This window comes from Hippopotamus amphibius, chromosome 16 (genome assembly GCF_030028045.1).
Source record: "Hippopotamus amphibius kiboko isolate mHipAmp2 chromosome 16, mHipAmp2.hap2, whole genome shotgun sequence".
NCBI classification, from domain to species: Eukaryota; Metazoa; Chordata; class Mammalia; order Artiodactyla; family Hippopotamidae; genus Hippopotamus; species Hippopotamus amphibius.
In genome coordinates this window covers 50,805,002-50,876,217 of record NC_080201.1, presented here as the reverse complement: position 1 = coordinate 50,876,217, position 71,216 = coordinate 50,805,002, and the positions used below count along the sequence as shown (strand labels likewise).

Below are 71,216 nucleotides of genomic sequence, written 5' to 3'. Positions count from 1 at the left end.
TTCTTGGGATGACAATTTTAAAGATGTTCTCATAGCAACTGTCAAATATACAATATATTCTTATCAACTATAGTCTCCATGCTGTACATTCTATCCCCCAGGGCTTATTTTATACCTGGAAGTTTGGACCTTTTGACCACCTTCAGCCATTGCGCCTCCTACCCCACTCACCACCTCTGGCAACCACCAATCTACTCTCTAGAAATACTTTTGTTGTTCAATTTCAGAAGTAATCTACGCTTACTCCTGAAAAAGTGTTTTATATTACAGCTGTATAAAACACACCTCCTGCCTGTGGGCTTACACTCCAGCCATTGAGCACAGGGTAGTGTGTTCCTGTGTCTGCAAACCTGTACTCACTTAGAGGCTGGCTAGAAGGCAGGTTACGCAGACAAGACCACCCTGTCCATGCGTTCTGCAGCTGCTCCTATCCTGGTTGATGGCTATGCCTTGGGGCCTCCTTAGGTCAGCATCTGCAGCTTTACGGCTTTCCTGTTTATAGTCGCATAGGCTTAGATGTTCAGACAATTTTTCACCTTCTCTTTTTTCATCCAGCTTTAGTGTCTAAGCATTGCTTCCTATCACTCACGTATATACTGTTATTATTGAAGGGTTATTGTACCTTCCTCCAGAAATTAGACAGGAGGTCCCTGATCAAACTGAATTTTGCAAAGAACAACGAAGTGAGACATCATTTTTACAGCCAATTTCGGGGATTAGCCAGCAGGAGCCAAGGCCGCTGCATTCACTATGGTCTCTTTGGGAAACATTCATTCCATGGTAATCAAGCTGGACACGTTTTTGTTTAGTAGATATTCTTAGAGCAGTTTTAGGTTTACAGATAACTGAGCAGATGGCACAAAGTTCCCATGTATCCTTCACCCGCCCCCTAAAAGTTTCTCCTGTTATTTTACATTGCATTAGTGGGGTACACTTGTTATGACACTATTTACTCACTTAACCAAAGTGACAGTAGAAGATTTTGAAGGCAAATGCAGAACATTGCAACAGATTTCTTAAGAGGTGAAGAAACTTTGCAATCTGTTCTCAAAAGCATCACTATTTCAAGAAACCTTTGTCCTTTTACCACTCTGGTAAACCAAAAGAAAACCAAATTCTAGTTTTGCACCATTTCACCTTTACTATTAACATACATTTATTTAATTAAATTTCATGTACTCTTAGTCTTGACTGAGGCCGAAGATAGATGGGCCCCACACTGAACAGCTGGAGTTTGTCCCCTGTGGACGGGCACTCCAAGACAAAGATAATAGCAGGAGGGAGGAGAAGCTGAACCCTTCCCAGATGAGAGAGAAAGAGACCATCTCTTTCTCATTATCAAGGTCAAGGAGACCTTGCCGACTACACGTGTGCAGAAAGGCTCCTCAGAGGTCAAAAGGGAGGAGGTGTTACCTACAGTAAGTGATGCCATCTGACCCACAGGCCTCTTGGCTAGAGTCCATCTTGGCTAAAAGACCCCCCAACACACAGGGGAGCCTCCTGAGATAAACCAAATATGGACTCAGAACCAGGCAAATCAAGATGATCGGCCAAAGGAAACCCAGAAGAAATGCCCCATGTAAGTGATTCAAACTACCTTGAGTGTGAGATTCTCTCTCTCAGTCTGCCAGTGTGAGTCTATTCACATGTACCCTTTTTCCTCCTAATACACACGTTTCACTCCTTTTTGTCTCTTTGGGGGAATTCCTGCTTCAAGCCGCTGCAGGCCGAGGCCACCCGAAATCATGACCTTGCATGAAACTCTTCTCAGGGTCCCATTTTTAAAATTAATTTCTAGAAATATATGCCATTTCATATACAAATTTTCAGTATAACCAAAATATATTTATCAGTAGTCCCAAACATTGTCTCTCTATATAAGAGATCAAATGTAGGTAAACATAGATTCTTTAGCAACTAATGGTTCAGTATGATGTAGACATTCAATGAATTTCCATAATGTAACTTATCTTAGGCATTTCCCTGACGGTCCGGTGGTTAGGACTCCATACTTCATGGCAAGGGCCACGGTTTGATCCCTGGTCAGGGGAGTAAGATCTTGCAAGCTGGGCAGTGCAGCCAAAAATTTTCTTAAAGTTTTAAATTAAAAAAAAAAACAGAAATTTTCAAGATACTAAAATTCTGGACTGTTTTTAAGTAGACTTACCATAAAACCTAATTATTGTTTTTCTTATTCTTTTTTTCCCGATCTTTATTGGAGTGTAGTAACTTTACAATGTTGTGCCAGTTTCCACTGTACAACAAAGTGAATCAGCTGTATTTATACATATATCCCCCATCCCCTCCCTCTTGAGCCTCCCTCCCACCCTCCCTATCCCACACCTCTAGGTCATCATCAATCATCGAGTTGATCTCCTAATTATTCTTAAAATGTATACCCAAAAGCTTTTGTCCCATTTATCTCTATTTCATCATGAAAATATGAAAATATTAACATACCGACTTAATTTTCCTGTTGATAAGTTTTATAACAGAAATACCGTAAACCTAGGTACAACTGATGTTGGGGGACCTTGGCCTGCAGTGGCTCGAAAGCAGGATTTTGGTTCCCGGCCAGAGATTGAAGTCAGGCCGAGGCAGTGAGAGTGCTGAATTCTAGCCACTAGACCAGTGGCCAGTGACGAGGCCCTGGCCCATACAGCTTTGCAGAAAATGAATGTCCACACAGAAATGGAAAGTTGTAAAACAAGTGAAGTGTTTATTAGGAGGAAAAAGAGTAGGTGTGGGTAGACACACGGGCGGGCTCAGAGACAGAGTCCCGCCCTCATGGTAGTTTGAATCAGTTATATGGGGTACAACTTAAACTTACACAATGTTACATGTCAATTTCCTCTCAATAAAGCTGGGATGCGGGGACATACCTTTCCTCTAGACTTCTTGCTATTTTCAGATCAGGCTGCTGCAGGACCATGCCCACAAGCTTCCTAGAAACCCTCTTCTGTAGCTGGGAAGCTCGTCTACACACTGCCTCACATGTTTGACCCTTTAACAAAAGGTCATAAAGCACACCTTTAATCTGATTTATACTCACAGGCTGTTTTTGACATTGACAATCTTTTGTGGTTGGAGAGACTGGATGTGAGAAGACCCTTTCTTTCCCAACCTAGCAAGTCATAGTCCCTCTATGTTTCCTCTCCATTCTTCTGGAAAGTCAGCCAATTCCTCCTATAGGTCAACCTTTTTTGCTACACCTTATCATACTCATTGGTGAGTAATCCGCATTATGCCTGGGTATCTCCTTAGGCAAATACTTTCTATGTCTGTTTCTAGTTCTATTTCTGGGTAATCACAGGGGACAGCCTGCCTATTGTTTCACTACATCATAACATGAGTTATCATATTTTCTGTTCTGATAACATTTCCTCACTGTTTTCCCTACGTCTTTTAGTTTTCCTTAGGGCACTACCCAACTCCTGATACCAATTTCTGGAGCAGTTATCTATTGCTACAATAACGTTGCATGGCAAATCACATCAAGCATTTATTTAGTCTATGAGCCTAAAAGTCAACTGCTAGCTCAGCTGGGGACTGACTGATCTTCCCCCCCCGAGCCAACCAGAGGTTGAACCCGCACCCCAGCAATGAAAGCACCGGGTCCTACCCACAAGACCGCCAGGGAATTCCCAGGACTGACTGATCTTGAATGCCTTGTCTCAGACCACTCTCTTCAGTCCCAAATTGCCTTCCACCATCCAGCAAACTGCTCCACAGTTGTTCCCATGGTTGAGACAAGAGTCTAAGAGAGAACGGAAGCACGAAATGCCTCTCGAGGCCCAGTCTCAAAACAGATACACTATCATTTCTGCCACATCCTATTGGTCAAAGCAAGGCACAAGGCCAGCTCAGATTCAAGGGATGGAGGAAAAGAAGCTACCTCTTGATGGGAAGAGCTGCAAACTCATATTACAAAGGGTGTAGAAACAGAGAGGATGGAGAATTGGAATGAATCTAGCACAGTAGCAGTCTTGGGAAAAGAGACAAGGCTTGTAACATCATGTTTAGCCCTCACGGCAGCATTAAATATCTCGGGAGAGAGAGGCAAATCTGTACCTACCTGTATCTACCATTAAGCCAGCTCAAGCCCATCGAGAGAGCAGATGTAAGGCCTAGGATACTCAGGGGTAATAAAGAGGCAAGAATGACATCATGATTCCCCCAATTCTCTTAAGCCAGGTGCAGATTCTGAGTTGTGGTTTCATCCCATAGCCATAAAATTACTGATTTAGGTCAACATGGGTATGCATCCTTTAAAGGACATCTTCGTTCACAGTAAGGACAAATTTCCCACCAGTGCTATTTATTACAGGCTTTGGCAGCCTTTGGGAGAAGCAGATTCCGTCCCTTTCCTTACAAAACTCTTCACCTCCTCTTTTCTTTCATCTTTATTGGAGTTTAATTGCTTTACAGTGTTGGGTTACTTTTTGCTGTACAACAAAGTGAATCAGCTATATGTATACATATATCCCCACATTCCCTCCCTCTTGAGCTTCCCTCCCACCATCTCCATCCCACCCTTCTCGGTTGTCACAAAGCATGGAGCTCATCTCCCTGTGCTATGCGGCAGCTTCCCAGTAGCTATCTGTATTACATTTGGTAGTGCATACATGTCAGTGCTATGCTCTCACTACGTCCCAGCCTCCCATTCCCCACCCTCCATGTCCTCAAGTCCGTTCTCTACACCTGTCTCTCTGTTCCTGCCCTGCCACTAGATTCATCAATACCATTTGTCTAGATTCCATATTCATCTCCTCTTTTAAAATGTTAAGTGTATGACCATGGGTTTAAATTCTCTATGTTTTCCCGTAAAAATATACCAGCGTGGAGCCCCTGATATCAGCTCCCTTAATTGTTGAGTCTGCAGCATGACTGAAACTGTCCTCCGATGATTCTGAAATGCTGGCAGTGAGTCAGAGACAAAGATGCTGCAGCCGCTACACAGGAACAGTCTTGGGAGCAATAGCTAACCTGGAAGCTGTCTCAAATTTTTCCTTTCGTCTCCCCACATGAGCACTTCTGTTTAATACACCATAATTTTGTTTAGAGCTATTCCTGTCTCTGGATAATGGGAGGGTCAAAAGGCAGGATGATATCTGCCTCCAGAGGATTACACCAAATTACTACAATTTCTAGTTCCCCTTCGCTTCATGTAAGTTATTACAGAAGCCTAGGAATTCTATTAAATATTTGTGATTTCCCAGGCAGGCTCAGGGTTGGAGCAATGGACCTTTGGTCTCCAAACTAGCCTGGGCGCTGCCTTAAAGGAGCCACACAGTGATTGCAAAGATGCTGGGGGGAAGCTGTGTTTGAAGCAGCAGGAAGGCTGGATGTTGTGTTTTATACATGTGGTACTTGGACCAGGAAAACAAAAATGCAACCTCATGATCCGTACATGACCTAATGCCTAGCTCCTCCTGACAGGGCAGAGAACAATGAGTCACTGGAGTTATTTGCTGATGCCCATGAATCATGGCATCACGATGGGGGTCATCACCAGCAAAATCAAGGGTGGAATTTCCTTACATGATGTTTCTCACGTTAATTAGAATAAGTAAAAAGTAACTAGACAGTCACTATTTAAATGAATGTTGTAATATTATGGGACACATGCAAATAATGGTAATGAACATGGATCTATCAAGAAAACGAACTATTTATAACCACAATGAAAACCATAGGTGAATCTCATAAAAATAATGTGCAAAAGAAAGCAGACACAAGAGTATGTAAAATTCAAAAAAGCAAGCAAAATTAAACTACAGTATCAGGAATGTACCCCTAGGTAGTAAAACAGAAAGAAAAGCAAGGAGGACTTCCCCGGTGCTGCAGTGGTTAAGCATCTGCCTGCTAATGCAGGGGACAGGGGTTCGATCCCTAGTGGTGGAAGAGCCCACACATAGCAGAGCAACTAAAGCCACACACCACAACTACTGAGCACACAAGTCACAATTACTGAAGCCCAGACACACAGAGCCGGTGCTCCACAACAAGAGAAGCCACCACAATGAGAAGCCAGTACATAGCAATGAAGACTAGCCCCTGCTCTCTGCAACTAGGGAAAAAAATGCCTAAGCAGAGACCCGACTACCCAACGCAGCCAAAACAAGCAAACAAACAAACAAACAAACCAAAAAAAAACAAAAACAAAAACAAAAAACCCCAAAACAAGCAAGGAAATGATTAGTGTACATATCAGTATAGTGATTACCTCAGGGTAGAAAGGAGACTGTAGTGAGAAGCGGGGGGATTCTGGGATGATAGAAATATGCAATTCCTGGACAGGAGTCGTGGTTACATGGACGTTCACTTTGTCATAAATCAGTCAGCTGTATATTTATATTTTGTGTACATTTTCCTGCATGTTACATTGTACAAAAACGATTTAGAGAAAAATAGATGCCCAGGGGAATTCCTTCGGGGTCCAGTGGCTGGGACTGCCCGCTTCCACTGCAGGGGGCACGGGTTGCATCCCTAGTCCGGGAACCAGCATCCCACAAGGGGGCAGGGCGCACCAAATAAATAAATAAATGTCGAAGAATAGCCAAAGCCATTTTAAAATAACACAGGAATGTTATTATAAAGCTTTAGTAGTTAAGAGAATTTTAAGAAAATACACAAATAATAAATGGAAAAGAACAAAGGACCCCACCCTACCCCCAAAGTAACCCATGAACCTAGATTATCTTGGTATATAATAGAGGTGGCATTATAATCACTGGAGAACAAGAAACTTAGGGAGAGGCATCCTAGGATGTCATCTTGGGAAAGCCAACCGGAAGCGACCTTGTGCGACTTTGCTTGGACACATTCAACTGGTGGAAATGCAACACACGGCTCGGCTCCGCCCTCAGACAATCTGGGGAAAGTTTCAGGTGTGCCGGCACTTCCCGCCGCTAGGTGGCACCTGGAAGCTCGCAGGCGCGCGCGGGGAGGACGCATGCGCCGTGCTCTTACGTTGAGCCGCGGCCCCTTTGGTCCTGCACGTGGGTTTCCACACGCAGCGTGGACCCGCGTGCACAGCGCTGACGCACGCGCATTTCCGTGCACACCACTAATCGCGCCGTACCGGTTTGCCAGGTTTTGTGAGGGCGGCCGAGCTGACCCCGCGGTCCGAGATGTCCGAGCTGCCCGCAGACAGCAGTGTCCCGCCGGCGGGCGCGGCGAATGACCACGGCGACGTCCCGCAGGCGGAGGTAGGCGGCGGGCGGCGGGCGGCGGCCCCGGCGCAGCCTGTGGAGGCCAGCGACCGTGCGACGGCGGCGGCCAGGGAAGGTCCGATGGCGGCACCTCGGGAAGGTCCAGTGGCGGCGGCCAGGGAAGCCCGCGTGGCAGCGGTCGCCAGAGTGTTGGCGGAGCCCGCGGAGGGAGAGGGTGCTGAGGCCAGACCCCGGCCCAGGCCCGGCAACGGGCCATTTTGAGGCCATGAGAGTTTACCAGCAGGGCGTGCGCCGCTTCCTGGAGCACTTCGCGCTTGCTCCTGGCCGAATTCCAGAGCTGGAAGGACGGCGCAGGGGGTTTGTGGAACCCTGGGGAGCAAGGGAGGCGGCGTTTGATGCGGAATATCGGCGGGATCCTCAGAGGATGGATGCTGATATGTTAACATTGAGTATAACTCTGACTGCGTCTGCAGTTATCAACCCTCTGATACGAGAACTTGGTTGTGATAAGTGTACCAGTAGAGAATAGTTTCGTGAAGAAAGTACTTCAAGAAGAACCTCTGCGTTGGAGACAGCCTTGTCGCAATCCTGTAACCTGATTTGAAGAAGTCCGAGTATGTGAGAATAAGTGAAGGCACAGTTCGGGGGAAAAAAGAAGAAGACTGTGGGGCTTGGGGGTCCAGGTCACCCCCACCTTTAAATGCTTTATTTTTCTTCCTTGTTCATACAACGGAATAAACTCCTGTGTATCCAGCATGCAGTTAAAACAATACCTTTGTGTTTTGTTTTCTTCTCTGTCTTAAAAGTTTTGCGATAACTGACATATTGGTTTAGGTGTTCAACATAATACTTTGGAAATTGCATATGTTACAAAATGACCACTGTACCAGGTCTAGTTCATATCCATCACCATACCCAGGTATACATTTTTTTCTTGGGATGAGAATTTTAAAGATGTTCTCATAGCAACTGTCAAATATACAATATATTCTTATCAACTATAGTCTCCATGCTGTACATTCTATCCCCCAGGGCTTATTTTATACCTGGAAGTTTGGACCTTTTGACCACCTTCAGCCATTGCGCCTCCTACCCCACTCACCACCTCTGGCAACCACCAATCTACTCTCTAGAAATACTTTTGTTGTTCAATTTCAGAAGTAATCTACGCTTACTCCTGAAAAAGTGTTTTATATTACAGCTGTATAAAACACACCTCCTGCCTGTGGGCTTACACTCCAGCCATTGAGCACAGGGTAGTGTGTTCCTGTGTCTGCAAACCTGTACTCACTTAGAGGCTGGCTAGAAGGCAGGTTACGCAGACAAGACCACCCTGTCCATGCGTTCTGCAGCTGCTCCTATCCTGGTTGATGGCTATGCCTTGGGGCCTCCTTAGGTCAGCATCTGCAGCTTTACGGCTTTCCTGTTTATAGTCGCATAGGCTTAGATGTTCAGACAATTTTTCACCTCTTTTTTCATCCAGCTTTAGTGTCTAAGCATTGCTTCCTATCACTCACGTATATACTGTTATTATTGAAGGGTTATTGTACCTTCCTCCAGAAATTAGACAGGAGGTCCCTGATCAAACTGAATTTTGCAAAGAACAACGAAGTGAGACATCATTTTTACAGCCAATTTCGGGGATTAGCCAGCAGGAGCCAAGGCCGCTGCATTCACTATGGTCTCTTTGGGAAACATTCATTCCATGGTAATCAAGCTGGACACGTTTTTGTTTAGTAGATATTCTTAGAGCAGTTTTAGGTTTACAGATAACTGAGCAGATGGCACAAAGTTCCCATGTATCCTTCACCCGCCCCCTAAAAGTTTCTCCTGTTATTTTACATTGCATTAGTGGGGTACACTTGTTATGACACTATTTACTCACTTAACCAAAGTGACAGTAGAAGATTTTGAAGGCAAATGCAGAACATTGCAACAGATTTCTTAAGAGGTGAAGAAACTTTGCAATCTGTTCTCAAAAGCATCACTATTTCAAGAAACCTTTGTCCTTTTACCACTCTGGTAAACCAAAAGAAAACCAAATTCTAGTTTTGCACCATTTCACCTTTACTATTAACATACATTTATTTAATTAAATTTCATGTACTCTTAGTCTTGACTGAGGCCGAAGATAGATGGGCCCCACACTGAACAGCTGGAGTTTGTCCCCTGTGGACGGGCACTCCAAGACAAAGATAATAGCAGGAGGGAGGAGAAGCTGAACCCTTCCCAGATGAGAGAGAAAGAGACCATCTCTTTCTCATTATCAAGGTCAAGGAGACCTTGCCGACTACACGTGTGCAGAAAGGCTCCTCAGAGGTCAAAAGGGAGGAGGTGTTACCTACAGTAAGTGATGCCATCTGACCCACAGGCCTCTTGGCTAGAGTCCATCTTGGCTAAAAGACCCCCCAACACACAGGGGAGCCTCCTGAGATAAACCAAATATGGACTCAGAACCAGGCAAATCAAGATGATCGGCCAAAGGAAACCCAGAAGAAATGCCCCATGTAAGTGATTCAAACTACCTTGAGTGTGAGATTCTCTCTCTCAGTCTGCCAGTGTGAGTCTATTCACATGTACCCTTTTTCCTCCTAATACACACGTTTCACTCCTTTTTGTCTCTTTGGGGGAATTCCTGCTTCAAGCCGCTGCAGGCCGAGGCCACCCGAAATCATGACCTTGCATGAAACTCTTCTCAGGGTCCCATTTTTAAAATTAATTTCTAGAAATATATGCCATTTCATATACAAATTTTCAGTATAACCAAAATATATTTATCAGTAGTCCCAAACATTGTCTCTCTATATAAGAGATCAAATGTAGGTAAACATAGATTCTTTAGCAACTAATGGTTCAGTATGATGTAGACATTCAATGAATTTCCATAATGTAACTTATCTTAGGCATTTCCCTGACGGTCCGGTGGTTAGGACTCCATACTTCATGGCAAGGGCCACGGTTTGATCCCTGGTCAGGGGAGTAAGATCTTGCAAGCTGGGCAGTGCAGCCAAAAATTTTCTTAAAGTTTTAAATTAAAAAAAAAAACAGAAATTTTCAAGATACTAAAATTCTGGACTGTTTTTAAGTAGACTTACCATAAAACCTAATTATTGTTTTTCTTATTCTTTTTTTCCCGATCTTTATTGGAGTGTAGTAACTTTACAATGTTGTGCCAGTTTCCACTGTACAACAAAGTGAATCAGCTGTATTTATACATATATCCCCCATCCCCTCCCTCTTGAGCCTCCCTCCCACCCTCCCTATCCCACACCTCTAGGTCATCATCAATCATCGAGTTGATCTCCTAATTATTCTTAAAATGTATACCCAAAAGCTTTTGTCCCATTTATCTCTATTTCATCATGAAAATATGAAAATATTAACATACCGACTTAATTTTCCTGTTGATAAGTTTTATAACAGAAATACCGTAAACCTAGGTACAACTGATGTTGGGGGACCTTGGCCTGCAGTGGCTCGAAAGCAGGATTTTGGTTCCCGGCCAGAGATTGAAGTCAGGCCGAGGCAGTGAGAGTGCTGAATTCTAGCCACTAGACCAGTGGCCAGTGACGAGGCCCTGGCCCATACAGCTTTGCAGAAAATGAATGTCCACACAGAAATGGAAAGTTGTAAAACAAGTGAAGTGTTTATTAGGAGGAAAAAGAGTAGGTGTGGGTAGACACACGGGCGGGCTCAGAGACAGAGTCCCGCCCTCATGGTAGTTTGAATCAGTTATATGGGGTACAACTTAAACTTACACAATGTTACATGTCAATTTCCTCTCAATAAAGCTGGGATGCGGGGACATACCTTTCCTCTAGACTTCTTGCTATTTTCAGATCAGGCTGCTGCAGGACCATGCCCACAAGCTTCCTAGAAACCCTCTTCTGTAGCTGGGAAGCTCGTCTACACACTGCCTCACATGTTTGACCCTTTAACAAAAGGTCATAAAGCACACCTTTAATCTGATTTATACTCACAGGCTGTTTTTGACATTGACAATCTTTTGTGGTTGGAGAGACTGGATGTGAGAAGACCCTTTCTTTCCCAACCTAGCAAGTCATAGTCCCTCTATGTTTCCTCTCCATTCTTCTGGAAAGTCAGCCAATTCCTCCTATAGGTCAACCTTTTTTGCTACACCTTATCATACTCATTGGTGAGTAATCCGCATTATGCCTGGGTATCTCCTTAGGCAAATACTTTCTATGTCTGTTTCTAGTTCTATTTCTGGGTAATCACAGGGGACAGCCTGCCTATTGTTTCACTACATCATAACATGAGTTATCATATTTTCTGTTCTGATAACATTTCCTCACTGTTTTCCCTACGTCTTTTAGTTTTCCTTAGGGCACTACCCAACTCCTGATACCAATTTCTGGAGCAGTTATCTATTGCTACAATAACGTTGCATGGCAAATCACATCAAGCATTTATTTAGTCTATGAGCCTAAAAGTCAACTGCTAGCTCAGCTGGGGACTGACTGATCTTCCCCCCCCGAGCCAACCAGAGGTTGAACCCGCACCCCAGCAATGAAAGCACCGGGTCCTACCCACAAGACCGCCAGGGAATTCCCAGGACTGACTGATCTTGAATGCCTTGTCTCAGACCACTCTCTTCAGTCCCAAATTGCCTTCCACCATCCAGCAAACTGCTCCACAGTTGTTCCCATGGTTGAGACAAGAGTCTAAGAGAGAACGGAAGCACGAAATGCCTCTCGAGGCCCAGTCTCAAAACAGATACACTATCATTTCTGCCACATCCTATTGGTCAAAGCAAGGCACAAGGCCAGCTCAGATTCAAGGGATGGAGGAAAAGAAGCTACCTCTTGATGGGAAGAGCTGCAAACTCATATTACAAAGGGTGTAGAAACAGAGAGGATGGAGAATTGGAATGAATCTAGCACAGTAGCAGTCTTGGGAAAAGAGACAAGGCTTGTAACATCATGTTTAGCCCTCACGGCAGCATTAAATATCTCGGGAGAGAGAGGCAAATCTGTACCTACCTGTATCTACCATTAAGCCAGCTCAAGCCCATCGAGAGAGCAGATGTAAGGCCTAGGATACTCAGGGGTAATAAAGAGGCAAGAATGACATCATGATTCCCCCAATTCTCTTAAGCCAGGTGCAGATTCTGAGTTGTGGTTTCATCCCATAGCCATAAAATTACTGATTTAGGTCAACATGGGTATGCATCCTTTAAAGGACATCTTCGTTCACAGTAAGGACAAATTTCCCACCAGTGCTATTTATTACAGGCTTTGGCAGCCTTTGGGAGAAGCAGATTCCGTCCCTTTCCTTACAAAACTCTTCACCTCCTCTTTTCTTTCATCTTTATTGGAGTTTAATTGCTTTACAGTGTTGGGTTACTTTTTGCTGTACAACAAAGTGAATCAGCTATATGTATACATATATCCCCACATTCCCTCCCTCTTGAGCTTCCCTCCCACCATCTCCATCCCACCCTTCTCGGTTGTCACAAAGCATGGAGCTCATCTCCCTGTGCTATGCGGCAGCTTCCCAGTAGCTATCTGTATTACATTTGGTAGTGCATACATGTCAGTGCTATGCTCTCACTACGTCCCAGCCTCCCATTCCCCACCCTCCATGTCCTCAAGTCCGTTCTCTACACCTGTCTCTCTGTTCCTGCCCTGCCACTAGATTCATCAATACCATTTGTCTAGATTCCATATTCATCTCCTCTTTTAAAATGTTAAGTGTATGACCATGGGTTTAAATTCTCTATGTTTTCCCGTAAAAATATACCAGCGTGGAGCCCCTGATATCAGCTCCCTTAATTGTTGAGTCTGCAGCATGACTGAAACTGTCCTCCGATGATTCTGAAATGCTGGCAGTGAGTCAGAGACAAAGATGCTGCAGCCGCTACACAGGAACAGTCTTGGGAGCAATAGCTAACCTGGAAGCTGTCTCAAATTTTTCCTTTCGTCTCCCCACATGAGCACTTCTGTTTAATACACCATAATTTTGTTTAGAGCTATTCCTGTCTCTGGATAATGGGAGGGTCAAAAGGCAGGATGATATCTGCCTCCAGAGGATTACACCAAATTACTACAATTTCTAGTTCCCCTTCGCTTCATGTAAGTTATTACAGAAGCCTAGGAATTCTATTAAATATTTGTGATTTCCCAGGCAGGCTCAGGGTTGGAGCAATGGACCTTTGGTCTCCAAACTAGCCTGGGCGCTGCCTTAAAGGAGCCACACAGTGATTGCAAAGATGCTGGGGGGAAGCTGTGTTTGAAGCAGCAGGAAGGCTGGATGTTGTGTTTTATACATGTGGTACTTGGACCAGGAAAACAAAAATGCAACCTCATGATCCGTACATGACCTAATGCCTAGCTCCTCCTGACAGGGCAGAGAACAATGAGTCACTGGAGTTATTTGCTGATGCCCATGAATCATGGCATCACGATGGGGGTCATCACCAGCAAAATCAAGGGTGGAATTTCCTTACATGATGTTTCTCACGTTAATTAGAATAAGTAAAAAGTAACTAGACAGTCACTATTTAAATGAATGTTGTAATATTATGGGACACATGCAAATAATGGTAATGAACATGGATCTATCAAGAAAACGAACTATTTATAACCACAATGAAAACCATAGGTGAATCTCATAAAAATAATGTGCAAAAGAAAGCAGACACAAGAGTATGTAAAATTCAAAAAAGCAAGCAAAATTAAACTACAGTATCAGGAATGTACCCCTAGGTAGTAAAACAGAAAGAAAAGCAAGGAGGACTTCCCCGGTGCTGCAGTGGTTAAGCATCTGCCTGCTAATGCAGGGGACAGGGGTTCGATCCCTAGTGGTGGAAGAGCCCACACATAGCAGAGCAACTAAAGCCACACACCACAACTACTGAGCACACAAGTCACAATTACTGAAGCCCAGACACACAGAGCCGGTGCTCCACAACAAGAGAAGCCACCACAATGAGAAGCCAGTACATAGCAATGAAGACTAGCCCCTGCTCTCTGCAACTAGGGAAAAAAATGCCTAAGCAGAGACCCGACTACCCAACGCAGCCAAAACAAGCAAACAAACAAACAAACAAACCAAAAAAAAACAAAAACAAAAACAAAAAACCCCAAAACAAGCAAGGAAATGATTAGTGTACATATCAGTATAGTGATTACCTCAGGGTAGAAAGGAGACTGTAGTGAGAAGCGGGGGGATTCTGCGATGATAGAAATATGCAATTCCTGGACAGGAGTCGTGGTTACATGGACGTTCACTTTGTCATAAATCAGTCAGCTGTATATTTATATTTTGTGTACATTTTCCTGCATGTTACATTGTACAAAAACGATTTAGAGAAAAATAGATGCCCAGGGGAATTCCTTCGGGGTCCAGTGGCTGGGACTGCCCGCTTCCACTGCAGGGGGCACGGGTTGCATCCCTAGTCCGGGAACCAGCATCCCACAAGGGGGCAGGGCGCACCAAATAAATAAATAAATGTCGAAGAATAGCCAAAGCCATTTTAAAATAACACAGGAATGTTATTATAAAGCTTTAGTAGTTAAGAGAATTTTAAGAAAATACACAAATAATAAATGGAAAAGAACAAAGGACCCCACCCTACCCCCAAAGTAACCCATGAACCTAGATTATCTTGGTATATAATAGAGGTGGCATTATAATCACTGGAGAACAAGAAACTTAGGGAGAGGCATCCTAGGATGTCATCTTGGGAAAGCCAACCGGAAGCGACCTTGTGCGACTTTGCTTGGACACATTCAACTGGTGGAAATGCAACACACGGCTCGGCTCCGCCCTCAGACAATCTGGGGAAAGTTTCAGGTGTGCCGGCACTTCCCGCCGCTAGGTGGCACCTGGAAGCTCGCAGGCGCGCGCGGGGAGGACGCATGCGCCATGCTCTTACGTTGAGCCGCGGCCCCTTTGGTCCTGCACGTGGGTTTCCACACGCAGCGTGGACCCGCGTGCACAGCGCTGACGCACGCGCATTTCCGTGCACACCACTAATCGCGCCGTACCGGTTTGCCAGGTTTTGTGAGGGCGGCCGAGCTGACCCCGCGGTCCGAGATGTCCGAGCTGCCCGCAGACAGCAGTGTCCCGCCGGCGGGCGCGGCGAATGACCACGGCGACGTCCCGCAGGCGGAGGTAGGCGGCGGGCGGCGGGCGGCGGCCCCGGCGCAGCCTGTGGAGGCCAGCGACCGTGCGACGGCGGCGGCCAGGGAAGGTCCGATGGCGGCACCTCGGGAAGGTCCAGTGGCGGCGGCCAGGGAAGCCCGCGTGGCAGCGGTCGCCAGAGTGTTGGCGGAGCCCGCGGAGGGAGAGGGTGCTGAGGCCAGACCCCGGCCCAGGCCCGGCAACGGCCCAGGCCTGGCTTTCGTGCCGAATCTCCTCCTCCCTCAGCATTTTGAGGCCATGAGAGTTTACCAGCAGGGCGTGCGCCGCTTCCTGGAGCACTTCGCGCTTGCTCCTGGCCGAATTCCGGAGCTGGAAGGACGGCGCAGGGGGTTTGTGGAACCCTGGGGAGCAAGGGAGGCGGCGTTTGATGCGGAATATCGGCGGGATCCTCAGAGGATGGATGCTGATATGTTAACATTGAGTATAACTCTGACTGCGTCTGCAGTTATCAACCCTCTGATACGAGAACTTGGTTGTGATAAGTGTACCAGTAGAGAATAGTTTCGTGAAGAAAGTACTTCAAGAAGAACCTCTGCGTTGGAGACAGCCTTGTCGCAATCCTGTAACCTGATTTGAAGAAGTCCGAGTATGTGAGAATAAGTGAAGGCACAGTTCGGGGGAAAAAAGAAGAAGACTGTGGGGCTTGGGGGTCCAGGTCACCCCCACCTTTAAATGTTTTTTTTTTCTTCCTTGTTCATACAACGGAATAAACTCCTGTGTATCCAGCATGCAGTTAAAACAATACCTTTGTGTTTTGTTTTCTTCTCTGTCTTAAAAGTTTTGCGATAACTGACATATTGGTTTAGGTGTTCAACATAATACTTTGGAAATTGCATATGTTACAAAATGACCACTGTACCAGGTCTAGTTCATATCCATCACCATACCCAGGTATACATTTTTTTCTTGGGATGACAATTTTAAAGATGTTCTCATAGCAACTGTCAAATATACAATATATTCTTATCAACTATAGTCTGCATGCTGTACATTCTATCCCCCAGGGCTTATTTTATACCTGGAAGTTTGGACCTTTTGACCACCTTCAGCCATTGCGCCTCCTACCCCACTCACCACCTCTGGCAACCACCAATCTACTCTCTAGAAATACTTTTGTTGTTCAATTTCAGAAGTAATCTACGCTTACTCCTGAAAAAGTGTTTTATATTACAGCTGTATAAAACACACCTCCTGCCTGTGGGCTTACACTCCAGCCATTGAGCACAGGGTAGTGTGTTCCTGTGTCTGCAAACCTGTACTCACTTAGAGGCTGGCTAGAAGGCAGGTTACGCAGACAAGACCACCCTGTCCATGCGTTCTGCAGCTGCTCCTATCCTGGTTGATGGCTATGCCTTGGGGCCTCCTTAGGTCAGCATCTGCAGCTTTACGGCTTTCCTGTTTATAGTCGCATAGGCTTAGATGTTCAGACAATTTTTCACCTTCTCTTTTTTCATCCAGCTTTAGTGTCTAAGCATTGCTTCCTATCACTCACGTATATACTGTTATTATTGAAGGGTTATTGTACCTTCCTCCAGAAATTAGACAGGAGGTCCCTGATCAAACTGAATTTTGCAAAGAACAACGAAGTGAGACATCATTTTTACAGCCAATTTCGGGGATTAGCCAGCAGGAGCCAAGGCCGCTGCATTCACTATGGTCTCTTTGGGAAACATTCATTCCATGGTAATCAAGCTGGACACGTTTTTGTTTAGTAGATATTCTTAGAGCAGTTTTAGGTTTACAGATAACTGAGCAGATGGCACAAAGTTCCCATGTATCCTTCACCCGCCCCCTAAAAGTTTCTCCTGTTATTTTACATTGCATTAGTGGGGTACACTTGTTATGACACTATTTACTCACTTAACCAAAGTGACAGTAGAAGATTTTGAAGGCAAATGCAGAACATTGCAACAGATTTCTTAAGAGGTGAAGAAACTTTGCAATCTGTTCTCAAAAGCATCACTATTTCAAGAAACCTTTGTCCTTTTACCACTCTGGTAAACCAAAAGAAAACCAAATTCTAGTTTTGCACCATTTCACCTTTACTATTAACATACATTTATTTAATTAAATTTCATGTACTCTTAGTCTTGACTGAGGCCGAAGATAGATGGGCCCCACACTGAACAGCTGGAGTTTGTCCCCTGTGGACGGGCACTCCAAGACAAAGATAATAGCAGGAGGGAGGAGAAGCTGAACCCTTCCCAGATGAGAGAGAAAGAGACCATCTCTTTCTCATTATCAAGGTCAAGGAGACCTTGCCGACTACACGTGTGCAGAAAGGCTCCTCAGAGGTCAAAAGGGAGGAGGTGTTACCTACAGTAAGTGATGCCATCTGACCCACAGGCCTCTTGGCTAGAGTCCATCTTGGCTAAAAGACCCCCCAACACACAGGGGAGCCTCCTGAGATAAACCAAATATGGACTCAGAACCAGGCAAATCAAGATGATCGGCCAAAGGAAACCCAGAAGAAATGCCCCATGTAAGTGATTCAAACTACCTTGAGTGTGAGATTCTCTCTCTCAGTCTGCCAGTGTGAGTCTATTCACATGTACCCTTTTTCCTCCTAATACACACGTTTCACTCCTTTTTGTCTCTTTGGGGGAATTCCTGCTTCAAGCCGCTGCAGGCCGAGGCCACCCGAAATCATGACCTTGCATGAAACTCTTCTCAGGGTCCCATTTTTAAAATTAATTTCTAGAAATATATGCCATTTCATATACAAATTTTCAGTATAACCAAAATATATTTATCAGTAGTCCCAAACATTGTCTCTCTATATAAGAGATCAAATGTAGGTAAACATAGATTCTTTAGCAACTAATGGTTCAGTATGATGTAGACATTCAATGAATTTCCATAATGTAACTTATCTTAGGCATTTCCCTGACGGTCCGGTGGTTAGGACTCCATACTTCATGGCAAGGGCCACGGTTTGATCCCTGGTCAGGGGAGTAAGATCTTGCAAGCTGGGCAGTGCAGCCAAAAATTTTCTTAAAGTTTTAAATTAAAAAAAAAAACAGAAATTTTCAAGATACTAAAATTCTGGACTGTTTTTAAGTAGACTTACCATAAAACCTAATTATTGTTTTTCTTATTCTTTTTTTCCCGATCTTTATTGGAGTGTAGTAACTTTACAATGTTGTGCCAGTTTCCACTGTACAACAAAGTGAATCAGCTGTATTTATACATATATCCCCCATCCCCTCCCTCTTGAGCCTCCCTCCCACCCTCCCTATCCCACACCTCTAGGTCATCATCAATCATCGAGTTGATCTCCTAATTATTCTTAAAATGTATACCCAAAAGCTTTTGTCCCATTTATCTCTATTTCATCATGAAAATATGAAAATATTAACATACCGACTTAATTTTCCTGTTGATAAGTTTTATAACAGAAATACCGTAAACCTAGGTACAACTGATGTTGGGGGACCTTGGCCTGCAGTGGCTCGAAAGCAGGATTTTGGTTCCCGGCCAGAGATTGAAGTCAGGCCGAGGCAGTGAGAGTGCTGAATTCTAGCCACTAGACCAGTGGCCAGTGACGAGGCCCTGGCCCATACAGCTTTGCAGAAAATGAATGTCCACACAGAAATGGAAAGTTGTAAAACAAGTGAAGTGTTTATTAGGAGGAAAAAGAGTAGGTGTGGGTAGACACACGGGCGGGCTCAGAGACAGAGTCCCGCCCTCATGGTAGTTTGAATCAGTTATATGGGGTACAACTTAAACTTACACAATGTTACATGTCAATTTCCTCTCAATAAAGCTGGGATGCGGGGACATACCTTTCCTCTAGACGTCTTGCTATTTTCAGATCAGGCTGCTGCAGGACCATGCCCACAAGCTTCCTAGAAACCCTCTTCTGTAGCTGGGAAGCTCGTCTACACACTGCCTCACATGTTTGACCCTTTAACAAAAGGTCATAAAGCACACCTTTAATCTGATTTATACTCACAGGCTGTTTTTGACATTGACAATCTTTTGTGGTTGGAGAGACTGGATGTGAGAAGACCCTTTCTTTCCCAACCTAGCAAGTCATAGTCCCTCTATGTTTCCTCTCCATTCTTCTGGAAAGTCAGCCAATTCCTCCTATAGGTCAACCTTTTTTGCTACACCTTATCATACTCATTGGTGAGTAATCCGCATTATGCCTGGGTATCTCCTTAGGCAAATACTTTCTATGTCTGTTTCTAGTTCTATTTCTGGGTAATCACAGGGGACAGCCTGCCTATTGTTTCACTACATCATAACATGAGTTATCATATTTTCTGTTCTGATAACATTTCCTCACTGTTTTCCCTACGTCTTTTAGTTTTCCTTAGGGCACTACCCAACTCCTGATACCAATTTCTGGAGCAGTTATCTATTGCTACAATAACGTTGCATGGCAAATCACATCAAGCATTTATTTAGTCTATGAGCCTAAAAGTCAACTGCCTGCTCAGCTGGGGACTGACTGATCTTCCCCCCCCGAGCCAACCAGGGGTTGAACCCACACCCCAGCAATGAAAGCACCGGGTCCTACCCACAAGACCGCCAGGGAATTCCCAGGACTGACTGATCTTGAATGCCTTGTCTCAGACCACTCTCTTCAGTCCCAAATTGCCTTCCACCATCCAGCAAACTGCTCCACAGTTGTTCCCATGGTTGAGACAAGAGTCTAAGAGAGAACGGAAGCACGAAATGCCTCTCGAGGCCCAGTCTCAAAACAGATACACTATCATTTCTGCCACATCCTATTGGTCAAAGCAAGGCACAAGGCCAGCTCAGATTCAAGGGATGGAGGAAAAGAAGCTACCTCTTGATGGGAAGAGCTGCAAACTCATATTACAAAGGGTGTAGAAACAGAGAGGATGGAGAATTGGAATGAATCTAGCACAGTAGCAGTCTTGGGAAAAGAGACAAGGCTTGTAACATCATGTTTAGCCCTCACGGCAGCATTAAATATCTCGGGAGAGAGAGGCAAATCTGTACCTACCTGTATCTACCATTAAGCCAGCTCAAGCCCATCGAGAGAGCAGATGTAAGGCCTAGGATACTCAGGGGTAATAAAGAGGCAAGAATGACATCATGATTCCCCCAATTCTCTTAAGCCAGGTGCAGATTCTGAGTTGTGGTTTCATCCCATAGCCATAAAATTACTGATTTAGGTCAACATGGGTATGCATCCTTTAAAGGACATCTTCGTTCACAGTAAGGACAAATTTCCCACCAGTGCTATTTATTACAGGCTTTGGCAGCCTTTGGGAGAAGCAGATTCCGTCCCTTTCCTTACAAAACTCTTCACCTCCTCTTTTCTTTCATCTTTATTGGAGTTTAATTGCTTTACAGTGTTGGGTTACTTTTTGCTGTACAACAAAGTGAATCAGCTATATGTATACATATATCCCCACATTCCCTCCCTCTTGAGCTTCCCTCCCACCATCTCCATCCCACCCTTCTCGGTTGTCACAAAGCATGGAGCTCATCTCCCTGTGCTATGCGGCAGCTTCCCAGTAGCTATCTGTATTACATTTGGTAGTGCATACATGTCAGTGCTATGCTCTCACTACGTCCCAGCCTCCCATTCCCCACCCTCCATGTCCTCAAGTCCGTTCTCTACACCTGTCTCTCTGTTCCTGCCCTGCCACTAGATTCATCAATACCATTTGTCTAGATTCCATATTCATCTCCTCTTTTAAAATGTTAAGTGTATGACCATGGGTTTAAATTCTCTATGTTTTCCCGTAAAAATATACCAGCGTGGAGCCCCTGATATCAGCTCCCTTAATTGTTGAGTCTGCAGCATGACTGAAACTGTCCTCCGATGATTCTGAAATGCTGGCAGTGAGTCAGAGACAAAGATGCTGCAGCCGCTACACAGGAACAGTCTTGGGAGCAATAGCTAACCTGGAAGCTGTCTCAAATTTTTCCTTTCGTCTCCCCACATGAGCACTTCTGTTTAATACACCATAATTTTGTTTAGAGCTATTCCTGTCTCTGGATAATGGGAGGGTCAAAAGGCAGGATGATATCTGCCTCCAGAGGATTACACCAAATTACTACAATTTCTAGTTCCCCTTCGCTTCATGTAAGTTATTACAGAAGCCTAGGAATTCTATTAAATATTTGTGATTTCCCAGGCAGGCTCAGGGTTGGAGCAATGGACCTTTGGTCTCCAAACTAGCCTGGGCGCTGCCTTAAAGGAGCCACACAGTGATTGCAAAGATGCTGGGGGGAAGCTGTGTTTGAAGCAGCAGGAAGGCTGGATGTTGTGTTTTATACATGTGGTACTTGGACCAGGAAAACAAAAATGCAACCTCATGATCCGTACATGACCTAATGCCTAGCTCCTCCTGACAGGGCAGAGAACAATGAGTCACTGGAGTTATTTGCTGATGCCCATGAATCATGGCATCACGATGGGGGTCATCACCAGCAAAATCAAGGGTGGAATTTCCTTACATGATGTTTCTCACGTTAATTAGAATAAGTAAAAAGTAACTAGACAGTCACTATTTAAATGAATGTTGTAATATTATGGGACACATGCAAATAATGGTAATGAACATGGATCTATCAAGAAAACGAACTATTTATAACCACAATGAAAACCATAGGTGAATCTCATAAAAATAATGTGCAAAAGAAAGCAGACACAAGAGTATGTAAAATTCAAAAAAGCAAGCAAAATTAAACTACAGTATCAGGAATGTACCCCTAGGTAGTAAAACAGAAAGAAAAGCAAGGAGGACTTCCCCGGTGCTGCAGTGGTTAAGCATCTGCCTGCTAATGCAGGGGACAGGGGTTCGATCCCTAGTGGTGGAAGAGCCCACACATAGCAGAGCAACTAAAGCCACACACCACAACTACTGAGCACACAAGTCACAATTACTGAAGCCCAGACACACAGAGCCGGTGCTCCACAACAAGAGAAGCCACCACAATGAGAAGCCAGTACATAGCAATGAAGACTAGCCCCTGCTCTCTGCAACTAGGGAAAAAAATGCCTAAGCAGAGACCCGACTACCCAACGCAGCCAAAACAAGCAAACAAACAAACAAACAAACCAAAAAAAAACAAAAACAAAAACAAAAAACCCCAAAACAAGCAAGGAAATGATTAGTGTACATATCAGTATAGTGATTACCTCAGGGTAGAAAGGAGACTGTAGTGAGAAGCGGGGGGATTCTGGGATGATAGAAATATGCAATTCCTGGACAGGAGTCGTGGTTACATGGACGTTCACTTTGTCATAAATCAGTCAGCTGTATATTTATATTTTGTGTACATTTTCCTGCATGTTACATTGTACAAAAACGATTTAGAGAAAAATAGATGCCCAGGGGAATTCCTTCGGGGTCCAGTGGCTGGGACTGCCCGCTTCCACTGCAGGGGGCACGGGTTGCATCCCTAGTCCGGGAACCAGCATCCCACAAGGGGGCAGGGCGCACCAAATAAATAAATAAATGTCGAAGAATAGCCAAAGCCATTTTAAAATAACACAGGAATGTTATTATAAAGCTTTAGTAGTTAAGAGAATTTTAAGAAAATACACAAATAATAAATGGAAAAGAACAAAGGACCCCACCCTACCCCCAAAGTAACCCATGAACCTAGATTATCTTGGTATATAATAGAGGTGGCATTATAATCACTGGAGAACAAGAAACTTAGGGAGAGGCATCCTAGGATGTCATCTTGGGAAAGCCAACCGGAAGCGACCTTGTGCGACTTTGCTTGGACACATTCAACTGGTGGAAATGCAACACACGGCTCGGCTCCGCCCTCAGACAATCTGGGGAAAGTTTCAGGTGTGCCGGCACTTCCCGCCGCTAGGTGGCACCTGGAAGCTCGCAGGCGCGCGCGGGGAGGACGCATGCGCCATGCTCTTACGTTGAGCCGCGGCCCCTTTGGTCCTGCACGTGGGTTTCCACACGCAGCGTGGACCCGCGTGCACAGCGCTGACGCACGCGCATTTCCGTGCACACCACTAATCGCGCCGTACCGGTTTGCCAGGTTTTGTGAGGGCGGCCGAGCTGACCCCGCGGTCCGAGATGTCCGAGCTGCCCGCAGACAGCAGTGTCCCGCCGGCGGGCGCGGCGAATGACCACGGCGACGTCCCGCAGGCGGAGGTAGGCGGCGGGCGGCGGGCGGCGGCCCCGGCGCAGCCTGTGGAGGCCAGCGACCGTGCGACGGCGGCGGCCAGGGAAGGTCCGATGGCGGCACCTCGGGAAGGTCCAGTGGCGGCGGCCAGGGAAGCCCGCGTGGCAGCGGTCGCCAGAGTGTTGGCGGAGCCCGCGGAGGGAGAGGGTGCTGAGGCCAGACCCCGGCCCAGGCCCGGCAACGGCCCAGGCCTGGCTTTCGTGCCGAATCTCCTCCTCCCTCAGCATTTTGAGGCCATGAGAGTTTACCAGCAGGGCGTGCGCCGCTTCCTGGAGCACTTCGCGCTTGCTCCTGGCCGAATTCCGGAGCTGGAAGGACGGCGCAGGGGGTTTGTGGAACCCTGGGGAGCAAGGGAGGCGGCGTTTGATGCGGAATATCGGCGGGATCCTCAGAGGATGGATGCTGATATGTTAACATTGAGTATAACTCTGACTGCGTCTGCAGTTATCAACCCTCTGATACGAGAACTTGGTTGTGATAAGTGTACCAGTAGAGAATAGTTTCGTGAAGAAAGTACTTCAAGAAGAACCTCTGCGTTGGAGACAGCCTTGTCGCAATCCTGTAACCTGATTTGAAGAAGTCCGAGTATGTGAGAATAAGTGAAGGCACAGTTCGGGGGAAAAAAGAAGAAGACTGTGGGGCTTGGGGGTCCAGGTCACCCCCACCTTTAAATGTTTTTTTTTTCTTCCTTGTTCATACAACGGAATAAACTCCTGTGTATCCAGCATGCAGTTAAAACAATACCTTTGTGTTTTGTTTTCTTCTCTGTCTTAAAAGTTTTGCGATAACTGACATATTGGTTTAGGTGTTCAACATAATACTTTGGAAATTGCATATGTTACAAAATGACCACTGTACCAGGTCTAGTTCATATCCATCACCATACCCAGGTATACATTTTTTTCTTGGGATGACAATTTTAAAGATGTTCTCATAGCAACTGTCAAATATACAATATATTCTTATCAACTATAGTCTGCATGCTGTACATTCTATCCCCCAGGGCTTATTTTATACCTGGAAGTTTGGACCTTTTGACCACCTTCAGCCATTGCGCCTCCTACCCCACTCACCACCTCTGGCAACCACCAATCTACTCTCTAGAAATACTTTTGTTGTTCAATTTCAGAAGTAATCTACGCTTACTCCTGAAAAAGTGTTTTATATTACAGCTGTATAAAACACACCTCCTGCCTGTGGGCTTACACTCCAGCCATTGAGCACAGGGTAGTGTGTTCCTGTGTCTGCAAACCTGTACTCACTTAGAGGCTGGCTAGAAGGCAGGTTACGCAGACAAGACCACCCTGTCCATGCGTTCTGCAGCTGCTCCTATCCTGGTTGATGGCTATGCCTTGGGGCCTCCTTAGGTCAGCATCTGCAGCTTTACGGCTTTCCTGTTTATAGTCGCATAGGCTTAGATGTTCAGACAATTTTTCACCTTCTCTTTTTTCATCCAGCTTTAGTGTCTAAGCATTGCTTCCTATCACTCACGTATATACTGTTATTATTGAAGGGTTATTGTACCTTCCTCCAGAAATTAGACAGGAGGTCCCTGATCAAACTGAATTTTGCAAAGAACAACGAAGTGAGACATCATTTTTACAGCCAATTTCGGGGATTAGCCAGCAGGAGCCAAGGCCGCTGCATTCACTATGGTCTCTTTGGGAAACATTCATTCCATGGTAATCAAGCTGGACACGTTTTTGTTTAGTAGATATTCTTAGAGCAGTTTTAGGTTTACAGATAACTGAGCAGATGGCACAAAGTTCCCATGTATCCTTCACCCGCCCCCTAAAAGTTTCTCCTGTTATTTTACATTGCATTAGTGGGGTACACTTGTTATGACACTATTTACTCACTTAACCAAAGTGACAGTAGAAGATTTTGAAGGCAAATGCAGAACATTGCAACAGATTTCTTAAGAGGTGAAGAAACTTTGCAATCTGTTCTCAAAAGCATCACTATTTCAAGAAACCTTTGTCCTTTTACCACTCTGGTAAACCAAAAGAAAACCAAATTCTAGTTTTGCACCATTTCACCTTTACTATTAACATACATTTATTTAATTAAATTTCATGTACTCTTAGTCTTGACTGAGGCCGAAGATAGATGGGCCCCACACTGAACAGCTGGAGTTTGTCCCCTGTGGACGGGCACTCCAAGACAAAGATAATAGCAGGAGGGAGGAGAAGCTGAACCCTTCCCAGATGAGAGAGAAAGAGACCATCTCTTTCTCATTATCAAGGTCAAGGAGACCTTGCCGACTACACGTGTGCAGAAAGGCTCCTCAGAGGTCAAAAGGGAGGAGGTGTTACCTACAGTAAGTGATGCCATCTGACCCACAGGCCTCTTGGCTAGAGTCCATCTTGGCTAAAAGACCCCCCAACACACAGGGGAGCCTCCTGAGATAAACCAAATATGGACTCAGAACCAGGCAAATCAAGATGATCGGCCAAAGGAAACCCAGAAGAAATGCCCCATGTAAGTGATTCAAACTACCTTGAGTGTGAGATTCTCTCTCTCAGTCTGCCAGTGTGAGTCTATTCACATGTACCCTTTTTCCTCCTAATACACACGTTTCACTCCTTTTTGTCTCTTTGGGGGAATTCCTGCTTCAAGCCGCTGCAGGCCGAGGCCACCCGAAATCATGACCTTGCATGAAACTCTTCTCAGGGTCCCATTTTTAAAATTAATTTCTAGAAATATATGCCATTTCATATACAAATTTTCAGTATAACCAAAATATATTTATCAGTAGTCCCAAACATTGTCTCTCTATATAAGAGATCAAATGTAGGTAAACATAGATTCTTTAGCAACTAATGGTTCAGTATGATGTAGACATTCAATGAATTTCCATAATGTAACTTATCTTAGGCATTTCCCTGACGGTCCGGTGGTTAGGACTCCATACTTCATGGCAAGGGCCACGGTTTGATCCCTGGTCAGGGGAGTAAGATCTTGCAAGCTGGGCAGTGCAGCCAAAAATTTTCTTAAAGTTTTAAATTAAAAAAAAAAACAGAAATTTTCAAGATACTAAAATTCTGGACTGTTTTTAAGTAGACTTACCATAAAACCTAATTATTGTTTTTCTTATTCTTTTTTTCCCGATTTTTATTGGAGTGTAGTAACTTTACAATGTTGTGCCAGTTTCCACTGTACAACAAAGTGAATCAGCTGTATTTATACATATATCCCCCATCCCCTCCCTCTTGAGCCTCCCTCCCACCCTCCCTATCCCACACCTCTAGGTCATCATCAATCATCGAGTTGATCTCCTAATTATTCTTAAAATGTATACCCAAAAGCTTTTGTCCCATTTATCTCTATTTCATCATGAAAATATGAAAATATTAACATACCGACTTAATTTTCCTGTTGATAAGTTTTATAACAGAAATACCGTAAACCTAGGTACAACTGATGTTGGGGGACCTTGGCCTGCAGTGGCTCGAAAGCAGGATTTTGGTTCCCGGCCAGAGATTGAAGTCAGGCCGAGGCAGTGAGAGTGCTGAATTCTAGCCACTAGACCAGTGGCCAGTGACGAGGCCCTGGCCCATACAGCTTTGCAGAAAATGAATGTCCACACAGAAATGGAAAGTTGTAAAACAAGTGAAGTGTTTATTAGGAGGAAAAAGAGTAGGTGTGGGTAGACACACGGGCGGGCTCAGAGACAGAGTCCCGCCCTCATGGTAGTTTGAATCAGTTATATGGGGTACAACTTAAACTTACACAATGTTACATGTCAATTTCCTCTCAATAAAGCTGGGATGCGGGGACATACCTTTCCTCTAGACGTCTTGCTATTTTCAGATCAGGCTGCTGCAGGACCATGCCCACAAGCTTCCTAGAAACCCTCTTCTGTAGCTGGGAAGCTCGTCTACACACTGCCTCACATGTTTGACCCTTTAACAAAAGGTCATAAAGCACACCTTTAATCTGATTTATACTCACAGGCTGTTTTTGACATTGACAATCTTTTGTGGTTGGAGAGACTGGATGTGAGAAGACCCTTTCTTTCCCAACCTAGCAAGTCATAGTCCCTCTATGTTTCCTCTCCATTCTTCTGGAAAGTCAGCCAATTCCTCCTATAGGTCAACCTTTTTTGCTACACCTTATCATACTCATTGGTGAGTAATCCGCATTATGCCTGGGTATCTCCTTAGGCAAATACTTTCTATGTCTGTTTCTAGTTCTATTTCTGGGTAATCACAGGGGACAGCCTGCCTATTGTTTCACTACATCATAACATGAGTTATCATATTTTCTGTTCTGATAACATTTCCTCACTGTTTTCCCTACGTCTTTTAGTTTTCCTTAGGGCACTACCCAACTCCTGATACCAATTTCTGGAGCAGTTATCTATTGCTACAATAACGTTGCATGGCAAATCACATCAAGCATTTATTTAGTCTATGAGCCTAAAAGTCAACTGCCTGCTCAGCTGGGGACTGACTGATCTTCCCCCCCCGAGCCAACCAGGGGTTGAACCCACACCCCAGCAATGAAAGCACCGGGTCCTACCCACAAGACCGCCAGGGAATTCCCAGGACTGACTGATCTTGAATGCCTTGTCTCAGACCACTCTCTTCAGTCCCAAATTGCCTTCCACCATCCAGCAAACTGCTCCACAGTTGTTCCCATGGTTGAGACAAGAGTCTAAGAGAGAACGGAAGCACGAAATGCCTCTCGAGGCCCAGTCTCAAAACAGATACACTATCATTTCTGCCACATCCTATTGGTCAAAGCAAGGCACAAGGCCAGCTCAGATTCAAGGGATGGAGGAAAAGAAGCTACCTCTTGATGGGAAGAGCTGCAAACTCATATTACAAAGGGTGTAGAAACAGAGAGGATGGAGAATTGGAATGAATCTAGCACAGTAGCAGTCTTGGGAAAAGAGACAAGGCTTGTAACATCATGTTTAGCCCTCACGGCAGCATTAAATATCTCGGGAGAGAGAGGCAAATCTGTACCTACCTGTATCTACCATTAAGCCAGCTCAAGCCCATCGAGAGAGCAGATGTAAGGCCTAGGATACTCAGGGGTAATAAAGAGGCAAGAATGACATCATGATTCCCCCAATTCTCTTAAGCCAGGTGCAGATTCTGAGTTGTGGTTTCATCCCATAGCCATAAAATTACTGATTTAGGTCAACATGGGTATGCATCCTTTAAAGGACATCTTCGTTCACAGTAAGGACAAATTTCCCACCAGTGCTATTTATTACAGGCTTTGGCAGCCTTTGGGAGAAGCAGATTCCGTCCCTTTCCTTACAAAACTCTTCACCTCCTCTTTTCTTTCATCTTTATTGGAGTTTAATTGCTTTACAGTGTTGGGTTACTTTTTGCTGTACAACAAAGTGAATCAGCTATATGTATACATATATCCCCACATTCCCTCCCTCTTGAGCTTCCCTCCCACCATCTCCATCCCACCCTTCTCGGTTGTCACAAAGCATGGAGCTCATCTCCCTGTGCTATGCGGCAGCTTCCCAGTAGCTATCTGTATTACATTTGGTAGTGCATACATGTCAGTGCTATGCTCTCACTACGTCCCAGCCTCCCATTCCCCACCCTCCATGTCCTCAAGTCCGTTCTCTACACCTGTCTCTCTGTTCCTGCCCTGCCACTAGATTCATCAATACCATTTGTCTAGATTCCATATTCATCTCCTCTTTTAAAATGTTAAGTGTATGACCATGGGTTTAAATTCTCTATGTTTTCCCGTAAAAATATACCAGCGTGGAGCCCCTGATATCAGCTCCCTTAATTGTTGAGTCTGCAGCATGACTGAAACTGTCCTCCGATGATTCTGAAATGCTGGCAGTGAGTCAGAGACAAAGATGCTGCAGCCGCTACACAGGAACAGTCTTGGGAGCAATAGCTAACCTGGAAGCTGTCTCAAATTTTTCCTTTCGTCTCCCCACATGAGCACTTCTGTTTAATACACCATAATTTTGTTTAGAGCTATTCCTGTCTCTGGATAATGGGAGGGTCAAAAGGCAGGATGATATCTGCCTCCAGAGGATTACACCAAATTACTACAATTTCTAGTTCCCCTTCGCTTCATGTAAGTTATTACAGAAGCCTAGGAATTCTATTAAATATTTGTGATTTCCCAGGCAGGCTCAGGGTTGGAGCAATGGACCTTTGGTCTCCAAACTAGCCTGGGCGCTGCCTTAAAGGAGCCACACAGTGATTGCAAAGATGCTGGGGGGAAGCTGTGTTTGAAGCAGCAGGAAGGCTGGATGTTGTGTTTTATACATGTGGTACTTGGACCAGGAAAACAAAAATGCAACCTCATGATCCGTACATGACCTAATGCCTAGCTCCTCCTGACAGGGCAGAGAACAATGAGTCACTGGAGTTATTTGCTGATGCCCATGAATCATGGCATCACGATGGGGGTCATCACCAGCAAAATCAAGGGTGGAATTTCCTTACATGATGTTTCTCACGTTAATTAGAATAAGTAAAAAGTAACTAGACAGTCACTATTTAAATGAATGTTGTAATATTATGGGACACATGCAAATAATGGTAATGAACATGGATCTATCAAGAAAACGAACTATTTATAACCACAATGAAAACCATAGGTGAATCTCATAAAAATAATGTGCAAAAGAAAGCAGACACAAGAGTATGTAAAATTCAAAAAAGCAAGCAAAATTAAACTACAGTATCAGGAATGTACCCCTAGGTAGTAAAACAGAAAGAAAAGCAAGGAGGACTTCCCCGGTGCTGCAGTGGTTAAGCATCTGCCTGCTAATGCAGGGGACAGGGGTTCGATCCCTAGTGGTGGAAGAGCCCACACATAGCAGAGCAACTAAAGCCACACACCACAACTACTGAGCACACAAGTCACAATTACTGAAGCCCAGACACACAGAGCCGGTGCTCCACAACAAGAGAAGCCACCACAATGAGAAGCCAGTACATAGCAATGAAGACTAGCCCCTGCTCTCTGCAACTAGGGAAAAAAATGCCTAAGCAGAGACCCGACTACCCAACGCAGCCAAAACAAGCAAACAAACAAACAAACAAACCAAAAAAAAACAAAAACAAAAACAAAAAACCCCAAAACAAGCAAGGAAATGATTAGTGTACATATCAGTATAGTGATTACCTCAGGGTAGAAAGGAGACTGTAGTGAGAAGCGGGGGGATTCTGGGATGATAGAAATATGCAATTCCTGGACAGGAGTCGTGGTTACATGGACGTTCACTTTGTCATAAATCAGTCAGCTGTATATTTATATTTTGTGTACATTTTCCTGCATGTTACATTGTACAAAAACGATTTAGAGAAAAATAGATGCCCAGGGGAATTCCTTCGGGGTCCAGTGGCTGGGACTGCCCGCTTCCACTGCAGGGGGCACGGGTTGCATCCCTAGTCCGGGAACCAGCATCCCACAAGGGGGCAGGGCGCACCAAATAAATAAATAAATGTCGAAGAATAGCCAAAGCCATTTTAAAATAACACAGGAATGTTATTATAAAGCTTTAGTAGTTAAGAGAATTTTAAGAAAATACACAAATAATAAATGGAAAAGAACAAAGGACCCCACCCTACCCCCAAAGTAACCCATGAACCTAGATTATCTTGGTATATAATAGAGGTGGCATTATAATCACTGGAGAACAAGAAACTTAGGGAGAGGCATCCTAGGATGTCATCTTGGGAAAGCCAACCGGAAGCGACCTTGTGCGACTTTGCTTGGACACATTCAACTGGTGGAAATGCAACACACCGCTCGGCTCCGCCCTCAGACAATCTGGGGAAAGTTTCAGGTGTGCCGGCACTTCCCGCCGCTAGGTGGCACCTGGAAGCTCGCAGGCGCGCGCGGGGAGGACGCATGCGCCATGCTCTTACGTTGAGCCGCGGCCCCTTTGGTCCTGCACGTGGGTTTCCACACGCAGCGTGGACCCGCGTGCACAGCGCTGACGCACGCGCATTTCCGTGCACACCACTAATCGCGCCGTACCGGTTTGCCAGGTTTTGTGAGGGCGGCCGAGCTGACCCCGCGGTCCGAGATGTCCGAGCTGCCCGCAGACAGCAGTGTCCCGCCGGCGGGCGCGGCGAATGACCACGGCGACGTCCCGCAGGCGGAGGTAGGCGGCGGGCGGCGGGCGGCGGCCCCGGCGCAGCCTGTGGAGGCCAGCGACCGTGCGACGGCGGCGGCCAGGGAAGGTCCGATGGCGGCACCTCGGGAAGGTCCAGTGGCGGCGGCCAGGGAAGCCCGCGTGGCAGCGGTCGCCAGAGTGTTGGCGGAGCCCGCGGAGGGAGAGGGTGCTGAGGCCAGACCCCGGCCCAGGCCCGGCAACGGCCCAGGCCTGGCTTTCGTGCCGAATCTCCTCCTCCCTCAGCATTTTGAGGCCATGAGAGTTTACCAGCAGGGCGTGCGCCGCTTCCTGGAGCACTTCGCGCTTGCTCCTGGCCGAATTCCGGAGCTGGAAGGACGGCGCAGGGGGTTTGTGGAACCCTGGGGAGCAAGGGAGGCGGCGTTTGATGCGGAATATCGGCGGGATCCTCAGAGGATGGATGCTGATATGTTAACATTGAGTATAACTCTGACTGCGTCTGCAGTTATCAACCCTCTGATACGAGAACTTGGTTGTGATAAGTGTACCAGTAGAGAATAGTTTCGTGAAGAAAGTACTTCAAGAAGAACCTCTGCGTTGGAGACAGCCTTGTCGCAATCCTGTAACCTGATTTGAAGAAGTCCGAGTATGTGAGAATAAGTGAAGGCACAGTTCGGGGGAAAAAAGAAGAAGACTGTGGGGCTTGGGGGTCCAGGTCACCCCCACCTTTAAATGTTTTTTTTTTCTTCCTTGTTCATACAACGGAATAAACTCCTGTGTATCCAGCATGCAGTTAAAACAATACCTTTGTGTTTTGTTTTCTTCTCTGTCTTAAAAGTTTTGCGATAACTGACATATTGGTTTAGGTGTTCAACATAATACTTTGGAAATTGCATATGTTACAAAATGACCACTGTACCAGGTCTAGTTCATATCCATCACCATACCCAGGTATACATTTTTTTCTTGGGATGACAATTTTAAAGATGTTCTCATAGCAACTGTCAAATATACAATATATTCTTATCAACTATAGTCTCCATGCTGTACATTCTATCCCCCAGGGCTTATTTTATACCTGGAAGTTTGGACCTTTTGACCACCTTCAGCCATTGCGCCTCCTACCCCACTCACCACCTCTGGCAACCACCAATCTACTCTCTAGAAATACTTTTGTTGTTCAATTTCAGAAGTAATCTACGCTTACTCCTGAAAAAGTGTTTTATATTACAGCTGTATAAAACACACCTCCTGCCTGTGGGCTTACACTCCAGCCATTGAGCACAGGGTAGTGTGTTCCTGTGTCTGCAAACCTGTACTCACTTAGAGGCTGGCTAGAAGGCAGGTTATGCAGACAAGACCACCCTGTCCATGCGTTCTGCAGCTGCTCCTATCCTGGTTGATGGCTATGCCTTGGGGCCTCCTTAGGTCAGCATCTGCAGCTTTACGGCTTTCCTGTTTATAGTCGCATAGGCTTAGATGTTCAGACAATTTTTCACCTTCTCTTTTTTCATCCAGCTTTAGTGTCTAAGCATTGCTTCCTATCACTCACGTATATACTGTTATTATTGAAGGGTTATTGTACCTTCCTCCAGAAATTAGACAGGAGGTCCCTGATCAAACTGAATTTTGCAAAGAACAACGAAGTGAGACATCATTTTTACAGCCAATTTCGGGGATTAGCCAGCAGGAGCCAAGGCCGCTGCATTCACTATGGTCTCTTTGGGAAACATTCATTCCATGGTAATCAAGCTGGACACGTTTTTGTTTAGTAGATATTCTTAGAGCAGTTTTAGGTTTACAGATAACTGAGCAGATGGCACAAAGTTCCCATGTATCCTTCACCCGCCCCCTAAAAGTTTCTCCTGTTATTTTACATTGCATTAGTGGGGTACACTTGTTATGACACTATTTACTCACTTAACCAAAGTGATAGTAGAAGATTTTGATGGCAAATGCAGAACATTGCAACAGATTTCTTAAGAGGTGAAGAAACTTTGCAATCTGTTCTCAAAAGCATCACTATTTCAAGAAACCTTTGTCCTTTTACCACTCTGGTAAACCAAAAGAAAACCAAATTCTAGTTTTGCACCATTTCACCTTTACTATTAACATACATTTATTTAATTAAATTTCATGTACTCTTAGTCTTGACTGAGGCCGAAGATAGATGGGCCCCACACTGAACAGCTGGAGTTTGTCCCCTGTGGACGGGCACTCCAAGACAAAGATAATAGCAGGAGGGAGGAGAAGCTGAACCCTTCCCAGATGAGAGAGAAAGAGACCATCTCTTTCTCATTATCAAGGTCAAGGAGACCTTGCCGACTACACGTGTGCAGAAAGGCTCCTCAGAGGTCAAAAGGGAGGAGGTGTTACCTACAGTAAGTGATGCCATCTGACCCACAGGCCTCTTGGCTAGAGTCCATCTTGGCTAAAAGACCCCCCAACACACAGGGGAGCCTCCTGAGATAAACCAAATATGGACTCAGAACCAGGCAAATCAAGATGATCGGCCAAAGGAAACCCAGAAGAAATGCCCCATGTAAGTGATTCAAACTACCTTGAGTGTGAGATTCTCTCTCTCAGTCTGCCAGTGTGAGTCTATTCACATGTACCCTTTTTCCTCCTAATACACACGTTTCACTCCTTTTTGTCTCTTTGGGGGAATTCCTGCTTCAAGCCGCTGCAGGCCGAGGCCACCCGAAATCATGACCTTGCATGAAACTCTTCTCAGGGTCCCATTTTTAAAATTAATTTCTAGAAATATATGCCATTTCATATACAAATTTTCAGTATAACCAAAATATATTTATCAGTAGTCCCAAACATTGTCTCTCTATATAAGAGATCAAATGTAGGTAAACATAGATTCTTTAGCAACTAATGGTTCAGTATGATGTAGACATTCAATGAATTTCCATAATGTAACTTATCTTAGGCATTTCCCTGACGGTCCGGTGGTTAGGACTCCATACTTCATGGCAAGGGCCACGGTTTGATCCCTGGTCAGGGGAGTAAGATCTTGCAAGCTGGGCAGTGCAGCCAAAAATTTTCTTAAAGTTTTAAATTAAAAAAAAAAACAGAAATTTTCAAGATACTAAAATTCTGGACTGTTTTTAAGTAGACTTACCATAAAACCTAATTATTGTTTTTCTTATTCTTTTTTTCCCGATCTTTATTGGAGTGTAGTAACTTTACAATGTTGTGCCAGTTTCCACTGTACAACAAAGTGAATCAGCTGTATTTATACATATATCCCCCATCCCCTCCCTCTTGAGCCTCCCTCCCACCCTCCCTATCCCACACCTCTAGGTCATCATCAATCATCGAGTTGATCTCCTAATTATTCTTAAAATGTATACCCAAAAGCTTTTGTCCCATTTATCTCTATTTCATCATGAAAATATGAAAATATTAACATACCGACTTAATTTTCCTGTTGATAAGTTTTATAACAGAAATACCGTAAACCTAGGTACAACTGATGTTGGGGGACCTTGGCCTGCAGTGGCTCGAAAGCAGGATTTTGGTTCCCGGCCAGAGATTGAAGTCAGGCCGAGGCAGTGAGAGTGCTGAATTCTAGCCACTAGACCAGTGGCCAGTGACGAGGCCCTGGCCCATACAGCTTTGCAGAAAATGAATGTCCACACAGAAATGGAAAGTTGTAAAACAAGTGAAGTGTTTATTAGGAGGAAAAAGAGTAGGTGTGGGTAGACACACGGGCGGGCTCAGAGACAGAGTCCCGCCCTCATGGTAGTTTGAATCAGTTATATGGGGTACAACTTAAACTTACACAATGTTACATGTCAATTTCCTCTCAATAAAGCTGGGATGCGGGGACATACCTTTCCTCTAGACGTCTTGCTATTTTCAGATCAGGCTGCTGCAGGACCATGCCCACAAGCTTCCTAGAAACCCTCTTCTGTAGCTGGGAAGCTCGTCTACACACTGCCTCACATGTTTGACCCTTTAACAAAAGGTCATAAAGCACACCTTTAATCTGATTTATACTCACAGGCTGTTTTTGACATTGACAATCTTTTGTGGTTGGAGAGACTGGATGTGAGAAGACCCTTTCTTTCCCAACCTAGCAAGTCATAGTCCCTCTATGTTTCCTCTCCATTCTTCTGGAAAGTCAGCCAATTCCTCCTATAGGTCAACCTTTTTTGCTACACCTTATCATACTCATTGGTGAGTAATCCGCATTATGCCTGGGTATCTCCTTAGGCAAATACTTTCTATGTCTGTTTCTAGTTCTATTTCTGGGTAATCACAGGGGACAGCCTGCCTATTGTTTCACTACATCATAACATGAGTTATCATATTTTCTGTTCTGATAACATTTCCTCACTGTTTTCCCTACGTCTTTTAGTTTTCCTTAGGGCACTACCCAACTCCTGATACCAATTTCTGGAGCAGTTATCTATTGCTACAATAACGTTGCATGGCAAATCACATCAAGCATTTATTTAGTCTATGAGCCTAAAAGTCAACTGCCTGCTCAGCTGGGGACTGACTGATCTTCCCCCCCCGAGCCAACCAGGGGTTGAACCCACACCCCAGCAATGAAAGCACCGGGTCCTACCCACAAGACCGCCAGGGAATTCCCAGGACTGACTGATCTTGAATGCCTTGTCTCAGACCACTCTCTTCAGTCCCAAATTGCCTTCCACCATCCAGCAAACTGCTCCACAGTTGTTCCCATGGTTGAGACAAGAGTCTAAGAGAGAACGGAAGCACGAAATGCCTCTCGAGGCCCAGTCTCAAAACAGATACACTATCATTTGTGCCACATCCTATTGGTCAAAGCAAGGCACAAGGCCAGCTCAGATTCAAGGGATGGAGGAAAAGAAGCTACCTCTTGATGGGAAGAGCTGCAAACTCATATTACAAAGGGTGTAGAAACAGAGAGGATGGAGAATTGGAATGAATCTAGCACAGTAGCAGTCTTGGGAAAAGAGACAAGGCTTGTAACATCATGTTTAGCCCTCACGGCAGCATTAAATATCTCGGGAGAGAGAGGCAAATCTGTACCTACCTGTATCTACCATTAAGCCAGCTCAAGCCCATCGAGAGAGCAGATGTAAGGCCTAGGATACTCAGGGGTAATAAAGAGGCAAGAATGACATCATGATTCCCCCAATTCTCTTAAGCCAGGTGCAGATTCTGAGTTGTGGTTTCATCCCATAGCCATAAAATTACTGATTTAGGTCAACATGGGTATGCATCCTTTAAAGGACATCTTCGTTCACAGTAAGGACAAATTTCCCACCAGTGCTATTTATTACAGGCTTTGGCAGCCTTTGGGAGAAGCAGATTCCGTCCCTTTCCTTACAAAACTCTTCACCTCCTCTTTTCTTTCATCTTTATTGGAGTTTAATTGCTTTACAGTGTTGGGTTACTTTTTGCTGTACAACAAAGTGAATCAGCTATATGTATACATATATCCCCACATTCCCTCCCTCTTGAGCTTCCCTCCCACCATCTCCATCCCACCCTTCTCGGTTGTCACAAAGCATGGAGCTCATCTCCCTGTGCTATGCGGCAGCTTCCCAGTAGCTATCTGTATTACATTTGGTAGTGCATACATGTCAGTGCTATGCTCTCACTACGTCCCAGCCTCCCATTCCCCACCCTCCATGTCCTCAAGTCCGTTCTCTACACCTGTCTCTCTGTTCCTGCCCTGCCACTAGATTCATCAATACCATTTGTCTAGATTCCATATTCATCTCCTCTTTTAAAATGTTAAGTGTATGACCATGGGTTTAAATTCTCTATGTTTTCCCGTAAAAATATACCAGCGTGGAGCCCCTGATATCAGCTCCCTTAATTGTTGAGTCTGCAGCATGACTGAAACTGTCCTCCGATGATTCTGAAATGCTGGCAGTGAGTCAGAGACAAAGATGCTGCAGCCGCTACACAGGAACAGTCTTGGGAGCAATAGCTAACCTGGAAGCTGTCTCAAATTTTTCCTTTCGTCTCCCCACATGAGCACTTCTGTTTAATACACCATAATTTTGTTTAGAGCTATTCCTGTCTCTGGATAATGGGAGGGTCAAAAGGCAGGATGATATCTGCCTCCAGAGGATTACACCAAATTACTACAATTTCTAGTTCCCCTTCGCTTCATGTAAGTTATTACAGAAGCCTAGGAATTCTATTAAATATTTGTGATTTCCCAGGCAGGCTCAGGGTTGGAGCAATGGACCTTTGGTCTCCAAACTAGCCTGGGCGCTGCCTTAAAGGAGCCACACAGTGATTGCAAAGATGCTGGGGGGAAGCTGTGTTTGAAGCAGCAGGAAGGCTGGATGTTGTGTTTTATACATGTGGTACTTGGACCAGGAAAACAAAAATGCAACCTCATGATCCGTACATGACCTAATGCCTAGCTCCTCCTGACAGGGCAGAGAACAATGAGTCACTGGAGTTATTTGCTGATGCCCATGAATCATGGCATCACGATGGGGGTCATCACCAGCAAAATCAAGGGTGGAATTTCCTTACATGATGTTTCTCACGTTAATTAGAATAAGTAAAAAGTAACTAGACAGTCACTATTTAAATGAATGTTGTAATATTATGGGACACATGCAAATAATGGTAATGAACATGGATCTATCAAGAAAACGAACTATTTATAACCACAATGAAAACCATAGGTGAATCTCATAAAAATAATGTGCAAAAGAAAGCAGACACAAGAGTATGTAAAATTCAAAAAAGCAAGCAAAATTAAACTACAGTATCAGGAATGTACCCCTAGGTAGTAAAACAGAAAGAAAAGCAAGGAGGACTTCCCCGGTGCTGCAGTGGTTAAGCATCTGCCTGCTAATGCAGGGGACAGGGGTTCGATCCCTAGTGGTGGAAGAGCCCACACATAGCAGAGCAACTAAAGCCACACACCACAACTACTGAGCACACAAGTCACAATTACTGAAGCCCAGACACACAGAGCCGGTGCTCCACAACAAGAGAAGCCACCACAATGAGAAGCCAGTACATAGCAATGAAGACTAGCCCCTGCTCTCTGCAACTAGGGAAAAAAATGCCTAAGCAGAGACCCGACTACCCAACGCAGCCAAAACAAGCAAACAAACAAACAAACAAACCAAAAAAAAACAAAAACAAAAACAAAAAACCCCAAAACAAGCAAGGAAATGATTAGTGTACATATCAGTATAGTGATTACCTCAGGGTAGAAAGGAGACTGTAGTGAGAAGCGGGGGGATTCTGCGATGATAGAAATATGCAATTCCTGGACAGGAGTCGTGGTTACATGGACGTTCACTTTGTCATAAATCAGTCAGCTGTATATTTATATTTTGTGTACATTTTCCTGCATGTTACATTGTACAAAAACGATTTAGAGAAAAATAGATGCCCAGGGGAATTCCTTCGGGGTCCAGTGGCTGGGACTGCCCGCTTCCACTGCAGGGGGCACGGGTTGCATCCCTAGTCCGGGAACCAGCATCCCACAAGGGGGCAGGGCGCACCAAATAAATAAATAAATGTCGAAGAATAGCCAAAGCCATTTTAAAATAACACAGGAATGTTATTATAAAGCTTTAGTAGTTAAGAGAATTTTAAGAAAATACACAAATAATAAATGGAAAAGAACAAAGGACCCCACCCTACCCCCAAAGTAACCCATGAACCTAGATTATCTTGGTATATAATAGAGGTGGCATTATAATCACTGGAGAACAAGAAACTTAGGGAGAGGCATCCTAGGATGTCATCTTGGGAAAGCCAACCGGAAGCGACCTTGTGCGACTTTGCTTGGACACATTCAACTGGTGGAAATGCAACACACCGCTCGGCTCCGCCCTCAGACAATCTGGGGAAAGTTTCAGGTGTGCCGGCACTTCCCGCCGCTAGGTGGCACCTGGAAGCTCGCAGGCGCGCGCGGGGAGGACGCATGCGCCATGCTCTTACGTTGAGCCGCGGCCCCTTTGGTCCTGCACGTGGGTTTCCACACGCAGCGTGGACCCGCGTGCACAGCGCTGACGCACGCGCATTTCCGTGCACACCACTAATCGCGCCGTACCGGTTTGCCAGGTTTTGTGAGGGCGGCCGAGCTGACCCCGCGGTCCGAGATGTCCGAGCTGCCCGCAGACAGCAGTGTCCCGCCGGCGGGCGCGGCGAATGACCACGGCGACGTCCCGCAGGCGGAGGTAGGCGGCGGGCGGCGGGCGGCGGCCCCGGCGCAGCCTGTGGAGGCCAGCGACCGTGCGACGGCGGCGGCCAGGGAAGGTCCGATGGCGGCACCTCGGGAAGGTCCAGTGGCGGCGGCCAGGGAAGCCCGCGTGGCAGCGGTCGCCAGAGTGTTGGCGGAGCCCGCGGAGGGAGAGGGTGCTGAGGCCAGACCCCGGCCCAGGCCCGGCAACGGCCCAGGCCTGGCTTTCGTGCCGAATCTCCTCCTCCCTCAGCATTTTGAGGCCATGAGAGTTTACCAGCAGGGCGTGCGCCGCTTCCTGGAGCACTTCGCGCTTGCTCCTGGCCGAATTCCGGAGCTGGAAGGACGGCGCAGGGGGTTTGTGGAACCCTGGGGAGCAAGGGAGGCGGCGTTTGATGCGGAATATCGGCGGGATCCTCAGAGGATGGATGCTGATATGTTAACATTGAGTATAACTCTGACTGCGTCTGCAGTTATCAACCCTCTGATACGAGAACTTGGTTGTGATAAGTGTACCAGTAGAGAATAGTTTCGTGAAGAAAGTACTTCAAGAAGAACCTCTGCGTTGGAGACAGCCTTGTCGCAATCCTGTAACCTGATTTGAAGAAGTCCGAGTATGTGAGAATAAGTGAAGGCACAGTTCGGGGGAAAAAAGAAGAAGACTGTGGGGCTTGGGGGTCCAGGTCACCCCCACCTTTAAATGTTTTTTTTTTCTTCCTTGTTCATACAACGGAATAAACTCCTGTGTATCCAGCATGCAGTTAAAACAATACCTTTGTGTTTTGTTTTCTTCTCTGTCTTAAAAGTTTTGCGATAACTGACATATTGGTTTAGGTGTTCAACATAATACTTTGGAAATTGCATATGTTACAAAATGACCACTGTACCAGGTCTAGTTCATATCCATCACCATACCCAGGTATACATTTTTTTCTTGGGATGACAATTTTAAAGATGTTCTCATAGCAACTGTCAAATATACAATATATTCTTATCAACTATAGTCTGCATGCTGTACATTCTATCCCCCAGGGCTTATTTTATACCTGGAAGTTTGGACCTTTTGACCACCTTCAGCCATTGCGCCTCCTACCCCACTCACCACCTCTGGCAACCACCAATCTACTCTCTAGAAATACTTTTGTTGTTCAATTTCAGAAGTAATCTACGCTTACTCCTGAAAAAGTGTTTTATATTACAGCTGTATAAAACACACCTCCTGCCTGTGGGCTTACACTCCAGCCATTGAGCACAGGGTAGTGTGTTCCTGTGTCTGCAAACCTGTACTCACTTAGAGGCTGGCTAGAAGGCAGGTTACGCAGACAAGACCACCCTGTCCATGCGTTCTGCAGCTGCTCCTATCCTGGTTGATGGCTATGCCTTGGGGCCTCCTTAGGTCAGCATCTGCAGCTTTACGGCTTTCCTGTTTATAGTCGCATAGGCTTAGATGTTCAGACAATTTTTCACCTTCTCTTTTTTCATCCAGCTTTAGTGTCTAAGCATTGCTTCCTATCACTCACGTATATACTGTTATTATTGAAGGGTTATTGTACCTTCCTCCAGAAATTAGACAGGAGGTCCCTGATCAAACTGAATTTTGCAAAGAACAACGAAGTGAGACATCATTTTTACAGCCAATTTCGGGGATTAGCCAGCAGGAGCCAAGGCCGCTGCATTCACTATGGTCTCTTTGGGAAACATTCATTCCATGGTAATCAAGCTGGACACGTTTTTGTTTAGTAGATATTCTTAGAGCAGTTTTAGGTTTACAGATAACTGAGCAGATGGCACAAAGTTCCCATGTATCCTTCACCCGCCCCCTAAAAGTTTCTCCTGTTATTTTACATTGCATTAGTGGGGTACACTTGTTATGACACTATTTACTCACTTAACCAAAGTGACAGTAGAAGATTTTGAAGGCAAATGCAGAACATTGCAACAGATTTCTTAAGAGGTGAAGAAACTTTGCAATCTGTTCTCAAAAGCATCACTATTTCAAGAAACCTTTGTCCTTTTACCACTCTGGTAAACCAAAAGAAAACCAAATTCTAGTTTTGCACCATTTCACCTTTACTATTAACATACATTTATTTAATTAAATTTCATGTACTCTTAGTCTTGACTGAGGCCGAAGATAGATGGGCCCCACACTGAACAGCTGGAGTTTGTCCCCTGTGGACGGGCACTCCAAGACAAAGATAATAGCAGGAGGGAGGAGAAGCTGAACCCTTCCCAGATGAGAGAGAAAGAGACCATCTCTTTCTCATTATCAAGGTCAAGGAGACCTTGCCGACTACACGTGTGCAGAAAGGCTCCTCAGAGGTCAAAAGGGAGGAGGTGTTACCTACAGTAAGTGATGCCATCTGACCCACAGGCCTCTTGGCTAGAGTCCATCTTGGCTAAAAGACCCCCCAACACACAGGGGAGCCTCCTGAGATAAACCAAATATGGACTCAGAACCAGGCAAATCAAGATGATCGGCCAAAGGAAACCCAGAAGAAATGCCCCATGTAAGTGATTCAAACTACCTTGAGTGTGAGATTCTCTCTCTCAGTCTGCCAGTGTGAGTCTATTCACATGTACCCTTTTTCCTCCTAATACACACGTTTCACTCCTTTTTGTCTCTTTGGGGGAATTCCTGCTTCAAGCCGCTGCAGGCCGAGGCCACCCGAAATCATGACCTTGCGTGAAACTCTTCTCAGGGTCCCATTTTTAAAATTAATTTCTAGAAATATATGCCATTTCATATACAAATTTTCAGTATAACCAAAATATATTTATCAGTAGTCCCAAACATTGTCTCTCTATATAAGAGATCAAATGTAGGTAAACATAGATTCTTTAGCAACTAATGGTTCAGTATGATGTAGACATTCAATGAATTTCCATAATGTAACTTATCTTAGGCATTTCCCTGACGGTCCGGTGGTTAGGACTCCATACTTCATGGCAAGGGCCACGGTTTGATCCCTGGTCAGGGGAGTAAGATCTTGCAAGCTGGGCAGTGCAGCCAAAAATTTTCTTAAAGTTTTAAATTAAAAAAAAAAACAGAAATTTTCAAGATACTAAAATTCTGGACTGTTTTTAAGTAGACTTACCATAAAACCTAATTATTGTTTTTCTTATTCTTTTTTTCCCGATCTTTATTGGAGTGTAGTAACTTTACAATGTTGTGCCAGTTTCCACTGTACAACAAAGTGAATCAGCTGTATTTATACATATATCCCCCATCCCCTCCCTCTTGAGCCTCCCTCCCACCCTCCCTATCCCACACCTCTAGGTCATCATCAATCATCGAGTTGATCTCCTAATTATTCTTAAAATGTATACCCAAAAGCTTTTGTCCCATTTATCTCTATTTCATCATGAAAATATGAAAATATTAACATACCGACTTAATTTTCCTGTTGATAAGTTTTATAACAGAAATACCGTAAACCTAGGTACAACTGATGTTGGGGGACCTTGGCCTGCAGTGGCTCGAAAGCAGGATTTTGGTTCCCGGCCAGAGATTGAAGTCAGGCCGAGGCAGTGAGAGTGCTGAATTCTAGCCACTAGACCAGTGGCCAGTGACGAGGCCCTGGCCCATACAGCTTTGCAGAAAATGAATGTCCACACAGAAATGGAAAGTTGTAAAACAAGTGAAGTGTTTATTAGGAGGAAAAAGAGTAGGTGTGGGTAGACACACGGGCGGGCTCAGAGACAGAGTCCCGCCCTCATGGTAGTTTGAATCAGTTATATGGGGTACAACTTAAACTTACACAATGTTACATGTCAATTTCCTCTCAATAAAGCTGGGATGCGGGGACATACCTTTCCTCTAGACTTCTTGCTATTTTCAGATCAGGCTGCTGCAGGACCATGCCCACAAGCTTCCTAGAAACCCTCTTCTGTAGCTGGGAAGCTCGTCTACACACTGCCTCACATGTTTGACCCTTTAACAAAAGGTCATAAAGCACACCTTTAATCTGATTTATACTCACAGGCTGTTTTTGACATTGACAATCTTTTGTGGTTGGAGAGACTGGATGTGAGAAGACCCTTTCTTTCCCAACCTAGCAAGTCATAGTCCCTCTATGTTTCCTCTCCATTCTTCTGGAAAGTCAGCCAATTCCTCCTATAGGTCAACCTTTTTTGCTACACCTTATCATACTCATTGGTGAGTAATCCGCATTATGCCTGGGTATCTCCTTAGGCAAATACTTTCTATGTCTGTTTCTAGTTCTATTTCTGGGTAATCACAGGGGACAGCCTGCCTATTGTTTCACTACATCATAACATGAGTTATCATATTTTCTGTTCTGATAACATTTCCTCACTGTTTTCCCTACGTCTTTTAGTTTTCCTTAGGGCACTACCCAACTCCTGATACCAATTTCTGGAGCAGTTATCTATTGCTACAATAACGTTGCATGGCAAATCACATCAAGCATTTATTTAGTCTATGAGCCTAAAAGTCAACTGCTAGCTCAGCTGGGGACTGACTGATCTTCCCCCCCCGAGCCAACCAGAGGTTGAACCCGCACCCCAGCAATGAAAGCACCGGGTCCTACCCACAAGACCGCCAGGGAATTCCCAGGACTGACTGATCTTGAATGCCTTGTCTCAGACCACTCTCTTCAGTCCCAAATTGCCTTCCACCATCCAGCAAACTGCTCCACAGTTGTTCCCATGGTTGAGACAAGAGTCTAAGAGAGAACGGAAGCACGAAATGCCTCTCGAGGCCCAGTCTCAAAACAGATACACTATCATTTCTGCCACATCCTATTGGTCAAAGCAAGGCACAAGGCCAGCTCAGATTCAAGGGATGGAGGAAAAGAAGCTACCTCTTGATGGGAAGAGCTGCAAACTCATATTACAAAGGGTGTAGAAACAGAGAGGATGGAGAATTGGAATGAATCTAGCACAGTAGCAGTCTTGGGAAAAGAGACAAGGCTTGTAACATCATGTTTAGCCCTCACGGCAGCATTAAATATCTCGGGAGAGAGAGGCAAATCTGTACCTACCTGTATCTACCATTAAGCCAGCTCAAGCCCATCGAGAGAGCAGATGTAAGGCCTAGGATACTCAGGGGTAATAAAGAGGCAAGAATGACATCATGATTCCCCCAATTCTCTTAAGCCAGGTGCAGATTCTGAGTTGTGGTTTCATCCCATAGCCATAAAATTACTGATTTAGGTCAACATGGGTATGCATCCTTTAAAGGACATCTTCGTTCACAGTAAGGACAAATTTCCCACCAGTGCTATTTATTACAGGCTTTGGCAGCCTTTGGGAGAAGCAGATTCCGTCCCTTTCCTTACAAAACTCTTCACCTCCTCTTTTCTTTCATCTTTATTGGAGTTTAATTGCTTTACAGTGTTGGGTTACTTTTTGCTGTACAACAAAGTGAATCAGCTATATGTATACATATATCCCCACATTCCCTCCCTCTTGAGCTTCCCTCCCACCATCTCCATCCCACCCTTCTCGGTTGTCACAAAGCATGGAGCTCATCTCCCTGTGCTATGCGGCAGCTTCCCAGTAGCTATCTGTATTACATTTGGTAGTGCATACATGTCAGTGCTATGCTCTCACTACGTCCCAGCCTCCCATTCCCCACCCTCCATGTCCTCAAGTCCGTTCTCTACACCTGTCTCTCTGTTCCTGCCCTGCCACTAGATTCATCAATACCATTTGTCTAGATTCCATATTCATCTCCTCTTTTAAAATGTTAAGTGTATGACCATGGGTTTAAATTCTCTATGTTTTCCCGTAAAAATATACCAGCGTGGAGCCCCTGATATCAGCTCCCTTAATTGTTGAGTCTGCAGCATGACTGAAACTGTCCTCCGATGATTCTGAAATGCTGGCAGTGAGTCAGAGACAAAGATGCTGCAGCCGCTACACAGGAACAGTCTTGGGAGCAATAGCTAACCTGGAAGCTGTCTCAAATTTTTCCTTTCGTCTCCCCACATGAGCACTTCTGTTTAATACACCATAATTTTGTTTAGAGCTATTCCTGTCTCTGGATAATGGGAGGGTCAAAAGGCAGGATGATATCTGCCTCCAGAGGATTACACCAAATTACTACAATTTCTAGTTCCCCTTCGCTTCATGTAAGTTATTACAGAAGCCTAGGAATTCTATTAAATATTTGTGATTTCCCAGGCAGGCTCAGGGTTGGAGCAATGGACCTTTGGTCTCCAAACTAGCCTGGGCGCTGCCTTAAAGGAGCCACACAGTGATTGCAAAGATGCTGGGGGGAAGCTGTGTTTGAAGCAGCAGGAAGGCTGGATGTTGTGTTTTATACATGTGGTACTTGGACCAGGAAAACAAAAATGCAACCTCATGATCCGTACATGACCTAATGCCTAGCTCCTCCTGACAGGGCAGAGAACAATGAGTCACTGGAGTTATTTGCTGATGCCCATGAATCATGGCATCACGATGGGGGTCATCACCAGCAAAATCAAGGGTGGAATTTCCTTACATGATGTTTCTCACGTTAATTAGAATAAGTAAAAAGTAACTAGACAGTCACTATTTAAATGAATGTTGTAATATTATGGGACACATGCAAATAATGGTAATGAACATGGATCTATCAAGAAAACGAACTATTTATAACCACAATGAAAACCATAGGTGAATCTCATAAAAATAATGTGCAAAAGAAAGCAGACACAAGAGTATGTAAAATTCAAAAAAGCAAGCAAAATTAAACTACAGTATCAGGAATGTACCCCTAGGTAGTAAAACAGAAAGAAAAGCAAGGAGGACTTCCCCGGTGCTGCAGTGGTTAAGCATCTGCCTGCTAATGCAGGGGACAGGGGTTCGATCCCTAGTGGTGGAAGAGCCCACACATAGCAGAGCAACTAAAGCCACACACCACAACTACTGAGCACACAAGTCACAATTACTGAAGCCCAGACACACAGAGCCGGTGCTCCACAACAAGAGAAGCCACCACAATGAGAAGCCAGTACATAGCAATGAAGACTAGCCCCTGCTCTCTGCAACTAGGGAAAAAAATGCCTAAGCAGAGACCCGACTACCCAACGCAGCCAAAACAAGCAAACAAACAAACAAACAAACCAAAAAAAAACAAAAACAAAAACAAAAAACCCCAAAACAAGCAAGGAAATGATTAGTGTACATATCAGTATAGTGATTACCTCAGGGTAGAAAGGAGACTGTAGTGAGAAGCGGGGGGATTCTGCGATGATAGAAATATGCAATTCCTGGACAGGAGTCGTGGTTACATGGACGTTCACTTTGTCATAAATCAGTCAGCTGTATATTTATATTTTGTGTACATTTTCCTGCATGTTACATTGTACAAAAACGATTTAGAGAAAAATAGATGCCCAGGGGAATTCCTTCGGGGTCCAGTGGCTGGGACTGCCCGCTTCCACTGCAGGGGGCACGGGTTGCATCCCTAGTCCGGGAACCAGCATCCCACAAGGGGGCAGGGCGCACCAAATAAATAAATAAATGTCGAAGAATAGCCAAAGCCATTTTAAAATAACACAGGAATGTTATTATAAAGCTTTAGTAGTTAAGAGAATTTTAAGAAAATACACAAATAATAAATGGAAAAGAACAAAGGACCCCACCCTACCCCCAAAGTAACCCATGAACCTAGATTATCTTGGTATATAATAGAGGTGGCATTATAATCACTGGAGAACAAGAAACTTAGGGAGAGGCATCCTAGGATGTCATCTTGGGAAAGCCAACCGGAAGCGACCTTGTGCGACTTTGCTTGGACACATTCAACTGGTGGAAATGCAACACACCGCTCGGCTCCGCCCTCAGACAATCTGGGGAAAGTTTCAGGTGTGCCGGCACTTCCCGCCGCTAGGTGGCACCTGGAAGCTCGCAGGCGCGCGCGGGGAGGACGCATGCGCCATGCTCTTACGTTGAGCCGCGGCCCCTTTGGTCCTGCACGTGGGTTTCCACACGCAGCGTGGACCCGCGTGCACAGCGCTGACGCACGCGCATTTCCGTGCACACCACTAATCGCGCCGTACCGGTTTGCCAGGTTTTGTGAGGGCGGCCGAGCTGACCCCGCGGTCCGAGATGTCCGAGCTGCCCGCAGACAGCAGTGTCCCGCCGGCGGGCGCGGCGAATGACCACGGCGACGTCCCGCAGGCGGAGGTAGGCGGCGGGCGGCGGGCGGCGGCCCCGGCGCAGCCTGTGGAGGCCAGCGACCGTGCGACGGCGGCGGCCAGGGAAGGTCCGATGGCGGCACCTCGGGAAGGTCCAGTGGCGGCGGCCAGGGAAGCCCGCGTGGCAGCGGTCGCCAGAGTGTTGGCGGAGCCCGCGGAGGGAGAGGGTGCTGAGGCCAGACCCCGGCCCAGGCCCGGCAACGGCCCAGGCCTGGCTTTCGTGCCGAATCTCCTCCTCCCTCAGCATTTTGAGGCCATGAGAGTTTACCAGCAGGGCGTGCGCCGCTTCCTGGAGCACTTCGCGCTTGCTCCTGGCCGAATTCCGGAGCTGGAAGGACGGCGCAGGGGGTTTGTGGAACCCTGGGGAGCAAGGGAGGCGGCGTTTGATGCGGAATATCGGCGGGATCCTCAGAGGATGGATGCTGATATGTTAACATTGAGTATAACTCTGACTGCGTCTGCAGTTATCAACCCTCTGATACGAGAACTTGGTTGTGATAAGTGTACCAGTAGAGAATAGTTTCGTGAAGAAAGTACTTCAAGAAGAACCTCTGCGTTGGAGACAGCCTTGTCGCAATCCTGTAACCTGATTTGAAGAAGTCCGAGTATGTGAGAATAAGTGAAGGCACAGTTCGGGGGAAAAAAGAAGAAGACTGTGGGGCTTGGGGGTCCAGGTCACCCCCACCTTTAAATGTTTTTTTTTTCTTCCTTGTTCATACAACGGAATAAACTCCTGTGTATCCAGCATGCAGTTAAAACAATACCTTTGTGTTTTGTTTTCTTCTCTGTCTTAAAAGTTTTGCGATAACTGACATATTGGTTTAGGTGTTCAACATAATACTTTGGAAATTGCATATGTTACAAAATGACCACTGTACCAGGTCTAGTTCATATCCATCACCATACCCAGGTATACATTTTTTTCTTGGGATGACAATTTTAAAGATGTTCTCATAGCAACTGTCAAATATACAATATATTCTTATCAACTATAGTCTGCATGCTGTACATTCTATCCCCCAGGGCTTATTTTATACCTGGAAGTTTGGACCTTTTGACCACCTTCAGCCATTGCGCCTCCTACCCCACTCACCACCTCTGGCAACCACCAATCTACTCTCTAGAAATACTTTTGTTGTTCAATTTCAGAAGTAATCTACGCTTACTCCTGAAAAAGTGTTTTATATTACAGCTGTATAAAACACACCTCCTGCCTGTGGGCTTACACTCCAGCCATTGAGCACAGGGTAGTGTGTTCCTGTGTCTGCAAACCTGTACTCACTTAGAGGCTGGCTAGAAGGCAGGTTACGCAGACAAGACCACCCTGTCCATGCGTTCTGCAGCTGCTCCTATCCTGGTTGATGGCTATGCCTTGGGGCCTCCTTAGGTCAGCATCTGCAGCTTTACGGCTTTCCTGTTTATAGTCGCATAGGCTTAGATGTTCAGACAATTTTTCACCTTCTCTTTTTTCATCCAGCTTTAGTGTCTAAGCATTGCTTCCTATCACTCACGTATATACTGTTATTATTGAAGGGTTATTGTACCTTCCTCCAGAAATTAGACAGGAGGTCCCTGATCAAACTGAATTTTGCAAAGAACAACGAAGTGAGACATCATTTTTACAGCCAATTTCGGGGATTAGCCAGCAGGAGCCAAGGCCGCTGCATTCACTATGGTCTCTTTGGGAAACATTCATTCCATGGTAATCAAGCTGGACACGTTTTTGTTTAGTAGATATTCTTAGAGCAGTTTTAGGTTTACAGATAACTGAGCAGATGGCACAAAGTTCCCATGTATCCTTCACCCGCCCCCTAAAAGTTTCTCCTGTTATTTTACATTGCATTAGTGGGGTACACTTGTTATGACACTATTTACTCACTTAACCAAAGTGACAGTAGAAGATTTTGAAGGCAAATGCAGAACATTGCAACAGATTTCTTAAGAGGTGAAGAAACTTTGCAATCTGTTCTCAAAAGCATCACTATTTCAAGAAACCTTTGTCCTTTTACCACTCTGGTAAACCAAAAGAAAACCAAATTCTAGTTTTGCACCATTTCACCTTTACTATTAACATACATTTATTTAATTAAATTTCATGTACTCTTAGTCTTGACTGAGGCCGAAGATAGATGGGCCCCACACTGAACAGCTGGAGTTTGTCCCCTGTGGACGGGCACTCCAAGACAAAGATAATAGCAGGAGGGAGGAGAAGCTGAACCCTTCCCAGATGAGAGAGAAAGAGACCATCTCTTTCTCATTATCAAGGTCAAGGAGACCTTGCCGACTACACGTGTGCAGAAAGGCTCCTCAGAGGTCAAAAGGGAGGAGGTGTTACCTACAGTAAGTGATGCCATCTGACCCACAGGCCTCTTGGCTAGAGTCCATCTTGGCTAAAAGACCCCCCAACACACAGGGGAGCCTCCTGAGATAAACCAAATATGGACTCAGAACCAGGCAAATCAAGATGATCGGCCAAAGGAAACCCAGAAGAAATGCCCCATGTAAGTGATTCAAACTACCTTGAGTGTGAGATTCTCTCTCTCAGTCTGCCAGTGTGAGTCTATTCACATGTACCCTTTTTCCTCCTAATACACACGTTTCACTCCTTTTTGTCTCTTTGGGGGAATTCCTGCTTCAAGCCGCTGCAGGCCGAGGCCACCCGAAATCATGACCTTGCATGAAACTCTTCTCAGGGTCCCATTTTTAAAATTAATTTCTAGAAATATATGCCATTTCATATACAAATTTTCAGTATAACCAAAATATATTTATCAGTAGTCCCAAACATTGTCTCTCTATATAAGAGATCAAATGTAGGTAAACATAGATTCTTTAGCAACTAATGGTTCAGTATGATGTAGACATTCAATGAATTTCCATAATGTAACTTATCTTAGGCATTTCCCTGACGGTCCGGTGGTTAGGACTCCATACTTCATGGCAAGGGCCACGGTTTGATCCCTGGTCAGGGGAGTAAGATCTTGCAAGCTGGGCAGTGCAGCCAAAAATTTTCTTAAAGTTTTAAATTAAAAAAAAAAACAGAAATTTTCAAGATACTAAAATTCTGGACTGTTTTTAAGTAGACTTACCATAAAACCTAATTATTGTTTTTCTTATTCTTTTTTTCCCGATCTTTATTGGAGTGTAGTAACTTTACAATGTTGTGCCAGTTTCCACTGTACAACAAAGTGAATCAGCTGTATTTATACATATATCCCCCATCCCCTCCCTCTTGAGCCTCCCTCCCACCCTCCCTATCCCACACCTCTAGGTCATCATCAATCATCGAGTTGATCTCCTAATTATTCTTAAAATGTATACCCAAAAGCTTTTGTCCCATTTATCTCTATTTCATCATGAAAATATGAAAATATTAACATACCGACTTAATTTTCCTGTTGATAAGTTTTATAACAGAAATACCGTAAACCTAGGTACAACTGATGTTGGGGGACCTTGGCCTGCAGTGGCTCGAAAGCAGGATTTTGGTTCCCGGCCAGAGATTGAAGTCAGGCCGAGGCAGTGAGAGTGCTGAATTCTAGCCACTAGACCAGTGGCCAGTGACGAGGCCCTGGCCCATACAGCTTTGCAGAAAATGAATGTCCACACAGAAATGGAAAGTTGTAAAACAAGTGAAGTGTTTATTAGGAGGAAAAAGAGTAGGTGTGGGTAGACACACGGGCGGGCTCAGAGACAGAGTCCCGCCCTCATGGTAGTTTGAATCAGTTATATGGGGTACAACTTAAACTTACACAATGTTACATGTCAATTTCCTCTCAATAAAGCTGGGATGCGGGGACATACCTTTCCTCTAGACGTCTTGCTATTTTCAGATCAGGCTGCTGCAGGACCATGCCCACAAGCTTCCTAGAAACCCTCTTCTGTAGCTGGGAAGCTCGTCTACACACTGCCTCACATGTTTGACCCTTTAACAAAAGGTCATAAAGCACACCTTTAATCTGATTTATACTCACAGGCTGTTTTTGACATTGACAATCTTTTGTGGTTGGAGAGACTGGATGTGAGAAGACCCTTTCTTTCCCAACCTAGCAAGTCATAGTCCCTCTATGTTTCCTCTCCATTCTTCTGGAAAGTCAGCCAATTCCTCCTATAGGTCAACCTTTTTTGCTACACCTTATCATACTCATTGGTGAGTAATCCGCATTATGCCTGGGTATCTCCTTAGGCAAATACTTTCTATGTCTGTTTCTAGTTCTATTTCTGGGTAATCACAGGGGACAGCCTGCCTATTGTTTCACTACATCATAACATGAGTTATCATATTTTCTGTTCTGATAACATTTCCTCACTGTTTTCCCTACGTCTTTTAGTTTTCCTTAGGGCACTACCCAACTCCTGATACCAATTTCTGGAGCAGTTATCTATTGCTACAATAACGTTGCATGGCAAATCACATCAAGCATTTATTTAGTCTATGAGCCTAAAAGTCAACTGCCTGCTCAGCTGGGGACTGACTGATCTTCCCCCCCCGAGCCAACCAGGGGTTGAACCCACACCCCAGCAATGAAAGCACCGGGTCCTACCCACAAGACCGCCAGGGAATTCCCAGGACTGACTGATCTTGAATGCCTTGTCTCAGACCACTCTCTTCAGTCCCAAATTGCCTTCCACCATCCAGCAAACTGCTCCACAGTTGTTCCCATGGTTGAGACAAGAGTCTAAGAGAGAACGGAAGCACGAAATGCCTCTCGAGGCCCAGTCTCAAAACAGATACACTATCATTTCTGCCACATCCTATTGGTCAAAGCAAGGCACAAGGCCAGCTCAGATTCAAGGGATGGAGGAAAAGAAGCTACCTCTTGATGGGAAGAGCTGCAAACTCATATTACAAAGGGTGTAGAAACAGAGAGGATGGAGAATTGGAATGAATCTAGCACAGTAGCAGTCTTGGGAAAAGAGACAAGGCTTGTAACATCATGTTTAGCCCTCACGGCAGCATTAAATATCTCGGGAGAGAGAGGCAAATCTGTACCTACCTGTATCTACCATTAAGCCAGCTCAAGCCCATCGAGAGAGCAGATGTAAGGCCTAGGATACTCAGGGGTAATAAAGAGGCAAGAATGACATCATGATTCCCCCAATTCTCTTAAGCCAGGTGCAGATTCTGAGTTGTGGTTTCATCCCATAGCCATAAAATTACTGATTTAGGTCAACATGGGTATGCATCCTTTAAAGGACATCTTCGTTCACAGTAAGGACAAATTTCCCACCAGTGCTATTTATTACAGGCTTTGGCAGCCTTTGGGAGAAGCAGATTCCGTCCCTTTCCTTACAAAACTCTTCACCTCCTCTTTTCTTTCATCTTTATTGGAGTTTAATTGCTTTACAGTGTTGGGTTACTTTTTGCTGTACAACAAAGTGAATCAGCTATATGTATACATATATCCCCACATTCCCTCCCTCTTGAGCTTCCCTCCCACCATCTCCATCCCACCCTTCTCGGTTGTCACAAAGCATGGAGCTCATCTCCCTGTGCTATGCGGCAGCTTCCCAGTAGCTATCTGTATTACATTTGGTAGTGCATACATGTCAGTGCTATGCTCTCACTACGTCCCAGCCTCCCATTCCCCACCCTCCATGTCCTCAAGTCCGTTCTCTACACCTGTCTCTCTGTTCCTGCCCTGCCACTAGATTCATCAATACCATTTGTCTAGATTCCATATTCATCTCCTCTTTTAAAATGTTAAGTGTATGACCATGGGTTTAAATTCTCTATGTTTTCCCGTAAAAATATACCAGCGTGGAGCCCCTGATATCAGCTCCCTTAATTGTTGAGTCTGCAGCATGACTGAAACTGTCCTCCGATGATTCTGAAATGCTGGCAGTGAGTCAGAGACAAAGATGCTGCAGCCGCTACACAGGAACAGTCTTGGGAGCAATAGCTAACCTGGAAGCTGTCTCAAATTTTTCCTTTCGTCTCCCCACATGAGCACTTCTGTTTAATACACCATAATTTTGTTTAGAGCTATTCCTGTCTCTGGATAATGGGAGGGTCAAAAGGCAGGATGATATCTGCCTCCAGAGGATTACACCAAATTACTACAATTTCTAGTTCCCCTTCGCTTCATGTAAGTTATTACAGAAGCCTAGGAATTCTATTAAATATTTGTGATTTCCCAGGCAGGCTCAGGGTTGGAGCAATGGACCTTTGGTCTCCAAACTAGCCTGGGCGCTGCCTTAAAGGAGCCACACAGTGATTGCAAAGATGCTGGGGGGAAGCTGTGTTTGAAGCAGCAGGAAGGCTGGATGTTGTGTTTTATACATGTGGTACTTGGACCAGGAAAACAAAAATGCAACCTCATGATCCGTACATGACCTAATGCCTAGCTCCTCCTGACAGGGCAGAGAACAATGAGTCACTGGAGTTATTTGCTGATGCCCATGAATCATGGCATCACGATGGGGGTCATCACCAGCAAAATCAAGGGTGGAATTTCCTTACATGATGTTTCTCACGTTAATTAGAATAAGTAAAAAGTAACTAGACAGTCACTATTTAAATGAATGTTGTAATATTATGGGACACATGCAAATAATGGTAATGAACATGGATCTATCAAGAAAACGAACTATTTATAACCACAATGAAAACCATAGGTGAATCTCATAAAAATAATGTGCAAAAGAAAGCAGACACAAGAGTATGTAAAATTCAAAAAAGCAAGCAAAATTAAACTACAGTATCAGGAATGTACCCCTAGGTAGTAAAACAGAAAGAAAAGCAAGGAGGACTTCCCCGGTGCTGCAGTGGTTAAGCATCTGCCTGCTAATGCAGGGGACAGGGGTTCGATCCCTAGTGGTGGAAGAGCCCACACATAGCAGAGCAACTAAAGCCACACACCACAACTACTGAGCACACAAGTCACAATTACTGAAGCCCAGACACACAGAGCCGGTGCTCCACAACAAGAGAAGCCACCACAATGAGAAGCCAGTACATAGCAATGAAGACTAGCCCCTGCTCTCTGCAACTAGGGAAAAAAATGCCTAAGCAGAGACCCGACTACCCAACGCAGCCAAAACAAGCAAACAAACAAACAAACAAACCAAAAAAAAAACAAAAACAAAAACAAAAAACCCCAAAACAAGCAAGGAAATGATTAGTGTACATATCAGTATAGTGATTACCTCAGGGTAGAAAGGAGACTGTAGTGAGAAGCGGGGGGATTCTGGGATGATAGAAATATGCAATTCCTGGACAGGAGTCGTGGTTACATGGACGTTCACTTTGTCATAAATCAGTCAGCTGTATATTTATATTTTGTGTACATTTTCCTGCATGTTACATTGTACAAAAACGATTTAGAGAAAAATAGATGCCCAGGGGAATTCCTTCGGGGTCCAGTGGCTGGGACTGCCCGCTTCCACTGCAGGGGGCACGGGTTGCATCCCTAGTCCGGGAACCAGCATCCCACAAGGGGGCAGGGCGCACCAAATAAATAAATAAATGTCGAAGAATAGCCAAAGCCATTTTAAAATAACACAGGAATGTTATTATAAAGCTTTAGTAGTTAAGAGAATTTTAAGAAAATACACAAATAATAAATGGAAAAGAACAAAGGACCCCACCCTACCCCCAAAGTAACCCATGAACCTAGATTATCTTGGTATATAATAGAGGTGGCATTATAATCACTGGAGAACAAGAAACTTAGGGAGAGGCATCCTAGGATGTCATCTTGGGAAAGCCAACCGGAAGCGACCTTGTGCGACTTTGCTTGGACACATTCAACTGGTGGAAATGCAACACACCGCTCGGCTCCGCCCTCAGACAATCTGGGGAAAGTTTCAGGTGTGCCGGCACTTCCCGCCGCTAGGTGGCACCTGGAAGCTCGCAGGCGCGCGCGGGGAGGACGCATGCGCCATGCTCTTACGTTGAGCCGCGGCCCCTTTGGTCCTGCACGTGGGTTTCCACACGCAGCGTGGACCCGCGTGCACAGCGCTGACGCACGCGCATTTCCGTGCACACCACTAATCGCGCCGTACCGGTTTGCCAGGTTTTGTGAGGGCGGCCGAGCTGACCCCGCGGTCCGAGATGTCCGAGCTGCCCGCAGACAGCAGTGTCCCGCCGGCGGGCGCGGCGAATGACCACGGCGACGTCCCGCAGGCGGAGGTAGGCGGCGGGCGGCGGGCGGCGGCCCCGGCGCAGCCTGTGGAGGCCAGCGACCGTGCGACGGCGGCGGCCAGGGAAGGTCCGATGGCGGCACCTCGGGAAGGTCCAGTGGCGGCGGCCAGGGAAGCCCGCGTGGCAGCGGTCGCCAGAGTGTTGGCGGAGCCCGCGGAGGGAGAGGGTGCTGAGGCCAGACCCCGGCCCAGGCCCGGCAACGGCCCAGGCCTGGCTTTCGTGCCGAATCTCCTCCTCCCTCAGCATTTTGAGGCCATGAGAGTTTACCAGCAGGGCGTGCGCCGCTTCCTGGAGCACTTCGCGCTTGCTCCTGGCCGAATTCCGGAGCTGGAAGGACGGCGCAGGGGGTTTGTGGAACCCTGGGGAGCAAGGGAGGCGGCGTTTGATGCGGAATATCGGCGGGATCCTCAGAGGATGGATGCTGATATGTTAACATTGAGTATAACTCTGACTGCGTCTGCAGTTATCAACCCTCTGATACGAGAACTTGGTTGTGATAAGTGTACCAGTAGAGAATAGTTTCGTGAAGAAAGTACTTCAAGAAGAACCTCTGCGTTGGAGACAGCCTTGTCGCAATCCTGTAACCTGATTTGAAGAAGTCCGAGTATGTGAGAATAAGTGAAGGCACAGTTCGGGGGAAAAAAGAAGAAGACTGTGGGGCTTGGGGGTCCAGGTCACCCCCACCTTTAAATGTTTTTTTTTTCTTCCTTGTTCATACAACGGAATAAACTCCTGTGTATCCAGCATGCAGTTAAAACAATACCTTTGTGTTTTGTTTTCTTCTCTGTCTTAAAAGTTTTGCGATAACTGACATATTGGTTTAGGTGTTCAACATAATACTTTGGAAATTGCATATGTTACAAAATGACCACTGTACCAGGTCTAGTTCATATCCATCACCATACCCAGGTATACATTTTTTTCTTGGGATGACAATTTTAAAGATGTTCTCATAGCAACTGTCAAATATACAATATATTCTTATCAACTATAGTCTCCATGCTGTACATTCTATCCCCCAGGGCTTATTTTATACCTGGAAGTTTGGACCTTTTGACCACCTTCAGCCATTGCGCCTCCTACCCCACTCACCACCTCTGGCAACCACCAATCTACTCTCTAGAAATACTTTTGTTGTTCAATTTCAGAAGTAATCTACGCTTACTCCTGAAAAAGTGTTTTATATTACAGCTGTATAAAACACACCTCCTGCCTGTGGGCTTACACTCCAGCCATTGAGCACAGGGTAGTGTGTTCCTGTGTCTGCAAACCTGTACTCACTTAGAGGCTGGCTAGAAGGCAGGTTACGCAGACAAGACCACCCTGTCCATGCGTTCTGCAGCTGCTCCTATCCTGGTTGATGGCTATGCCTTGGGGCCTCCTTAGGTCAGCATCTGCAGCTTTACGGCTTTCCTGTTTATAGTCGCATAGGCTTAGATGTTCAGACAATTTTTCACCTTCTCTTTTTTCATCCAGCTTTAGTGTCTAAGCATTGCTTCCTATCACTCACGTATATACTGTTATTATTGAAGGGTTATTGTACCTTCCTCCAGAAATTAGACAGGAGGTCCCTGATCAAACTGAATTTTGCAAAGAACAACGAAGTGAGACATCATTTTTACAGCCAATTTCGGGGATTAGCCAGCAGGAGCCAAGGCCGCTGCATTCACTATGGTCTCTTTGGGAAACATTCATTCCATGGTAATCAAGCTGGACACGTTTTTGTTTAGTAGATATTCTTAGAGCAGTTTTAGGTTTACAGATAACTGAGCAGATGGCACAAAGTTCCCATGTATCCTTCACCCGCCCCCTAAAAGTTTCTCCTGTTATTTTACATTGCATTAGTGGGGTACACTTGTTATGACACTATTTACTCACTTAACCAAAGTGACAGTAGAAGATTTTGAAGGCAAATGCAGAACATTGCAACAGATTTCTTAAGAGGTGAAGAAACTTTGCAATCTGTTCTCAAAAGCATCACTATTTCAAGAAACCTTTGTCCTTTTACCACTCTGGTAAACCAAAAGAAAACCAAATTCTAGTTTTGCACCATTTCACCTTTACTATTAACATACATTTATTTAATTAAATTTCATGTACTCTTAGTCTTGACTGAGGCCGAAGATAGATGGGCCCCACACTGAACAGCTGGAGTTTGTCCCCTGTGGACGGGCACTCCAAGACAAAGATAATAGCAGGAGGGAGGAGAAGCTGAACCCTTCCCAGATGAGAGAGAAAGAGACCATCTCTTTCTCATTATCAAGGTCAAGGAGACCTTGCCGACTACACGTGTGCAGAAAGGCTCCTCAGAGGTCAAAAGGGAGGAGGTGTTACCTACAGTAAGTGATGCCATCTGACCCACAGGCCTCTTGGCTAGAGTCCATCTTGGCTAAAAGACCCCCCAACACACAGGGGAGCCTCCTGAGATAAACCAAATATGGACTCAGAACCAGGCAAATCAAGATGATCGGCCAAAGGAAACCCAGAAGAAATGCCCCATGTAAGTGATTCAAACTACCTTGAGTGTGAGATTCTCTCTCTCAGTCTGCCAGTGTGAGTCTATTCACATGTACCCTTTTTCCTCCTAATACACACGTTTCACTCCTTTTTGTCTCTTTGGGGGAATTCCTGCTTCAAGCCGCTGCAGGCCGAGGCCACCCGAAATCATGACCTTGCATGAAACTCTTCTCAGGGTCCCATTTTTAAAATTAATTTCTAGAAATATATGCCATTTCATATACAAATTTTCAGTATAACCAAAATATATTTATCAGTAGTCCCAAACATTGTCTCTCTATATAAGAGATCAAATGTAGGTAAACATAGATTCTTTAGCAACTAATGGTTCAGTATGATGTAGACATTCAATGAATTTCCATAATGTAACTTATCTTAGGCATTTCCCTGACGGTCCGGTGGTTAGGACTCCATACTTCATGGCAAGGGCCACGGTTTGATCCCTGGTCAGGGGAGTAAGATCTTGCAAGCTGGGCAGTGCAGCCAAAAATTTTCTTAAAGTTTTAAATTAAAAAAAAAAACAGAAATTTTCAAGATACTAAAATTCTGGACTGTTTTTAAGTAGACTTACCATAAAACCTAATTATTGTTTTTCTTATTCTTTTTTTCCCGATCTTTATTGGAGTGTAGTAACTTTACAATGTTGTGCCAGTTTCCACTGTACAACAAAGTGAATCAGCTGTATTTATACATATATCCCCCATCCCCTCCCTCTTGAGCCTCCCTCCCACCCTCCCTATCCCACACCTCTAGGTCATCATCAATCATCGAGTTGATCTCCTAATTATTCTTAAAATGTATACCCAAAAGCTTTTGTCCCATTTATCTCTATTTCATCATGAAAATATGAAAATATTAACATACCGACTTAATTTTCCTGTTGATAAGTTTTATAACAGAAATACCGTAAACCTAGGTACAACTGATGTTGGGGGACCTTGGCCTGCAGTGGCTCGAAAGCAGGATTTTGGTTCCCGGCCAGAGATTGAAGTCAGGCCGAGGCAGTGAGAGTGCTGAATTCTAGCCACTAGACCAGTGGCCAGTGACGAGGCCCTGGCCCATACAGCTTTGCAGAAAATGAATGTCCACACAGAAATGGAAAGTTGTAAAACAAGTGAAGTGTTTATTAGGAGGAAAAAGAGTAGGTGTGGGTAGACACACGGGCGGGCTCAGAGACAGAGTCCCGCCCTCATGGTAGTTTGAATCAGTTATATGGGGTACAACTTAAACTTACACAATGTTACATGTCAATTTCCTCTCAATAAAGCTGGGATGCGGGGACATACCTTTCCTCTAGACTTCTTGCTATTTTCAGATCAGGCTGCTGCAGGACCATGCCCACAAGCTTCCTAGAAACCCTCTTCTGTAGCTGGGAAGCTCGTCTACACACTGCCTCACATGTTTGACCCTTTAACAAAAGGTCATAAAGCACACCTTTAATCTGATTTATACTCACAGGCTGTTTTTGACATTGACAATCTTTTGTGGTTGGAGAGACTGGATGTGAGAAGACCCTTTCTTTCCCAACCTAGCAAGTCATAGTCCCTCTATGTTTCCTCTCCATTCTTCTGGAAAGTCAGCCAATTCCTCCTATAGGTCAACCTTTTTTGCTACACCTTATCATACTCATTGGTGAGTAATCCGCATTATGCCTGGGTATCTCCTTAGGCAAATACTTTCTATGTCTGTTTCTAGTTCTATTTCTGGGTAATCACAGGGGACAGCCTGCCTATTGTTTCACTACATCATAACATGAGTTATCATATTTTCTGTTCTGATAACATTTCCTCACTGTTTTCCCTACGTCTTTTAGTTTTCCTTAGGGCACTACCCAACTCCTGATACCAATTTCTGGAGCAGTTATCTATTGCTACAATAACGTTGCATGGCAAATCACATCAAGCATTTATTTAGTCTATGAGCCTAAAAGTCAACTGCCTGCTCAGCTGGGGACTGACTGATCTTCCCCCCCCGAGCCAACCAGGGGTTGAACCCACACCCCAGCAATGAAAGCACCGGGTCCTACCCACAAGACCGCCAGGGAATTCCCAGGACTGACTGATCTTGAATGCCTTGTCTCAGACCACTCTCTTCAGTCCCAAATTGCCTTCCACCATCCAGCAAACTGCTCCACAGTTGTTCCCATGGTTGAGACAAGAGTCTAAGAGAGAACGGAAGCACGAAATGCCTCTCGAGGCCCAGTCTCAAAACAGATACACTATCATTTCTGCCACATCCTATTGGTCAAAGCAAGGCACAAGGCCAGCTCAGATTCAAGGGATGGAGGAAAAGAAGCTACCTCTTGATGGGAAGAGCTGCAAACTCATATTACAAAGGGTGTAGAAACAGAGAGGATGGAGAATTGGAATGAATCTAGCACAGTAGCAGTCTTGGGAAAAGAGACAAGGCTTGTAACATCATGTTTAGCCCTCACGGCAGCATTAAATATCTCGGGAGAGAGAGGCAAATCTGTACCTACCTGTATCTACCATTAAGCCAGCTCAAGCCCATCGAGAGAGCAGATGTAAGGCCTAGGATACTCAGGGGTAATAAAGAGGCAAGAATGACATCATGATTCCCCCAATTCTCTTAAGCCAGGTGCAGATTCTGAGTTGTGGTTTCATCCCATAGCCATAAAATTACTGATTTAGGTCAACATGGGTATGCATCCTTTAAAGGACATCTTCGTTCACAGTAAGGACAAATTTCCCACCAGTGCTATTTATTACAGGCTTTGGCAGCCTTTGGGAGAAGCAGATTCCGTCCCTTTCCTTACAAAACTCTTCACCTCCTCTTTTCTTTCATCTTTATTGGAGTTTAATTGCTTTACAGTGTTGGGTTACTTTTTGCTGTACAACAAAGTGAATCAGCTATATGTATACATATATCCCCACATTCCCTCCCTCTTGAGCTTCCCTCCCACCATCTCCATCCCACCCTTCTCGGTTGTCACAAAGCATGGAGCTCATCTCCCTGTGCTATGCGGCAGCTTCCCAGTAGCTATCTGTATTACATTTGGTAGTGCATACATGTCAGTGCTATGCTCTCACTACGTCCCAGCCTCCCATTCCCCACCCTCCATGTCCTCAAGTCCGTTCTCTACACCTGTCTCTCTGTTCCTGCCCTGCCACTAGATTCATCAATACCATTTGTCTAGATTCCATATTCATCTCCTCTTTTAAAATGTTAAGTGTATGACCATGGGTTTAAATTCTCTATGTTTTCCCGTAAAAATATACCAGCGTGGAGCCCCTGATATCAGCTCCCTTAATTGTTGAGTCTGCAGCATGACTGAAACTGTCCTCCGATGATTCTGAAATGCTGGCAGTGAGTCAGAGACAAAGATGCTGCAGCCGCTACACAGGAACAGTCTTGGGAGCAATAGCTAACCTGGAAGCTGTCTCAAATTTTTCCTTTCGTCTCCCCACATGAGCACTTCTGTTTAATACACCATAATTTTGTTTAGAGCTATTCCTGTCTCTGGATAATGGGAGGGTCAAAAGGCAGGATGATATCTGCCTCCAGAGGATTACACCAAATTACTACAATTTCTAGTTCCCCTTCGCTTCATGTAAGTTATTACAGAAGCCTAGGAATTCTATTAAATATTTGTGATTTCCCAGGCAGGCTCAGGGTTGGAGCAATGGACCTTTGGTCTCCAAACTAGCCTGGGCGCTGCCTTAAAGGAGCCACACAGTGATTGCAAAGATGCTGGGGGGAAGCTGTGTTTGAAGCAGCAGGAAGGCTGGATGTTGTGTTTTATACATGTGGTACTTGGACCAGGAAAACAAAAATGCAACCTCATGATCCGTACATGACCTAATGCCTAGCTCCTCCTGACAGGGCAGAGAACAATGAGTCACTGGAGTTATTTGCTGATGCCCATGAATCATGGCATCACGATGGGGGTCATCACCAGCAAAATCAAGGGTGGAATTTCCTTACATGATGTTTCTCACGTTAATTAGAATAAGTAAAAAGTAACTAGACAGTCACTATTTAAATGAATGTTGTAATATTATGGGACACATGCAAATAATGGTAATGAACATGGATCTATCAAGAAAACGAACTATTTATAACCACAATGAAAACCATAGGTGAATCTCATAAAAATAATGTGCAAAAGAAAGCAGACACAAGAGTATGTAAAATTCAAAAAAGCAAGCAAAATTAAACTACAGTATCAGGAATGTACCCCTAGGTAGTAAAACAGAAAGAAAAGCAAGGAGGACTTCCCCGGTGCTGCAGTGGTTAAGCATCTGCCTGCTAATGCAGGGGACAGGGGTTCGATCCCTAGTGGTGGAAGAGCCCACACATAGCAGAGCAACTAAAGCCACACACCACAACTACTGAGCACACAAGTCACAATTACTGAAGCCCAGACACACAGAGCCGGTGCTCCACAACAAGAGAAGCCACCACAATGAGAAGCCAGTACATAGCAATGAAGACTAGCCCCTGCTCTCTGCAACTAGGGAAAAAAATGCCTAAGCAGAGACCCGACTACCCAACGCAGCCAAAACAAGCAAACAAACAAACAAACAAACCAAAAAAAAACAAAAACAAAAACAAAAAACCCCAAAACAAGCAAGGAAATGATTAGTGTACATATCAGTATAGTGATTACCTCAGGGTAGAAAGGAGACTGTAGTGAGAAGCGGGGGGATTCTGCGATGATAGAAATATGCAATTCCTGGACAGGAGTCGTGGTTACATGGACGTTCACTTTGTCATAAATCAGTCAGCTGTATATTTATATTTTGTGTACATTTTCCTGCATGTTACATTGTACAAAAACGATTTAGAGAAAAATAGATGCCCAGGGGAATTCCTTCGGGGTCCAGTGGCTGGGACTGCCCGCTTCCACTGCAGGGGGCACGGGTTGCATCCCTAGTCCGGGAACCAGCATCCCACAAGGGGGCAGGGCGCACCAAATAAATAAATAAATGTCGAAGAATAGCCAAAGCCATTTTAAAATAACACAGGAATGTTATTATAAAGCTTTAGTAGTTAAGAGAATTTTAAGAAAATACACAAATAATAAATGGAAAAGAACAAAGGACCCCACCCTACCCCCAAAGTAACCCATGAACCTAGATTATCTTGGTATATAATAGAGGTGGCATTATAATCACTGGAGAACAAGAAACTTAGGGAGAGGCATCCTAGGATGTCATCTTGGGAAAGCCAACCGGAAGCGACCTTGTGCGACTTTGCTTGGACACATTCAACTGGTGGAAATGCAACACACCGCTCGGCTCCGCCCTCAGACAATCTGGGGAAAGTTTCAGGTGTGCCGGCACTTCCCGCCGCTAGGTGGCACCTGGAAGCTCGCAGGCGCGCGCGGGGAGGACGCATGCGCCATGCTCTTACGTTGAGCCGCGGCCCCTTTGGTCCTGCACGTGGGTTTCCACACGCAGCGTGGACCCGCGTGCACAGCGCTGACGCACGCGCATTTCCGTGCACACCACTAATCGCGCCGTACCGGTTTGCCAGGTTTTGTGAGGGCGGCCGAGCTGACCCCGCGGTCCGAGATGTCCGAGCTGCCCGCAGACAGCAGTGTCCCGCCGGCGGGCGCGGCGAATGACCACGGCGACGTCCCGCAGGCGGAGGTAGGCGGCGGGCGGCGGGCGGCGGCCCCGGCGCAGCCTGTGGAGGCCAGCGACCGTGCGACGGCGGCGGCCAGGGAAGGTCCGATGGCGGCACCTCGGGAAGGTCCAGTGGCGGCGGCCAGGGAAGCCCGCGTGGCAGCGGTCGCCAGAGTGTTGGCGGAGCCCGCGGAGGGAGAGGGTGCTGAGGCCAGACCCCGGCCCAGGCCCGGCAACGGCCCAGGCCTGGCTTTCGTGCCGAATCTCCTCCTCCCTCAGCATTTTGAGGCCATGAGAGTTTACCAGCAGGGCGTGCGCCGCTTCCTGGAGCACTTCGCGCTTGCTCCTGGCCGAATTCCGGAGCTGGAAGGACGGCGCAGGGGGTTTGTGGAACCCTGGGGAGCAAGGGAGGCGGCGTTTGATGCGGAATATCGGCGGGATCCTCAGAGGATGGATGCTGATATGTTAACATTGAGTATAACTCTGACTGCGTCTGCAGTTATCAACCCTCTGATACGAGAACTTGGTTGTGATAAGTGTACCAGTAGAGAATAGTTTCGTGAAGAAAGTACTTCAAGAAGAACCTCTGCGTTGGAGACAGCCTTGTCGCAATCCTGTAACCTGATTTGAAGAAGTCCGAGTATGTGAGAATAAGTGAAGGCACAGTTCGGGGGAAAAAAGAAGAAGACTGTGGGGCTTGGGGGTCCAGGTCACCCCCACCTTTAAATGTTTTTTTTTTCTTCCTTGTTCATACAACGGAATAAACTCCTGTGTATCCAGCATGCAGTTAAAACAATACCTTTGTGTTTTGTTTTCTTCTCTGTCTTAAAAGTTTTGCGATAACTGACATATTGGTTTAGGTGTTCAACATAATACTTTGGAAATTGCATATGTTACAAAATGACCACTGTACCAGGTCTAGTTCATATCCATCACCATACCCAGGTATACATTTTTTTCTTGGGATGACAATTTTAAAGATGTTCTCATAGCAACTGTCAAATATACAATATATTCTTATCAACTATAGTCTGCATGCTGTACATTCTATCCCCCAGGGCTTATTTTATACCTGGAAGTTTGGACCTTTTGACCACCTTCAGCCATTGCGCCTCCTACCCCACTCACCACCTCTGGCAACCACCAATCTACTCTCTAGAAATACTTTTGTTGTTCAATTTCAGAAGTAATCTACGCTTACTCCTGAAAAAGTGTTTTATATTACAGCTGTATAAAACACACCTCCTGCCTGTGGGCTTACACTCCAGCCATTGAGCACAGGGTAGTGTGTTCCTGTGTCTGCAAACCTGTACTCACTTAGAGGCTGGCTAGAAGGCAGGTTACGCAGACAAGACCACCCTGTCCATGCGTTCTGCAGCTGCTCCTATCCTGGTTGATGGCTATGCCTTGGGGCCTCCTTAGGTCAGCATCTGCAGCTTTACGGCTTTCCTGTTTATAGTCGCATAGGCTTAGATGTTCAGACAATTTTTCACCTTCTCTTTTTTCATCCAGCTTTAGTGTCTAAGCATTGCTTCCTATCACTCACGTATATACTGTTATTATTGAAGGGTTATTGTACCTTCCTCCAGAAATTAGACAGGAGGTCCCTGATCAAACTGAATTTTGCAAAGAACAACGAAGTGAGACATCATTTTTACAGCCAATTTCGGGGATTAGCCAGCAGGAGCCAAGGCCGCTGCATTCACTATGGTCTCTTTGGGAAACATTCATTCCATGGTAATCAAGCTGGACACGTTTTTGTTTAGTAGATATTCTTAGAGCAGTTTTAGGTTTACAGATAACTGAGCAGATGGCACAAAGTTCCCATGTATCCTTCACCCGCCCCCTAAAAGTTTCTCCTGTTATTTTACATTGCATTAGTGGGGTACACTTGTTATGACACTATTTACTCACTTAACCAAAGTGACAGTAGAAGATTTTGAAGGCAAATGCAGAACATTGCAACAGATTTCTTAAGAGGTGAAGAAACTTTGCAATCTGTTCTCAAAAGCATCACTATTTCAAGAAACCTTTGTCCTTTTACCACTCTGGTAAACCAAAAGAAAACCAAATTCTAGTTTTGCACCATTTCACCTTTACTATTAACATACATTTATTTAATTAAATTTCATGTACTCTTAGTCTTGACTGAGGCCGAAGATAGATGGGCCCCACACTGAACAGCTGGAGTTTGTCCCCTGTGGACGGGCACTCCAAGACAAAGATAATAGCAGGAGGGAGGAGAAGCTGAACCCTTCCCAGATGAGAGAGAAAGAGACCATCTCTTTCTCATTATCAAGGTCAAGGAGACCTTGCCGACTACACGTGTGCAGAAAGGCTCCTCAGAGGTCAAAAGGGAGGAGGTGTTACCTACAGTAAGTGATGCCATCTGACCCACAGGCCTCTTGGCTAGAGTCCATCTTGGCTAAAAGACCCCCCAACACACAGGGGAGCCTCCTGAGATAAACCAAATATGGACTCAGAACCAGGCAAATCAAGATGATCGGCCAAAGGAAACCCAGAAGAAATGCCCCATGTAAGTGATTCAAACTACCTTGAGTGTGAGATTCTCTCTCTCAGTCTGCCAGTGTGAGTCTATTCACATGTACCCTTTTTCCTCCTAATACACACGTTTCACTCCTTTTTGTCTCTTTGGGGGAATTCCTGCTTCAAGCCGCTGCAGGCCGAGGCCACCCGAAATCATGACCTTGCATGAAACTCTTCTCAGGGTCCCATTTTTAAAATTAATTTCTAGAAATATATGCCATTTCATATACAAATTTTCAGTATAACCAAAATATATTTATCAGTAGTCCCAAACATTGTCTCTCTATATAAGAGATCAAATGTAGGTAAACATAGATTCTTTAGCAACTAATGGTTCAGTATGATGTAGACATTCAATGAATTTCCATAATGTAACTTATCTTAGGCATTTCCCTGACGGTCCGGTGGTTAGGACTCCATACTTCATGGCAAGGGCCACGGTTTGATCCCTGGTCAGGGGAGTAAGATCTTGCAAGCTGGGCAGTGCAGCCAAAAATTTTCTTAAAGTTTTAAATTAAAAAAAAAAACAGAAATTTTCAAGATACTAAAATTCTGGACTGTTTTTAAGTAGACTTACCATAAAACCTAATTATTGTTTTTCTTATTCTTTTTTTCCCGATCTTTATTGGAGTGTAGTAACTTTACAATGTTGTGCCAGTTTCCACTGTACAACAAAGTGAATCAGCTGTATTTATACATATATCCCCCATCCCCTCCCTCTTGAGCCTCCCTCCCACCCTCCCTATCCCACACCTCTAGGTCATCATCAATCATCGAGTTGATCTCCTAATTATTCTTAAAATGTATACCCAAAAGCTTTTGTCCCATTTATCTCTATTTCATCATGAAAATATGAAAATATTAACATACCGACTTAATTTTCCTGTTGATAAGTTTTATAACAGAAATACCGTAAACCTAGGTACAACTGATGTTGGGGGACCTTGGCCTGCAGTGGCTCGAAAGCAGGATTTTGGTTCCCGGCCAGAGATTGAAGTCAGGCCGAGGCAGTGAGAGTGCTGAATTCTAGCCACTAGACCAGTGGCCAGTGACGAGGCCCTGGCCCATACAGCTTTGCAGAAAATGAATGTCCACACAGAAATGGAAAGTTGTAAAACAAGTGAAGTGTTTATTAGGAGGAAAAAGAGTAGGTGTGGGTAGACACACGGGCGGGCTCAGAGACAGAGTCCCGCCCTCATGGTAGTTTGAATCAGTTATATGGGGTACAACTTAAACTTACACAATGTTACATGTCAATTTCCTCTCAATAAAGCTGGGATGCGGGGACATACCTTTCCTCTAGACGTCTTGCTATTTTCAGATCAGGCTGCTGCAGGACCATGCCCACAAGCTTCCTAGAAACCCTCTTCTGTAGCTGGGAAGCTCGTCTACACACTGCCTCACATGTTTGACCCTTTAACAAAAGGTCATAAAGCACACCTTTAATCTGATTTATACTCACAGGCTGTTTTTGACATTGACAATCTTTTGTGGTTGGAGAGACTGGATGTGAGAAGACCCTTTCTTTCCCAACCTAGCAAGTCATAGTCCCTCTATGTTTCCTCTCCATTCTTCTGGAAAGTCAGCCAATTCCTCCTATAGGTCAACCTTTTTTGCTACACCTTATCATACTCATTGGTGAGTAATCCGCATTATGCCTGGGTATCTCCTTAGGCAAATACTTTCTATGTCTGTTTCTAGTTCTATTTCTGGGTAATCACAGGGGACAGCCTGCCTATTGTTTCACTACATCATAACATGAGTTATCATATTTTCTGTTCTGATAACATTTCCTCACTGTTTTCCCTACGTCTTTTAGTTTTCCTTAGGGCACTACCCAACTCCTGATACCAATTTCTGGAGCAGTTATCTATTGCTACAATAACGTTGCATGGCAAATCACATCAAGCATTTATTTAGTCTATGAGCCTAAAAGTCAACTGCCTGCTCAGCTGGGGACTGACTGATCTTCCCCCCCCGAGCCAACCAGGGGTTGAACCCACACCCCAGCAATGAAAGCACCGGGTCCTACCCACAAGACCGCCAGGGAATTCCCAGGACTGACTGATCTTGAATGCCTTGTCTCAGACCACTCTCTTCAGTCCCAAATTGCCTTCCACCATCCAGCAAACTGCTCCACAGTTGTTCCCATGGTTGAGACAAGAGTCTAAGAGAGAACGGAAGCACGAAATGCCTCTCGAGGCCCAGTCTCAAAACAGATACACTATCATTTCTGCCACATCCTATTGGTCAAAGCAAGGCACAAGGCCAGCTCAGATTCAAGGGATGGAGGAAAAGAAGCTACCTCTTGATGGGAAGAGCTGCAAACTCATATTACAAAGGGTGTAGAAACAGAGAGGATGGAGAATTGGAATGAATCTAGCACAGTAGCAGTCTTGGGAAAAGAGACAAGGCTTGTAACATCATGTTTAGCCCTCACGGCAGCATTAAATATCTCGGGAGAGAGAGGCAAATCTGTACCTACCTGTATCTACCATTAAGCCAGCTCAAGCCCATCGAGAGAGCAGATGTAAGGCCTAGGATACTCAGGGGTAATAAAGAGGCAAGAATGACATCATGATTCCCCCAATTCTCTTAAGCCAGGTGCAGATTCTGAGTTGTGGTTTCATCCCATAGCCATAAAATTACTGATTTAGGTCAACATGGGTATGCATCCTTTAAAGGACATCTTCGTTCACAGTAAGGACAAATTTCCCACCAGTGCTATTTATTACAGGCTTTGGCAGCCTTTGGGAGAAGCAGATTCCGTCCCTTTCCTTACAAAACTCTTCACCTCCTCTTTTCTTTCATCTTTATTGGAGTTTAATTGCTTTACAGTGTTGGGTTACTTTTTGCTGTACAACAAAGTGAATCAGCTATATGTATACATATATCCCCACATTCCCTCCCTCTTGAGCTTCCCTCCCACCATCTCCATCCCACCCTTCTCGGTTGTCACAAAGCATGGAGCTCATCTCCCTGTGCTATGCGGCAGCTTCCCAGTAGCTATCTGTATTACATTTGGTAGTGCATACATGTCAGTGCTATGCTCTCACTACGTCCCAGCCTCCCATTCCCCACCCTCCATGTCCTCAAGTCCGTTCTCTACACCTGTCTCTCTGTTCCTGCCCTGCCACTAGATTCATCAATACCATTTGTCTAGATTCCATATTCATCTCCTCTTTTAAAATGTTAAGTGTATGACCATGGGTTTAAATTCTCTATGTTTTCCCGTAAAAATATACCAGCGTGGAGCCCCTGATATCAGCTCCCTTAATTGTTGAGTCTGCAGCATGACTGAAACTGTCCTCCGATGATTCTGAAATGCTGGCAGTGAGTCAGAGACAAAGATGCTGCAGCCGCTACACAGGAACAGTCTTGGGAGCAATAGCTAACCTGGAAGCTGTCTCAAATTTTTCCTTTCGTCTCCCCACATGAGCACTTCTGTTTAATACACCATAATTTTGTTTAGAGCTATTCCTGTCTCTGGATAATGGGAGGGTCAAAAGGCAGGATGATATCTGCCTCCAGAGGATTACACCAAATTACTACAATTTCTAGTTCCCCTTCGCTTCATGTAAGTTATTACAGAAGCCTAGGAATTCTATTAAATATTTGTGATTTCCCAGGCAGGCTCAGGGTTGGAGCAATGGACCTTTGGTCTCCAAACTAGCCTGGGCGCTGCCTTAAAGGAGCCACACAGTGATTGCAAAGATGCTGGGGGGAAGCTGTGTTTGAAGCAGCAGGAAGGCTGGATGTTGTGTTTTATACATGTGGTACTTGGACCAGGAAAACAAAAATGCAACCTCATGATCCGTACATGACCTAATGCCTAGCTCCTCCTGACAGGGCAGAGAACAATGAGTCACTGGAGTTATTTGCTGATGCCCATGAATCATGGCATCACGATGGGGGTCATCACCAGCAAAATCAAGGGTGGAATTTCCTTACATGATGTTTCTCACGTTAATTAGAATAAGTAAAAAGTAACTAGACAGTCACTATTTAAATGAATGTTGTAATATTATGGGACACATGCAAATAATGGTAATGAACATGGATCTATCAAGAAAACGAACTATTTATAACCACAATGAAAACCATAGGTGAATCTCATAAAAATAATGTGCAAAAGAAAGCAGACACAAGAGTATGTAAAATTCAAAAAAGCAAGCAAAATTAAACTACAGTATCAGGAATGTACCCCTAGGTAGTAAAACAGAAAGAAAAGCAAGGAGGACTTCCCCGGTGCTGCAGTGGTTAAGCATCTGCCTGCTAATGCAGGGGACAGGGGTTCGATCCCTAGTGGTGGAAGAGCCCACACATAGCAGAGCAACTAAAGCCACACACCACAACTACTGAGCACACAAGTCACAATTACTGAAGCCCAGACACACAGAGCCGGTGCTCCACAACAAGAGAAGCCACCACAATGAGAAGCCAGTACATAGCAATGAAGACTAGCCCCTGCTCTCTGCAACTAGGGAAAAAAATGCCTAAGCAGAGACCCGACT

The 71,216-nt window shown here is 45.1% G+C and overlaps 7 protein-coding genes across 7 annotated transcripts; all 7 read left to right on the top strand.

Moving 5' to 3' along the window:
- Window positions 1-15,236: 15,236 nt before the first annotated feature.
- Window positions 15,237-15,845, top strand: LOC130837924 (EP300-interacting inhibitor of differentiation 2-like). Its single transcript, XM_057710641.1, has one exon. It carries the CDS (start codon window positions 15,237-15,239, stop codon window positions 15,843-15,845), a length of 609 nt encoding a protein of 202 aa, XP_057566624.1.
- Window positions 15,846-23,380: 7,535 nt separating this feature from the next.
- Window positions 23,381-23,989, top strand: LOC130837927 (EP300-interacting inhibitor of differentiation 2-like). Its single transcript, XM_057710643.1, has one exon. It carries the CDS (start codon window positions 23,381-23,383, stop codon window positions 23,987-23,989), a length of 609 nt encoding a protein of 202 aa, XP_057566626.1.
- Window positions 23,990-31,524: 7,535 nt separating this feature from the next.
- Window positions 31,525-32,133, top strand: LOC130837928 (EP300-interacting inhibitor of differentiation 2-like). Its single transcript, XM_057710644.1, has one exon. The coding sequence runs from the start codon at window positions 31,525-31,527 to the stop codon at window positions 32,131-32,133; it is 609 nt and encodes a 202-aa protein (XP_057566627.1).
- A 7,535-nt stretch (window positions 32,134-39,668) lies between these two features.
- LOC130837930 (EP300-interacting inhibitor of differentiation 2-like) lies at window positions 39,669-40,277 on the top strand. Its single transcript, XM_057710647.1, has one exon. The coding sequence runs from the start codon at window positions 39,669-39,671 to the stop codon at window positions 40,275-40,277; it is 609 nt and encodes a 202-aa protein (XP_057566630.1).
- A 7,535-nt stretch (window positions 40,278-47,812) lies between these two features.
- On the top strand, window positions 47,813-48,421 carry LOC130837929 (EP300-interacting inhibitor of differentiation 2-like). The gene has a single exon (XM_057710645.1). The coding sequence runs from the start codon at window positions 47,813-47,815 to the stop codon at window positions 48,419-48,421; it is 609 nt and encodes a 202-aa protein (XP_057566628.1).
- A 7,536-nt stretch (window positions 48,422-55,957) lies between these two features.
- LOC130837932 (EP300-interacting inhibitor of differentiation 2-like) lies at window positions 55,958-56,566 on the top strand. The gene has a single exon (XM_057710649.1). It carries the CDS (start codon window positions 55,958-55,960, stop codon window positions 56,564-56,566), a length of 609 nt encoding a protein of 202 aa, XP_057566632.1.
- Window positions 56,567-64,101: 7,535 nt separating this feature from the next.
- LOC130837931 (EP300-interacting inhibitor of differentiation 2-like) lies at window positions 64,102-64,710 on the top strand. The gene has a single exon (XM_057710648.1). It carries the CDS (start codon window positions 64,102-64,104, stop codon window positions 64,708-64,710), a length of 609 nt encoding a protein of 202 aa, XP_057566631.1.
- The last annotated feature ends 6,506 nt before the right edge of the window (window positions 64,711-71,216 follow it).

Bases quoted from the DNA above. Each gene is read 5' to 3' on its own strand.
- LOC130837924 (XM_057710641.1), top strand. From the start codon at position 15,237: ATGTCCGAGCTGCCCGCAGACAGCAGTGTCCCGCCGGCGGGCGCGGCG.
- LOC130837927 (XM_057710643.1), top strand. From the start codon at position 23,381: ATGTCCGAGCTGCCCGCAGACAGCAGTGTCCCGCCGGCGGGCGCGGCG.
- LOC130837928 (XM_057710644.1), top strand. From the start codon at position 31,525: ATGTCCGAGCTGCCCGCAGACAGCAGTGTCCCGCCGGCGGGCGCGGCG.
- LOC130837930 (XM_057710647.1), top strand. From the start codon at position 39,669: ATGTCCGAGCTGCCCGCAGACAGCAGTGTCCCGCCGGCGGGCGCGGCG.
- LOC130837929 (XM_057710645.1), top strand. From the start codon at position 47,813: ATGTCCGAGCTGCCCGCAGACAGCAGTGTCCCGCCGGCGGGCGCGGCG.
- LOC130837932 (XM_057710649.1), top strand. From the start codon at position 55,958: ATGTCCGAGCTGCCCGCAGACAGCAGTGTCCCGCCGGCGGGCGCGGCG.
- LOC130837931 (XM_057710648.1), top strand. From the start codon at position 64,102: ATGTCCGAGCTGCCCGCAGACAGCAGTGTCCCGCCGGCGGGCGCGGCG.